The 72,089-nt window shown below is 36.7% G+C and overlaps 5 protein-coding genes across 6 annotated transcripts; 4 read left to right on the top strand and 1 right to left on the bottom strand.

The window, feature by feature from the left end:
• Nucleotides 1-19,238: 19,238 nt before the first annotated feature.
• LOC133778927 (uncharacterized) lies at nucleotides 19,239-23,360 on the top strand. The gene has a single exon (XM_062218939.1). It carries the CDS (start codon nucleotides 19,239-19,241, stop codon nucleotides 23,358-23,360), a length of 4,122 nt encoding a protein of 1,373 aa, XP_062074923.1.
• A 35,603-nt stretch (nucleotides 23,361-58,963) lies between these two features.
• Nucleotides 58,964-60,007, bottom strand: LOC133778926 (uncharacterized). Its single transcript, XM_062218937.1, has 3 exons — nucleotides 59,809-60,007; nucleotides 59,608-59,730; nucleotides 58,964-59,484 (listed from the first exon to the last, which is right to left on the bottom strand). Exons 1-3 carry the CDS (start codon nucleotides 60,005-60,007, stop codon nucleotides 58,964-58,966), a joined length of 843 nt encoding a protein of 280 aa, XP_062074921.1.
• Nucleotides 60,008-61,442: 1,435 nt separating this feature from the next.
• LOC133778925 (uncharacterized) lies at nucleotides 61,443-64,285 on the top strand. Its single transcript, XM_062218936.1, has 3 exons — nucleotides 61,443-61,494; nucleotides 62,872-64,089; nucleotides 64,188-64,285. Exons 1-3 carry the CDS (start codon nucleotides 61,443-61,445, stop codon nucleotides 64,283-64,285), a joined length of 1,368 nt encoding a protein of 455 aa, XP_062074920.1.
• Nucleotides 64,286-64,403: 118 nt separating this feature from the next.
• On the top strand, nucleotides 64,404-65,351 carry LOC133778924 (uncharacterized). The gene has a single exon (XM_062218935.1). It carries the CDS (start codon nucleotides 64,404-64,406, stop codon nucleotides 65,349-65,351), a length of 948 nt encoding a protein of 315 aa, XP_062074919.1.
• Nucleotides 65,352-67,735: 2,384 nt separating this feature from the next.
• LOC133834586 (RNA polymerase sigma factor sigE, chloroplastic/mitochondrial) lies at nucleotides 67,736-71,168 on the top strand. Of its 2 annotated transcripts, none has more exons than XM_062264251.1 (6): nucleotides 67,736-67,882; nucleotides 68,563-69,395; nucleotides 69,519-69,665; nucleotides 69,808-70,044; nucleotides 70,262-70,525; nucleotides 70,634-71,168. In XM_062264251.1, the coding sequence occupies exons 2-6, from the start codon at nucleotides 68,631-68,633 to the stop codon at nucleotides 70,829-70,831; spliced, it is 1,611 nt and encodes a 536-aa protein (XP_062120235.1). In that variant the 5' UTR covers nucleotides 67,736-67,882; nucleotides 68,563-68,630; the 3' UTR covers nucleotides 70,832-71,168. The 2 variants fall into 2 exon arrangements, with proteins under 2 accessions (XP_062120235.1, XP_062120236.1); XM_062264252.1 differs by lacking the exon at nucleotides 67,736-67,882 and adding an exon at nucleotides 67,911-67,928.
• The last annotated feature ends 921 nt before the right edge of the window (nucleotides 71,169-72,089 follow it).

Below are 72,089 nucleotides of genomic sequence, written 5' to 3'. Positions count from 1 at the left end.
AACGGGGTGGTGGAATCAAACTCCGAACCCCCGGGCAAAAACCCTTGAATATAACCCAAAAACCCCTTTCTGGAAACAGGGTAGCGCTACAGCGCTCTAAGGAGAGTGCTACAGCACTACAAACAGAGCCTAAATGCCCAAGACCACATAGCCTACCACTACAGCGCCCAGTGACTAGCGATGTAGCGCTAGTCACAACACAACCCTGCACAGCATTTTCTCCTTCGAATTTTCCCGAGCCAAACCTAATTAAAACTCAACCAAACCTCAACCAAACTTCAAAGCAAGCCTCCCAACATCCTCCACTCATCCCATAAGTCCCAACCACAAAAGACTCAATCACATGCACTCCAAATCACAAAATTCACCATGGCTGATCCTAGAGCTCAAAATCTCAGCAAAACCCCAGAATTCACAAAACTTAAACCATAATTTCCTACCTTTGATGAATGAGCTCAACTTAGGTTATCCTCCACACTAGCTTAGCCTTCACCTCCTCAAAGCTTCAGCCTCAACTCCCTAAAATTCCCACAAAACTCTGCTTAGAAAACCAATTCAACACCAATACCAAGAACTGAAATATTAACCTCAAAGTCTTACCTTAATTGATGAACAACCTCAGCTAGTTTCCCCAACCTGATCAAGACCCCAAGGATACACTCTCAGCCTTAAGCTCCTTTAGATTTTAGCCTCAATTCTCCAGAAGAAATTGATGGAGAAAACTCAAACCGTTCTTAGAAATTGCCCTGTTTTTCCTTTCTTTCCTTTTCCTTCTTTTCTTTCTTTCCTTTAGACTTCCAGCTCTTTCTACACAATCCACTAAGGCATAAAGCCAAAACAGCACTTAAACCCTATCCTTTATAATCCAAATGACCATAATGCCCTCCCATTATCTCTCAGCCTTTAAATCAACCTAGGGGCAATTTGGTCATTCCACCCAATTCCCGTTAATTCCTCGAGTGTCTCTAATATTTACCGCTTACTTCCCAACACCTAAATAATCACAAATTATATTCCTCAATATCAAAATAGACCCCAATATATTCTCTAAATTCCCAGAATTACCCCCAGGTTCGCCCCGAGCCGGGCATAAATCCCCGCCGTGACTTTTTCACTAAACCGCTCACTAGGATCGTCTCGAGTCACATATTACAAATATATCCACATAATAATGTGGTCTCATCAATTTATCACAAATATATACAGTTATGCCCTCAACGGGCCAAAATTATGATTATGCCCTTCTAACCTAATCAGGGCCTACATGCATACTAATACACATAGTCATGCATCTCAGATATTCAAATAATCATATAACATGCTTTTAATCATTAAATCACATATAATCCAGTTATGCCCTCCTGACACACTAATCAAGGCCCTTAAGCCTTGTTAGCAAATTTGGGTCATTACGAATTTTGTATTAAATGTATACATTATTTAATCATGCGGTTACCCAAACCTGTCCAGGAAATTCCCCTATAAATATCAGGAATAATGGACGAGAAAGGAGAGGCCTTTTTTGTATTACTAAAACTCTGCAGAAATTGTGAGAGAAAAGCAATAATACTGTCTCATGAACTAGGTATATTTTAACCACTGAACCACGTAAAAGTTATGTGTGTATGAGAGGGTTCTTATTTTTCCGTTACAGTTTACAATTTAGCACTAATATCCCCATTAGATTTCTTAATCTATCGTTGGCGAAAAATCGCGTCTATACTTTGGTACTTTCATTGAAAGGAAATTAGTGCTTCACAAGTTTCAATCGGCATTCATCATGGTGCTCACTCGACCGATGCATGACAATGAGATGGAACAACCTGGTGGGGAAGAGGCCCACCATACCGCTGTTCCCACTGAAAGGGGCCCAGATGTTCAACAACGTCCTGGGAAGCAACCGGTGGGTAAGGACGATGCTGGGAGTTCAGCGTCACTCCCACCAAATCCTAATCCAAGATATTTGACTGACGTCGATATGGAAAACGCCCAATTAAGAAGCCATCTAGCTAGGGAAAACAGGCAGATCGAGGAGGTCTTAGCTCGGTTACCCCCTTTTGCAACCAACCCTAATGTCAGAAAAAGGCACAGTGGGTCTCATAAGTCCCACAGGAATAACTGGCCTAAACCTAGTCGTTCTGTCAGGACTGCCACTCCGGGCTCTGTACCTTCAGAACGAAATTACCAAAGTGCTCGATCCAATGGTCATCACAGGGGTCAACATCAACATGTCAGTCGGTCGGTCAGGATTGCGACCCCTAGCTCCGTACCTTCTTCACAGGTTCCCAAGAATGCCCACAACAACCCACCAAGGGGGGTTGGGACAAGTTCACGGAGGCAAAATGTTCTAGCAAATCTTCCTATGCCATGATCAGAACCCCAGGGACAGAGAACTCGAGACATTGGGGTAGAGTCGAGGCAGGCTAATTTAGTTCTTCCTGATGGGACAAGGATAGCCTCGCCAATAAGGCCTCCGCCATCACCAATAAGACATCCTACACCACCTCGCCCACAATGAGATGCTTTAGCTTATAGGAACAGTAGGAGAAATTCTCCCCCGTCAGTAGATACTTACACCCCACGGGCATGTGCTGAGAATCTAGGTCCTCGATCTCAGTCGCGGGCCGTAAGTTTTGCAAATGGAAGTTACTGGACGGGGAGCCAGCATGGAGGCAGGTCTGAGAATAACCTGAGGAATCACATGAGCTCAGCACAATGTCCCCAGTATGATCCATAGCCCGACCTGCACAATCATTAGAACTCACAAAGAAGGTATCCAACTCGTAATGGGATGTTAGTTATGCTCCACATGAGGGAGGCTCGTCTGTCGTACGTGACAATGGGAATGTCCCGCCTAACCAAGCTCGAACTTGGAGGGACAACAACCCATCAAACACGTATAATAGGATGGGAGCTATTGAACAGCCCCCAACTATCCTAGGGATCATAGACCTAACCCTTGAGAGACTGGCTTTGATAAAGGAACAGATGAAGAGGCTCTTATCTGGAAAGGGGACGGACGATTGCGACTCCTATGAAGAGCTCGAACCTTTCGCTCCAAACATTGCAGCAGCTACATATAATATACACATTATTGGATAATATTTGGGAGTTACAAATTTGTAACTGATCTTGTAACTCCAAAATATGTCACATTTGGGCACACACATGTGTCCAATTTTGTGACTCTCAATAATATGTTACAAGGTGTGACAAATCACATTTTGTCACATTATTTAATCTAATATTATATTATATGAAATAATATAATATTCCCCTACTAGATTAAATAATCACTTTTTGTAACACTTATTTAATCAATCAAACATTATATTAATGTATAATATTCCCCCACTGGATTAAATAATCACTCTCTATAGAAACATTTGCATTGGTACATAAAGTAAAATGCCTTTCGACTTGAATTTTACCTTAGTGTAATTATCACAAAGTTTGTTGAAATTTTGGTTGCCGAAGCATTGAACCACTATCCCTTGATAACAAACCGGTGATAACACACACACATTTGCTGTGTTCACTTGAGACCTCAATGTCTCGCTTTTGCACCGTTAATGGCCATGTCCACATTCCATTCATATACTTTTCTTGAGAATGACTCCCAATTCTCATGAGGGGCGGCACCACCCCTAGGTCTATATAGGTAGAACTCTTACATTATTTTGTTACCCTAAAATACTTGTCTTCTCAAGACTAAGTTCTATTAAAAAACCTTTCGGTTTTAACCCTAATTTTGGTAACACACTAGTACTCATATCTCAGATGGGACAAAATTTGAGTACTACTACTACTATTCACTTGATTGACTAGTTAATACCTATTGAACCTAATACTAGTTTGGTGACTAGTATTAAGATAGGTTAACTTCAACCGTGAATCTCTTTAGGGAGTCTAAGTCCCACCTCTTGAGATGTAAAAATGATTCCATTTGAATCATTTCTTTTCTCATGTAGGCATACTTAGACACTCTCATTATTTTATTCAAACTTTGTTGCTAGCCATAGTTTGATTAAAGTAGTTACCCCTTTAAAATAGTGATTTTGACCATAGTCCACACCCCCACTATTTTATAGTTTTATACCCAAGATAAACATTTTCCTTGAATATTAATTCTAGAAACCTATTTTGTTTCTAGAATTCTCATTTATGTTTTAAATTGATTCCTTCTTGAATCAAAATATTACAAAACAACAACTTTAGACACCAAGCATGTCTAGATTTTTTCATTCTATACACATATAGCCAATGTGATTTAGAATGTGGAATTACAAATCACCTATTTGATAGGATGACCAAATTAATCAATTGATTAACAACAAAATAAATTGATTAACGTTGGAACATCACCCCCACATTTCTCACATAGTGATAATAAAATATCACTTTAAAATAGAAATATGTTCATTTCTAATAAGTCATTTATCCTCCAAGATAAATGTAGACCTATGATTCTCAAAGTTCATCATGAGTCCTCTATACACATTATTGGGTAATATTTGGGAGTTAGAAATTTGTAACTAATCTTGTAACTCCAAAATATGTCACATTTGGGCACACACATGTGTCCAATTTTGTGACTCTCAATAATATGTTACAAGGTGTGAAAAATCACATTTTGTCACATTATTTAATCTAATATTATATTATATGAAATAATATAACAGTGTATGTCGATGATATGCTCGTCAAATTAAAGACTGCTAGTAACCGTGTATCTGACATGGAAGAATGTTTTGACATATTGAGAAAGTATGACGTGAAGCTGAATCCCTAGAAGTGCACTTTTGGAGTTGCGTCAGGAAAGTTTATGGGGTTTATAATCAACACAAGGGGGATAGAGGAAATTCGGAAAAAATCAGGTCGTTGTAGAAATGCCTTTGCCCAGGTCGCGTAAGAAAGTACAAGCCTAACTCGAAAGGTGATGGCTTTAAACTGCTTCGTTTCAAAATCCACTAACAAGTGTCTACCATTCTACAACTTGCGCATAGACATTCCGCGACCTGAAAACACACCTAACTGAACCCCCTGTACTATCAAAACTAACATCCGTATAGGATGTCTATTTCTTTACCTGGCCGTGACGGAAAGCACAGTCATTGCTGTTAGTTCGAGAAGAAAATGAGGTGCAGAAACTCATATATGATGTAAGTAAGAGGCTTCTCAGAGCTGAATCGCGATACCCATTGATAGAAAAGCTCGTGTTCTATCTAATTTTGGCTTCAAGGAAGCTCAGGCCATACTTCCAGTCCCATTCTATTCACGTCTTAACCGACCAACCTTTAAGGTAGGTTTTGCAAATGCCTAAAACGTCGGGACGTCTATTAAAATGGGCCATCAAACTTAGCCAATTCGAGATATTATACATGCCACGAACGGCAATATAGAGCCAAACCCTTGCTGATTTTGTGGTTGAGTGTACAAGTTTTCAGGGCGAGTTGATAAGGGAGCCGCTGCAGGAATTATGGAAACTTTTCGTTGATGGATCGTCTAATGAAAACGGATCGGGAGCTGGGATAATATTAATCTCACCTGAAGGACATCGGTTCCATACAGCCCTCAGGTTCGGGTTTGAAGCATCCAACAACAAAGCAGAATATGAGGCCCTACTACCAGGGCTAAGGGTGGCGAAAGAGCTCAAGACAAAAGCTATCCAATGTTATAGTGATTCTCATCTCATGGTCAATCAGATATTGGGGTAATACCAAGCTCGAGGCATCAAGATGGCGGCCAATTTGGCTAAAGTAAAGGGTGAGTTGTCTGAGTTCGAGTTTAGCTCCATTGAGCAAGTACCCCACGAGCAGAATTCCAACACGGATGCTCTGACTCGACTCACTACCATCAAAGAGGCTCGACTCGTTACAATTTAGCACAAATATTCCCATTAGATTTCTTAATCTACCGTTGGCGGAAAACCGCGTCAACAATAATATTTTTTAGTCACAAATATGTTGTTTTTAAAATATTTTTTTATAGATATTAAATAGACCATATTTTAATATAATATTATTTTGTTTTGAAATCAATTTAGTACCATGCTATTTGATTAATACCAAGTAAATATGGTAAATTAATTCAAAATTATACATTTTCACCAATTAGTGTATATATTTATAACTAACTTATATATATATATATGCTTTAACAATACAAAAAAAAAAGGTGCTATACCGAGAACTATAGGCATTTCAGATGCGCGGGACCTTTTCACGGTTTTGGAATAGGGTAAGTTCCTATACCGTGAACATGTTCTCGGTATAGGGTTTATAAATATTCCCAGCTGCGTGAACCCCCTTCTTCTTCCTCTCTTTCCCTCTGTTTTCAGACAGAGTTCCCTCCGCCTCTCTCCGCCGAAATCCCCCATTTTCTTCCAAAAAATTTCGTTTTTAAGTCTAAAATCTCCAAAAGTGAAGGGGTTTCTCTCTATTTGTTCAAGGTAAGGTTTATTTCTTCATTTATATATATATATATATATGAAATTGTAATGTATTTTTGTAATTTTTGTTTGAAGGTGTGGGTGCAGTTTTTGTTGAACTATAGAGAAATATTGCAAGGAATTGAAGGTATTGGTAAGTTGTTTTTAATTTTTCTGTTTTGTTTGAATTTTTTTTTTCAATTTTTGAATAATTATGTTTTTTATATAAATAAAATAATATTAGTTTTAATAAAAATTTGAAATTATATTAGGGTGAATGTATTTATTTTTAGGTTTTAAAAATATTTATTAGTAAAAATGAGATTAGGAATTAGAAAATTGTTAGATGATTAATTAGTATTTTTTTTATTAAAATAGATTCTATGTTGTTTTGGTGAAAATTATGTATATTAAACATATTAGTAAACATATTAAATATTTGAGTGTTAATTTGGAATTTTTGGTGCTAATGTTAGTATGTTGTTGTTGTTAATTTTAATTTTTTTTTTGGTTATGTTAGTAGTAAAAAATCAGATTTTATGAATATTGATGATTTTTTGTTGCTAATTTTTAGTAGAATTTTGATATTTTGATTAGAAAATTGAATAATTAATAAAATTTAGACTAAGAATTATAAATTATATAGTCGTTTACAATGTATTTGTATTGCTCTCTGCATGATTTGGGACTGGATATTTTTTATGTGTTATTTGTAGGTTTTTAAATTTTGGGATAGATGACAATACAGTCATTATGCTGCCAAATTTTACATAGAATTATAAAATTTAGAGATTTTGTGAATATTAGTAAAAGCACTGAATAAAAATTTTAATAGGTTTAGTAAAAAAAATCATAAAGCAATTAAATGACTTTTAACCAAAACCTAGAAATTGTGTGAAAATTAATTAAATTATTCAATAAAGTAAAAGCATAAAATTTAATTTAATAAATCATTAATTAACATTTATAATTTTCACTATTTTTTGTAATTAAAATTAAAGTTAATATTTTAAGTTAGAAAAAAATATGTCAAAATTAAATAATTTTAATAATATTTACACTCAAATATATATATTACAGTTAGATATCATAAAATAACATAATTAGATATCTTAGACCCGTTCGGAGATGGTGAGTCATTGAAGACTCTTAAATTTGTCTCTCTCTGAATTAGGACACACACAAATTGATTGTAAGTTTGATGATTGGTATTTCGTGCAGTGCTACACTCATACAATGTCGATCGACAAGAGTTGGATTAATTTGACAGATCGATTATCTGATGAGTAAGAGGCCGGTGTGATGGATTTTCTCCAGAGAGCTCGGCAGTGCGTTGACTCAAGGAGATTGGTGAAATGTCTGTGTAGGAGGTATGTCAACGTTGAATTTCAGACGATTGATGTATTAGAAAATCATCTTTTTGTAAATGGTTTTCTACGGAAATATACCAATTGGCATTGGCATGGAGAGGATGAAATAATACCAATGAGGAAAATGATAGATCAAAATGATGGATGTTCTCAATGATGTTATGCAAAATGACAATGACGAATATGAAGAGAATGAGCGCGATCAAGAGGTACCTAGAGCAGACTACACGGGTGGGCAACATTATAACGATCTGTTTGCTGAGATCAAGACTCCATTATTCCCCGGGTGTCAAAATTACACATCATTAAATTTCCTAGTGAAGTTAATGCATTTCAAAGTGTTGGGCAAAATTCCCAACAAAATATTTGATGAAATGCTGGAGTTGTTACATGATGCATTTCCAGCCCAAATAAGCTTCCAAAATCGCATTATGTCGCAAAAAGGTTGTTGCGAAAACTTGGATTGGGCTACGAGTCAATCCATGTCTGCAAGCATGATTGCGCACTGTTTTGGAAAGAACATGCTGGAAAAAGAAAATGTCCTGTTTGTGAGGAGGATCGGTGGGTGGAAAAGAACACCAATGGCAAGAAGTGCCTCATAAAGTGATTTGTTATTTTCCTTTAACCCTTAGGTTAATGCGAAAATTTGCATCAAGGCACATTGCTCAACATATGAGATGGCATCACGAGCAACGTATAAAAGAAGATGGTGTATTGCGTCATCTTGCTGATGGGAAAGCTTGGAAGGACTTTGACTGAAATAATCCAACATTTGCAATGGAACCCAGGAATGTGCAGCTTGGATTGGCTGCAGATGGATTCAATCCCTTTGGTAATATGAGTCTTTCTTATAGTATGTGGCCGGTTGTGTTGACGACATATAACTTGCCACCATGGTTGTGCATGAGAGAAACTAATTTCATGTTGAGCTTATTAATTCCGGGACCTTATTCGCCAGGAAAAGATTTTGATGTTTTCTTAAGACCATTGATTGATGAGTTAAAAGAATTATGGGTGACCGGTGTACAGACTCGAGATTCAGTCGATGGTAGTTTCTTCACTCTTCGAGCAGCTTTGATGTGGACTATAAACGATTACCCAGCAATGAGTAGCCTTTCTGGATGGACTGGCCAAGGTTATCATGCTTGCTCTACTTGCAATGTGGCAACACCATCTATTCATTTACAAAAGAAGGTTGCTTTTTATGGCCATAGACATTTTTTACCAATTAAACATGCCATTAGAAAGGACAAGAAGACATATGGTGTCGTTGAAAAAAGACTACCACCAAAGCCATTAACCATGCAGAAATGTTCACACAAATGGGTTTTATACCCGATTCACTTCCTGGTAAGCATGTGAGTTATGGTGGCTAAAAAATAAAGCGTACAAAAGAGCAAATAGGTTGGAGGAAAAAAAGTATATTTTTTGAGCTCCCATATTGGCCCAACATAATGTTGTGACACAATCTAGATGTTATGCATGTTGAGAAAAATGTGTGCGACAGTTTAGTAGGCACAATAATTGGGCTGGAGAATAAGACCACAGACACAGTTAGTGCCAGAGTAGACTTGGAGAAGATGAAGATGAGACCAGAGTTACAGCTGAGGAAGTTGAATGGTCAGATACAAAAGCCTGCGGCCAAATTCACTTTCATTGTTGAAGATCGCCAAAAGTTTTTTCGATTTCTTAAATCAGTGAAGTTTCCAGATGGTTTTGGATCTAACCTAAGGAAAAATGTGATTGATAATGACAATAAGATCACTGGTTTGAAATCGCATGACTGTCACATCATTATGCAATGCCTTTTGCCAGTTGGTGTGCATGCATTCCTAGAGAAATCGATAAGTACAACTATTATTGAGTTATGCACTTTCTTCAAGCTCATTTGCGCGAGAATTTTAAAAGTCTCAGATTTAGAAAAAGTCAAAACTTCAATTGTTGAGATTTTTTGCAAGTTAGAAAATATTTTCACACTTGCTTTTTTCGATATCATGGTCCATCTACTAATACATTTACCGGAAGAAGTAATACTTGGAGGATCGGTTCACATAAGGTGGATGTATCCTTTTGAAAGGTATATGAAAAAATTGAAGAATTATGTCCGTAATAAAGCACGTCCAGAGGGGTCAATAGAAGAAGGATATGTGGTTGATGAGGCATTAAAATTTTGCTCCATGTACTTGAAAGGAGTTGAAACAAAGTTCAATCGTCCAGACCGAAATGTAGATGTTGGTCCATCACTTAGAAAGATGTCGGTCTTTCGATCTCAGAGTCGTCCAATTGGTAAGAAATCCTTGACAATTTTGGAAGATGAAGTGAAGAAAACAACGGATTGGTATATTCTAAATAACTGCAATGAGATCTTGCCATATCTTCAGTAAGTAATTAAAGTAGTCCATCCTTTCATTGCATGTTTATTATAATATTTATTAGTAACTCTTAAATTTGTTGTTTTTGTTTGTTGTAGAGAGCATATGAAAATTCTACAGACTATAGGTGTTGAAAACCTAGACCAATTACATAGAGAGGAATTTCCTAATTGGTTTTATAATAAGATTTATTGTAATGCCCCGGATTCCCTATTATGGTTAATGGCTGGTTTAGTAGGCCGGGAGGGCCATAACTGTTTAATTATGCCATTTAAATGTGTTTATGCATGTTTATGAGAATTATATTATAATATAATGTTAAATGCATGCATGTGAGTCCACATTTGTTTACAGGGGTATTATGGTAATTTGGCCCGTTGAGGGTATAATTGAATATTTGTTGTATGTTACTGACATATTGTGAGACCACATTATAATGTGGATTGGTTCGAGTATTCCGACATGAGACGATCGTTAAACGTGATTATCGGTTTGGTCATAACAGGTTTGAGCTCGGGGCTCGGGGTGAGTCTCGGGGTGATATTAAAGGCTATCGCGTTACCGGGGATTTTAGGGTAACGGGTTATGAAATATTGGTGTTTGAGGATATTGAGATTAGCGGGAAATGGGAAGCGTTAATTATAATTAACGGGTTAAGCTAGAAGTACCAATTTTACACTTAGAGTAGTTTGAAAGGCTTTAGATGTCACAAGGGCATTTTGGTCTTTTTAGGGGTGGATATATATGACTTAAGTGGCTGAAGCTGTAGAACAAACAGAGTAAAAAACAGAGTTTGCCTCTTCCTTTCCCGTACATCCTCCTTGCTCCATCTTCTTCACTTTTCCTTTGAGGGTTTTGTGTGTTCTTGGTGATAATTCAAGCTAGAGGAACTCAAGGCTGGGTTGGAGCACTTGTGTTAGCCTGTGTGGGAGGTTTAAGCTAGTCTCAAGGTGAGTTTTGGCCATTAATTTCAGTTAGTACTCTGTTTTCGTTCTGGTTTTTAACTCATGGATTTTGATGTGGGGAGTGAGGATTAAAGGGAGTTTTTGGTGTTAGATGATTGGGTTTTGGTGAGGAGGTGTTATAGGTAAGGTTTGGGGGTTCAATTACATGTTTGAAGAAGGTTTTAAGATGGTTTGAGGGACTGGTTTGAGAGGAAAAACGCACAGGGAGAAAACTGGTTCGTGTGGCCGACTTAGCCATTCTGGGCTGAGCGCCGCGGCGCAGCAGGGGAGCGCCGCGGCCCTTGGCGCCTGGCAGATGGGGAGCTTCTCTGTCAGGGGGGCGCGCCGCGACGCAGCAGAGGGGGCCGCGACCCTTAGAGCCAATTTTGCTAAAATAAGGTTTTTAGCTTGGGGATTCAAACCATAGGCCTCGGGGTTGGACCTAGTACCCGGTTGGGTAGTATTTGATGTCTCAGGGGCTGGGATTTGGTTTGGGAACCCTTGGTTATCATTTTTATTGATGAATCCTATATTTTGGTTATGACCAGGTGACCGTCGAGGAATTTAAAGGTTGATCGTTCTCAGGGGTCGTTCATATTATAATACTCACTCGAACCAGAGGTAAGAAAACAGTGTATGAATATAGTTGCACCCTGTACAGGTATATGGCATGTATGATTTGATATTTGAGGCATGCTAGTTGATATATGTGGACATGGATTGCATATTAAGTGCTAGTGAATGCTGATTACCTGCTTGAGACACTAGCTAGTCAGGGACCGACTCTAAAGTCGAGAATCATGCATTGAATGGCTCTATAGCATTAATGCCAGACCGACCCTAGGGTCGAGAAACTTATAAGCGCTTGCCTGGTCTACGACCAGATGACTATAGCCAAGGTATATGACCCCGGTGACCGTTTGTCACGTGGCTAAGGGACGTTGTCCATAGTTTCGACTCTAGAGTCGTGAGGAAGGTTATGTTGGTGACCAATCACCATGCACCTGTCCTGAACGAACTTATGAAAGAAATCACCTATCAGTTAAGCCCTGGTGACCCTATCGTCACATGGCTAGAGGGAGCGATGCTCATTACTGTGACTTTTGGCTATTGTCACCTATTTGTTGGACTGATAGTTTGGCTCATGGGTGCTATGTGGTGCAGGTAAAGGAAAGGAAAAGCTTGGCCAGCCTTGAGTGGAGAGCTTGGGCGATGTAATGTACATACAGGGCCGCTTGACCGCCACGGTCAAGGAGTTCTCAGAGGGACTAGGGGTTTACCCTATTTTTGCCGCTTAGGCCGGCGGGGATTGTATATTTGGGACTGTAGCAACTCTTTTGTAACTTGAACTACTTGTAAACATTTTAAAAGGCTCATGAGCAGTTTATTTACTTAATGAAAAGTGCCCTTTCCTTTTACTGATTTTACACCTTAACCTGTTAATGACACCTAGATCACGTTTTCAACCAAAGGACTCGGGTAGCGGGTCAAATTTCCGGTTCACCGTTCACTGTAACTGTTCTGGGGTAACTAGGGCATTACATTTATCATCTTTGACAAACAGGTTCCTTGGAAGTACATGAAGAATTAATCTCTTTAGTAAACGGTTCTTCAAGTCGCGTTGTGTCGTACCCTGGGTGTGTTGTAAATGGAGTAAGATTTTTGTGTTATGACAGGGACAAGAATCGTAAAACTCAAAATAGTGGAGTCTCTGTAGCGGGAGTCGAAAATAATACTTATTACGACCAGTTGGAAGAATTTTTAGTGATGTCATATCTTTCTGGTTGTTCTGTTGTATTATTTAAGTGCAAATGGTTTGACACTAATCGATCTTCAGGATTAAAGTTTGAGCAAAACATAACGAGTATCAAAACTAGTTCGGAGGTCTTCAAAGATGATAAATTTATCTTAGCAACTCAGGCTAACCAAGTTTTCTACATTGATGACCTTAAAAATAAATCTCATTGGAAAGTTGTCCAAGAAGTGCATCACAGAAATGTGTGGGACATCACACTAGTTGAAGAACAAGCGGAGGATGTAGAAGTATATGTTATGCACGATACTAGTTCCTCTAATTTCCAATTATTCGTTGATCTTGGACCGTTGCCACAAATTAGCTTTGAACATACGGGGGCTCCATTACAATTTGTTGAGATAGATAATGTTGCGAATGAGGAGGAGAGGGAGGAGGAAGAGGAAGAGGAGGAGGAGGAAGAGGTTGAATATGAAGATGATGAAGAGGAAGATGAACACATAGAATTCGATGATGATAGTGAAGATTATTATAGTGATTATTAAGTGGTAATTTTATAATATGTTGAAGTAATTATTTTTAACAATAATTGATTATTATTGTTATTATGTTTAGCATAAATGAAATTTTAATATCGATTAATTTGACAGATATGGTTGATGTTATTACTCGATCTCACAGGGGTGATGGTGGAGGATGCGATCCTCCACGTGGACCGTCAAATATCTCAACTGATTGTGAACGAGTTAATACTTTACACATTGATATACTCCTTAAATTTTAACAATTAATCCATATTAAATTTGCATACAATAGCGCCTCCAAACAAACGTGGACGCCACAAAGGATTGACCACGCAGGAAAAAAGGGAACAGTTGGGGCATCCTCTCCCTCTCGAGTGGGATGTGCGAGGGATAACATATAAAGAGATCGAAGATTACAACTCAGATTTCTCAAGAGAGCTCGAATTACTTGTTCGACAGTACACAGATCCAGACTGTCCTCAATGGTCAAAAGTACCAAATGCCTCGAAACAAAGAATACTTGCACATATAGAGGTAAGTAGTTTATGTATTTTTATGTTAATTCTAATTTTAGGTTATATATCATATTTACTAATAAATGTTTGTAAATTAGGATGATTTGTTTGATATTGAGCGTACTAGATATGGACAAGGGCACATGCCTGGGATCTTGAGAGGCATTGATACATCGTGTGCTAAAAAGTATTCTAACGAGAAGTACGATATTAAAGAACATTTAACGATTAATGGCCCACAAAACCGTTATGGTGGTTGCACAGATACGCAGTGGCAAAAAGCCATTGAATTTTTCCGACGCCCAGAAATTATGGTATTAATTTCTTGCTAAACTTAACTATCTTAATTAAATATATTACTAATGATAACTTTTTGCAGAAACATTCTGGGGTCAACAAGAAAAATAGGAAGAAACTAAAAAAGCTTAGCTATGGAGGTTCTCAGTCAATCCCAGTGCTGCGCTATAAAAAAGTTAGTTAATTAATTATTTTAAGTTTGTTTTTCTTATTTACGTTTAATTATTAATTTTATAAAAATATATGTACGTGACAGCGCAACTTAGAGACTGGGCAACTTGAGCCTATCCTGGATAGCTAGATGGATACTCACCATAAATCAGGCACAGGGTGGGTGACAGAGACAGCCAAAAAAACTTGGGTACGTTAAGTTTTTTTAAACATTTTTCAAAAATTTAATTGTTTGTTTACAATACATAATTACATTATATATTGTATCATAGGAGGAATTGTGTGCATATCGCGACACACAGCAGACACAAACAACTGATACTGAGAGTTCCACACCAGTTTCAAGTGCGCCTGAAGATGACGACTTATCTTTGGTATAAACTATCTTCGAAAAACGACGTGGGCACCAGAAATGATATGTACTTATCCTTAACATAAGGGACCGAACTCCATGTACTATTGATCCTCCACAAACTAAAGATGAAGAGATATCTGAGATGAGAGAGCGTGTTCGAAAATTAGAGGAGTACATCCGGACTCATTGTATCACCCCGGGATCTCAATGTGCCCCACCACCACCTGATGATCCCGATGTTGGAGCCCGAGTCAATAGGACTTATGTGTGAATTTTATTACTATGGACTATTACATTTTCATATTTAGGACAATTCTTTATTTTGATTCAGCAAATGTACTCTTATGTTTTTATTTATATGTTTAATATAAATGTTTTAATTTTATTCTATTGTTTTATATTTAATTCAAATTAAATAAATAAATAAATAAGTGAATAAATATTACAAATATAAAAAAAAAATTATTGGTTAATTCTATACCAAGGACATTGTCCTCGGTATAGCCCATCAATATGAAAAATTTGGGCTGGGTGTGCCGAGGACATTGTCTACTCTCTGCCGACGATATGTCCTCGGTAAAACTTATACCGAGAACATATTGAATGTCGTCGGTAGAAGTTTGCCTATACCGACGCGGCTGTACCGAGGACTTACTGCCGAGAACATGTTATCAGTAGAGGCTATGCCGAGAACATTCAGGCTTATGCCAACGACATTTGTTCTCGGTATAGACCTTGTTTTGTTGTAGTGTAAATAAAAAATGAATTATCAATAAGTACAATTTTCAACTGATTTACCATATACAAATTAATTCAAATTATTAGTTAAAATGATATTGATTAACAATAGGATCATAAGTTAGTTACAAGACAAATAAGACTATAAGATAGTGCTAAAATGATATATTCCATTATTTTTATATTACTATTTTAAAACTTAATTTACGTTTAAATAAATAAATAAGTTAAGAACTACATCGGAAAAACTTTAAAGTAATATTTATGCTTAAAATACTTACTAAAATTAAAGGTCGAAAGTGGACAAAAATTCCTACTATAATATGTCCTAGTATTTGAGATTATTAGTCCATGTACTGGTGTTCAAAATTTCAATTTTAATTATTAAGTCTCTGAATTCCGCTTGGTAAAAAAAAAAAAAGGAAAACGTCTCTGAATTTCTAAATTTTTTTATAGTTAATAACCTTTTTTTCCTCGTCCCAAATGAAGAGTAAATGGTAAGAAAAAGACATGTGTTGATTACGAAACCAAGAAGAGAATAAGGGTACAAAATAAAATGATCAGTACACATACATTCTACAAAATTAGAAAATATCTGCTTGAAAATGATTTTTTTTTTAAATATTGAAAATAATTTTCTGATAATAACCTCCTTAGTTAGTCTTTATGACTAAAATTTGTATAGTAGAAGCTAGCATGCGATACTAGCGACTTTTACCCTTGTACGTTCCCGAAAATTAAGACCAAATTATTTGAAGTTTATAAGGAAACATTCAAAGGAACCAAGAATATGGACCCATTCCAACGTCAATGATTCTCGAATACTAGTCCATTTCGTCAGGAAAAAGTTTTATTTTTCTTTTTTCTTTTTTTTTTGGTACGGATATACATTTATTTTCTTTCTTTCTTTTTTATAAAAAATAAAAATAAAAATAAAAATTCGCTGTGAAGTAACAAAATTTGATTAATTGAAGTATAATATAAGTCAAATATATTATAATGGAGAGAGTAACTACGGTCTTAAACCGAGTTTCGCCATTATAAAGGCCATTCTACTCGGAAAATAGGGTTTAGGCGTGTTGAAACCATATGACCAGTGTTGTGACTTTTTCAAATCTCTTTATGGAATAAAGTCAAAAAGTACGATCGATTTGATATTTCATTTTAATTTTTTTTTTCTGTTAAGTGCGATACTAAACTTAAGTTGACCCCTTCAAAAGTCTCTAATAATTTATTACTCTATAATAGGGTTGAGTATTCGGCGGATTGGTCCGGTTACAAGGCATTTTTATCTGTTCAATGTCATAATCGGATTAGTAAAAGTGACCCGTAATTTGCCTAATTAAGAAAAAAAAAAATTAACCTGTCCAATAATTTGGGCGGGTTGGTCGAGTTAACCCGCCCAAACCGAAATTGTATTTTTTTTTTGGCGGGTTGGTCGAGTTGGGCGGGTTGGTCAGGTCAACCCGCCCAAACAAAAGTGGTATTTTTTTTTTTTTTACATTTTTGTAATTTTTTTTCTTTTAAATATTAGTACTAATAGTGTGAAGTTTATCTTTTTAAGCTTAAAACAATATTTTAAATTTATAGTAAAAAAATTAAAACAAAACTTAATTAATTTATATATTTATTTGAATATATTAAAAATAATAAATTCTTAATTAGGCAGGTTGAGTTATATTGGGCGGTTTAAATTTTGGCCAATTTATTCGGGTTGTATTTTTTGACGATTTTTTTGGGTTGGTTTGGACGGATTATTCGGATTGGACGGGTTGTAAAAATTTCTGCACAGCCGTACTATATATAGTATGTGTGTGATCACAGGAGAATATAATATACATAACTACGATCGATGACTAACTGCATAGCTAGCTTTTCCAATTTATTCATTATTATTATTATTAACCGCAATAATAATTTTACATAAATTGTCAGAAACTTAATTATTACAAAAAGAATAATCTAATTTAATAATAATGAACGTAAATAATAAGTTAGAGAAATAGAGTTAGCAACAAAAGACTCTCAAAAAAAATTCTTTTATTAAGGGGACAAGTTGAGGAAAAGTATCATTTTGATTGATCTAACTAACTGTGATACCAGTTCCCTTCTTCTCTCTCGAGGTTAGGGTGGTTCTCCGATAGTCTTTTCGAAGATTCCGTCGGTCTCTTTCTTGGCGAAGTATGGATGATTTCTCAGCCTTATATGATACCTTAGCGGTGGAAGAGGATTATAAGGACGAGTTCTGTGATGATTTCGATCAGGAACTATTGGCAAAAGGGGCGGATAACAACGCTCGTTCGTTAATAGGGCGGGTTATTTGTACCAAATATGTGTCTCGCGATGCGGTCATCGGTATGGCTGGATTTTATTGGAAAGTGCAAGGCAAGTACGAGGTTGAGGCGTATGGACGGAATATTTTTCTCTTTCGTTTTGCGTTGTTAACGGACCGAAAACATGTGCTTGAAGGGGGTCCTTGGATCTTTGATAGTAACCTGTTGGTTCTTAAAGAATCGGATGCGTTTGCGGATCCGGCGTCTACGAACTTTGACCATGCAGAGTTTTGGGTCCAAATTCATAAGGTCCCAATGTTTTGTATGTGTCAAAGTTGGGGGTTTGAACTTGGAAAATCGGTGGGCACTGTGATTGACGTGGATAATAACTCTTCGGGGGATTGCTTGGGGAAGTATCTTCGGGTCCGTGTACTTTTTGATATCACCAAGCCTTTAACTCGTATAGTTCAAAGGCGCCTTCGGGATGGCCATGACCCGTTTACGTTTCCGCTCCGCTATGAACGACTGCCGGATTTATGCTTCTTCTGTGGTATTTTGGGGCACCCGTTCAAAGAATGTTTATTGAAACCACCTAATATTAGAAAGGATGATGTCCTTAAATATGGTGAATGGATCCGGGCTCCTGCTCCGACGAAAGTTTCAGGGCCTGGTGCAAAACGAGGTCGCTTCCGGGAGCTGGAAAAGGTGGTCAATGCAGCTGAGCATGGCGGCGTTCCGAATTCTCAGCCTCCTGTGGGCAGAGTCGATCACGAGAAAAAAGGAAAATCTAAAGAGATTGAGCGTGATAATAGGAAAGTTATTAATTGGCACCCAAAATCTCAGATTTTTGAAGAGACTAATGTGGAAACTACTCCCATATCTAAGTCTGGTCATGAGGTGGCAAATTTGGTCTCATCTTCACCACTTAATTTTTCCCAAGATTTTAGGAAGCCTACCGATTTTGTTTTAATTCCAAATAATGGGGACCCTTGTACTCCACGTGCTTTAATTAAGGGTGATATGGGTTTGCATGATTCTGGTGGGTTGACTAAAAATGATTTACTCACTAAAAAGAATATTGGGCCTAAGGAGGGTTGTAGTGAGCCCATTAAGGAGGCTGGGCCTTTTGGTAGTCCTCACGTGGCTTTTAATGATCACGTGTATGATCATTTACGTGGGTCTATGCATGGGAATGTGGCTTCAAGGTCTTTGGGTGTCTCGTTCCACTCCGTTCAAACCAGAAGCTCTGGCAAGGAGAAGAAGAAATCTCGGAAACCGCCATTTCTGTCTTCTTTGGCGGTTAATGCAAAGAGCCCAAAGAAAGTTGCAAAAAAAGGCCAGTCGGAGCTGTCGGAACCTCGCCGGGCAGACTCCTCTAGTGCGACGGAGGTTCTGTTTTCACCATCTTCTTCTTCTCCTCTACTCATGACTGTTGGGAAAGAAGACCTCAATTTGAATGATGCGGTGGCGCCTGATGTTCAGGGCCACCGAGCATTATGAATTCCTTAGCTTGGAACGTTCGGGGAATTGGGAACGACCGAACGTTTCAGATTCTTAAGTCCCATGTTCTTGAGTTTCGGCCGGATATCGTTTTTTTGTCGGAAACTCTCTGTAATCACTCTTGGCTAGAAGTTGTTCGTGTTCGTCTTGGCTTTGTGGGCAAATTGGTGGTGGACAAAGTTGGTCGTAGTGGTGGTATTTGCTTATTTTGGACCGAGAACGTGGTGGTTGATTTGTTGGGTTTCTCTCGGTTCCACATTGATGTTTTGATCTCTTCTCATTCGAGTTTAAAATGGCGTTATACAGGGGTATATGGTCAACCTGATCATAGTCTGAGACCAAGTTTCTGGAAGTTCTTTTCTCATCTCGCAGATGGGTTCCATTGGCCTTGGTTGTGTGGTGGTGATTTAAATGAGATTTTGTTCTCGCATGAGAAGATGGGAGGGGCGTTTCGGGCTCCTGGGCTGATGGAAAATTTTCGAAATGCCTTGTCGAGTATGGGTCTGGTTGATATGGGGTATGAAGGCTCTCCTTTCACGTGGGTGAAAAGGAATGGAAATAATGGTACCATCCAAGAGCGGCTTGATCGTATGTTATGCAACGAACAATGGATGGACCTTTTTCCTTGTTCTTCGGTGACTCACTTGGCGTTGTGGGGCTCGGATCACCGGCCTATTCTAACTAAGATTCGTCAAGAGATCTATACTCCTTCCAGAGCTCATTCGAAACCTCGGTTTTTCTTTGAAATGGCTTGGGCTAATGAACCGGAGTGCGCGGAGTTGGTTTCTTTAGGTTGGGGGACGCCTCGTGAGGACGGCATGCAGGGCCTTTCGCAACGCATTTCTTCTGTTGCTGGTAATCTTTCTAGCTGGAATTTCAAAGTGTTCAAGCGAACAAAGGAGGCAATTAAAATGAAAAAAAAGGAGCTTATTCAACTTGAAATTATTAATGATGAAGCTGCTTGGAAAAAGTATAAAGGGGTGGAAAAGGATCTCGATATTTTGGTTTATAAAGATGAGAAATATTGGGCTTCTAGATCCAAGTCCTCTTGGTTAAAAGTGGGAGATAAGAATACCTCTTTCTTCCATAAATCGGTTTCGGCCCGCAAGAAGAAGAATGTGATTAGAGGTGTAAGCAATGGTGCTAATTCTTGGATGGTGGATGCGAATGCCATTGAGCATGAATTTGTTAGCTACTTTGACCATTTGTATAAATCTGATGCTCCCCCCGTTAATGATCTTAATCGGGTTTTTGATCTAGTACCGCTGAAAGTTTCGGCAGTTATGAATGCTCAACTTCTTCGGTCGTTCTCCGCCGCGGATGTTAAGAAGGCCTTATTTAGCATGGACCCTTACAAGAGTCCGGGCATGGATGGGATGGGGGCTGGGTTTTATCAGAAGTTCTGGGATTCTGTGGGTCCGGATGTGTGTAATGCGGCTCTTAATTTCCTTGATGGTAATGGTTCGTTGGAGTGTGTGAATGGAACAACCATTTTCTTGATTCCTAAGGTCAAAGATCCCATGAAAGTTACTGATTATAGGCCCATTAGTCTTTGTAATGTGGTGTATAAAATAGTAACTAAAATGATGACCAATAGAATGCGAGAAGTATTGGGGGAGGTGATTTCTGAAGAACAAAGTGCCTTTATTCCTGGCCGCCTCATTACTGATAGTGCAATGATCGGGTTTGAGTGTCTTAATCTTATCAAGCGACACAAGAAAGGTAAAACAGGTTTTCTTGCTTTGAAAGCTGATATGGCGAAAGCTTACGATAGAGTTGAATGGAGTTTCATCTGTGGTATGATGCGTAGATTGGGCTTTAATGAGAGATGGGTTAATTTGATTTTTCATTGTATTTCGACGGTTCATTATTCGATTTGCATTAATGGAAAAACGGTGGGAAACATTACTCCTTCTCGTGGTTTACGTCAGGGGGACCCGCTATCCCCTTTCCTGTTCCTTCTTTGTGCTGAGGGATTATCTGCTTTGATCAAGAATGAGTGTATTACAGGAGGTCTTCGAGGGTTACATTGTGGGCGTACGGGTCCGATGGTTTCTCACCTCTTGTTCGCTGATGATAGTTTCTTTTTCTTGGAGGCTACTCGGTCAAGCTGTGCTAGATTCAGAGAAGTTATGGGATGGTATGAGCGGGCTTCGGGTCAACTTGTTAATCTGCATAAGTCTTCGGTGTGTTTTTCTCCTAGAATGGGTCAGGCAATGGAGATTGATTTGTCTACTTTGTTAGGGGTTAATAGAGTTCCCTGTCATGAGAAATATTTGGGCCTCCCTTGCTTTGCAGGTCGAAGTAAATCTAGTTTGTTTCAGTCTATCCGGGATAGAATTTGGAACAAGTTATTTGGTTGGAAGGCCAAATTTTTTTCTGCTGGAGGTCGCGAGGTTCTGTTGAAGTCAGTTATACAGGCTATTCCTACGTATGCTATGAACCTTTTTCGTCTTTCGGTGAAGTTGGTTAAAGAAATACATAAACTTTGTGCTCGTTTTTGGTGGGGGGGGGGGGGGGGGGGGGGTAATGATAAAGATAAAAGGATGCACTGGTGTACTTGGGAGCGGTTGTGTTGGCATAAGTTCGATGGTGGAATGGGGTTCAGAGATTTTTTTGTCTTTAACAAAGCCCTCCTTGCTAAACAAGCTTGGAGGCTTTATCATTGTCAAACCACCCTCGCAGCTCAAGTGATGAAGGGGTTATATTTCCCTCAAGGGGATTTTCTGCATGCTAAAGAAACTAGCCGGGGCTCATATCTTTGGAAAAGCATTTTATGGGGTAGAGAGTTGTTCCTAGAGGGGGCTAGATGGATAGTTGGTGATGGCAGCTTGGTTAAAATCAAGGATGATGTCTGGATTCCTAAAAAGTTCGTAAATACCACATATTCGTTCCATGGGCATCCTCTCATTTCCACGGTTCAAGATCTCAAACATGATAATGGTAATTGGAATAGTAACTTGATTGATAGTCTTTTTGCTGTGGATGAGGCTAATCAAATTCTTTCTATTCCCATTTCGCTTCAACGTCGGGATTACCTCATTTGGCATTATAATGCTTCTGGTGAGTATTCTGTTAAAAGCGGGTATTGGAATGCCGTCCGTTTGTTGGGTTGGGGGCAGTTTTCGAGCTCGGAGGGGCAATCTTCTTGGTGGAAAACTCTTTGGGGCCTTTCTCTTCCTCCAAAGGTAAAAATCTTTGCTTGGCAAGCTAGCTTACACTGGATTCCTACTAGAAGTAATTTGGTGGCGCATGGAGTTCCGTCTACTAGGGACTGCCCTATTTGCAACGAGGCTATGGAGTCCACTTTTCATGCGTTATGGGGTTGCTCTAGTCTGCGTTCGATTACCCATCATGCTCTGTTCGGTACACTTCCATCTTTTCCTCCTCAGACAGATTTTTACATGTTTTTGTGTGAATGTGTTGATGTTTTGAGGAAGGATGAGCTTGAGACTCTGTTGATTTTGCTTTGGAGGATTTGGTATCGAAGAAATAAGTTTGTGCATGAGCAGCACATTATCGCGGAGGAAGGTGTATTAGGGTGGGCGCTTGATTTCCATAAACGGTATCGTGATGCTAATGCCACAGAGGTTCTTAGATCTGAGATGCCTATTGCCACTAATGCCCCGGCTGCAACTGTAGCGGCTCAGCCTCGGTGGTCTGCCCCTCCCATTGGCCATTTGAAACTCAACGTTGATGCAGGGCTGGTGGCCGGTAATCGCAGGGTCGGTTGTGGGGCGGTGGTCCACGATCACCTTGGGATTTGCTTGGCATCATCGGCGGTCCCGGTCCAAGCTTTAATCACACCCCCGGTGGCTGAAGCGCTAGCTGTTTTGCATGGCTTGATTCTTTGTTCGAGTTTGGGTTTTAATAATGTGATTGTTGAGTCTGATTGTAAGCGGGTTTGTTTGGCTTTGTCTAACAAAACGCTCCTCTTAGCTGAGTTTGGTTCTGTAATTGCAGATATTTTCTCGCTTTGTAATAATCTTGATGTGGTTGGGTTTTATCATTGTAACCGGTCAACCAATTCCATAGCTCATGATCTAGCCAAGTTGGCTCTTTCCACTGACAATGCTATGGTTTGGTGGCCTGGCCTCCCAAGATGTATGAGTCCTTGACTCTAGTGTTAGGCAGTTGCCTTTTAATGAAATCTTCATTTCTTTCAAAAAAAAAAAAGGGGACAAGTTGAGAACTAAAAAAAAAAACAAAAGACTCTCAAAATGAATGATATATAGGATGAGAAAATAAAAGATTTGCTGCTCCGAAGACATTTTAGTTTAATTATATGCCATGGTCCAGTCCACGTATATAGTAGTTTACACGGTATTGCAAATATAATGAGTTATGAACTAACATCAATATTCAATAAATATATATACATATAATATAGATAATATTAGCATTAACTTATATATAAATATTTATGTATACATAAATCTTTCCTAGATTTACCAGATCAGCAGTATCGTATTCCACTGAGATAGATATCAATTGTTTGTTTGACCGATGAAAGTCAACAGCTTCGCATCTACTATAATAGTTATTGCAGTTTACTTATAAACTAGCAGAGTATAACATGCAACACACGTGAAATTGTTATATTATTGATAAAATAATATAATGTTAGATTAAATAATAAATAAATAAATGTGAATAAATGAGTTTGTCAAATTTTGCAATATATTCTGGGAGTTATAAATAAGTGTGATAAATGTGTTTGTCTAAATTTATAATATATTTTTGGGGTTACAAATTTTATTACAAATCAGTAATTATTTGTAACCTCCAAAAAATTATCAATTAATGTGTAAAATAAGAGTTGCACATTTTTAATTTTTAATTTCACGAGCTATTATGTTTAATAGATTTTGGAGATGTGATTTTGTCTATTATTAGTTGAATGGAAGTTACAAAATCAAAAGAATGAGACTTTTTGTAGTAAAATGCAAAATTGAGAGGTTACTCAGCACCTCTAGGTCGCGGCCTAGGAGTGCTGACAATCAAATCTCATTTTTCATTTACAACAATTTGAATGTGTGAAACACTTCTAGTAACTCACAAATATTCCCTTTAATTCCATAAACAATAAATTTAATATTGGTAATAGCTAAGAGGGTTGGTAGAGTTTGAAATTTAAAAGGTATCTCAAAACTCTATAAATAGAAGCTTAGTGTTCACTTGCAAGACACATTAATTCTATCCACTAGAGCACTTGGCTAGAAATTCACCAAAGGCTTGATAATTATAGAGAGTTATTTTCATTTGTGAGTGCCTTAGTGCTTAAAGAATATGGAGAAATAAGTTTTTGAACAAAAGTCTTGAACCTTGTTCAAGTTGGTGATCCCCATTACTAAGGGTGTTCATCAAACCACCCACACTGCACAAACTTCCCACACACCGCAATTTGCGGTTTGGAACCCTTCGCGGTGCGGTTTGCATGCAGTTTAAACTGCACTGCACCACATCATTATATATATTAATTTTTTATATATATATTTTCAATTTTGCAACCTTTAAACTTAATGCATATATATATATTTATATAGTATATACACAATATTTAGAAAAATTATTATGTTTCATAGGATGCTAACACGTATTTTACTTCATCCTATAGATATTCATCATCAGTCAAAATCTTTACTTCTATATCACATTTTTTATTTGTTATTAGCTTGTTACTTTTTTATTGTTTTGCTAAAAGTTTACTAGTTTGTTGTATATTTATTATTCTGTTAAACAATCTTTAGTGAAATTCCGTTTTTAGTAATTACCAAATTAATTAAAGTGGGGAATGGTAATTAACTGTTTGCACAGAATACAGTTCTGTCGGGACAGAAACCAAACTAGTCACGACAGAAACTGAACATAATAAAAAGACAGTGCAAAAGAATAAAGAACACAACGAATTTTTACAAGGTTCAGAAACCCTTTCGGATAACCTACTCCTTGGGGCCACGCCCAGAGAATAAAACCAATTAATAAAGAATCACAAGTACAAAAACATTGACTTAAACAAAACAAGACTCCCTCTTGAGATTTGCCGCAACTTGTTGTACTTCTCTTCACTAATCTGATCTTGATTGAAACGCTCAACCACTTGAACTCCCTTCAATGGTCAGCGAGTGCTTGCATCCTCCCGACGCAAGGCTTGTAAAAAAAAAATCTTCTCCCGAAGACTACAAACGCTGTGTTCAAATTACAATGTGTATTCACTCATGAACATGGTATAAGCTCACCACTAAAATCTAAACACACATAATTCTACAAGATCACGTGAATACTTATAATCTTGAATACAAAGAAGAACTCTCACAAATATTACAATAAAGCTCACAAATAATACACCAAAGAGTTCACTTTTCTCACTGCCTTTAGAGCCCTATTTATAGAGTCTTTTTCGTGCTCACAAAGGCAGATAAAGAATTCTTCTAATAAAGGCAAGAATCACATAAATTATTCTTGATTGTCAAAGAGTTTCCTTATTTAGAAGATGCTGATCCGACAGATGCGATATCGGTGGGGACAGCTCAGACCTGTGTCGGATCAAAACTAGCTCAAAAAGGATACAATAATTAATGACATTAAGAACCAGTTTCCTGATTGCAATCCTTGAGCTGCACGAAAATATGTCAGCAAATAATCAAAAAATAACTTTGGGTAAGTACCGAATATTTGCAATAAACTTTGTTTCCTTTATAAACAAAATGAGACAATATATGCTAAATAAGGAAGCATATTATTGACCAAAAATCACACAAAAGGAAAAGAGGGTTTCTGAAAATTGGAATAAAGGAAACCAAATATTTTCCAAACAAATCCGAAAAAATATAATAAAGGAAAACAAATATTTCTGAAAATTATAATAAAAGGAAAACAAATATTTCCGAAAATTATAATAAAATGAAACAATTAAATCAACCAATTTCTCTTTTAAGAAAAAAAAAGATATTTCTATAAAAATGCCAATTATAGGATTTACAATCTCCCCCTTTGGCAATTTTATAGACAAGGAATATCTATTTTTAAAAGATCCCTGCAAACCACAAGTAAGTGCTTAAAATCATAAGAGTCACAAAATAATCAAAAAATGACTCCCCCTGCGAAAGATAACCAAAGCACAGTTAACGAAAGAAACCAATAATAACCAGCAGGTTAACATAATCAAAGTACCAAAAATAGAGTCACTCTCTCCCCCTCATTGTCTGAAAAAAAATGCCAAAGAAAAATAGAAACCAAAAGAAAGACACATTAAGTGTTCTTTTACAACTAACAAAAGTAAAATAGATCAAAGGAACTGAGATCATCATGGGGCAGGAGAGCTGGATGCATTGAGAGTGGCCAATGAAGTAAGAATTTGGCGTTGAGTTTCCTCCATGAGAGAGAACCGGACAGAAAGACTTGTAATTCCTGTCTGGACAGCACCAAGATCAGTCGGGACAGCAAGAGTGTCAGTCACAACATTGCCAGAAGCAGGACTAGCCAGATTAATTCCTTTGACTTTTCGAGCAGTGGACGGAGCATGATCATCTTTGACAGTATAGGTGGGACCAACCAAAGGAGAAGTCAAGGTCTCATGGGACTTCTTCAAAGGACGTTGAGAGTCCAAAAGTTTGTAAATGACCTGAGGAAACATCAAGTGTTGCCCCTTACGTTTGGCACCACTTAGAGACATGATTTGGTCAAAAATAACAACTCCAAGATCTATGGCGACTCCAGTACCAATTTTGAACAACAGGAAAGCCATATCTTGAGTGATGGTGGAGGAATGTGTGGTAGGCATCCAATTAAACATAGCAAATTTGAAGAGAGCACCATAGTAATGAGTGAGATCGGTGACTCGAAGAGAGGTGCTCGGTTCCCACACCATAGCCTGACCAACCAGTTCAGACAAAACTTGGTCTTTTGCAAATTCAATAGAATCATCAATCTCCACAGGGACGAGATTGAGAGCCTTAATGTAATGCCCCGAATTCCCTAATAAGGTTTAGGACCTTGATTAGGAGGCCGGGAGGGCCATAAATGATTTATTATGGTATTTAATGATTATATGCATGTCTATGTGAATTATATTATTATATGATGGTGAATGCATGCATATGGGCTCATATTTTACATGCAAGGGAATTTTGGTAATTTGGCCACTGTGGGCGTAATTGTATATTTTGGGTGCACAGTTGAGATTAATTATAATTTTACCACATTGTATGTGGATTGGTTCGAGTTTTTCGACATGAGACGATCATGAGATGTAAGTGTTCGGTCTAGTCATAACGGGCTTAAGGTCGGGGCTCGGGGTGAGTCTCGGGGTGATATTAATGATTAGAGCATTACCGGGAATTAAAGGGTAATGAGATGTGATTTATTGGTATTTGAGAATATGGAGATTAGTGGGAATCAGGAAGCGTTAACTATGATTAACGGGATAGGCGGAAAGTACCAATTTTACCCTTGAAATGGTTTAGAGGGGTTTATTTGGCTTAGGGGTATTTTGGTCTTTTGACTCTAAGGATATATATGACATAAAGGGCTGTGGATTGATATTTAAACAGATCCTATCCTCTCTTTCTCCCTTCCATCCCGTACAAGCTTCCTCCCTCACCTTTCTTTGAATTTTGAGAGCTCAAATGGAGGTGTTGAGCTAGGGGATTAAGAGTGGCGGCTAGGGAACCTGTAACAACCATCAAAGGGGATTCAAAGCTGTGTTTGAGGTGGGTTTTAGCCTTTGAACTCAGGTGATACTCTGTTTTCTTCTTTGTTTTTTTCAGCTTTGATTTCTTGTTAGAAGTTTGGATTCAAAGGGGTTGTGATGGTTGATAAGATTGGGTTTTGATGAGGGGAGGTTATGAGTGTTGTCTATGGGTTTAAATGAGTGTTTGGAAGAGGTTTTGAGCTAATTTGAGGGGCTGGTTCTAAGGGAAAACGCAGGGGAAATTCTGGTGTGCGTGCTGTGTTTTCTGGGCAAAAACAGGGTATTGAGCCGCGGCATGGCTGTGGTGCGCCGCGGCTCAAGGCGTCTGGCAGGGGAGGTAGACTCTGTCTGGGAGGCGTGCCGCGGCGCAGCTAGGGCGGGCCGCGGCCCCTAAGGTCATTTTTGCCATAATGGGGTTTTTAGCTTGGGGATTCAAGCCTTAGGCCTCGGGGTTGAACCTACTACCCGGTTGAGTGGTATTTGAGGTCTCGGAGGTTAGGTTTTGGTTTGGGAATATTTTATTATTCACTTTATTAATGGTACCCTATATGTTTGGTTATGACTAGGTGACCGCTAAAGGACTAAAAGCTTATCGTTCTCAAAGGTCGTTTCTTTTATTAATTCTCGCTCGGACCCAAGGTAAGAAAACTGCACCCTGTGTATATGAGACATGCATGGCTATTCTTGATGCATGCTGGTTGATTATTATGTATGACATGCATGGCTATTATTGATGCATGTTGGTTGGTTATTGAGTATGACATGCGTGGTGATTATTGAAGCATGTCAGGTGATTATTATGTATGACATGCATGGCTATTCTTGTTGCATGTTGGTTGACGATTAAATGTGACATGCATGGCTGTTATTGGTGCATGTTGGATTGCTGGATATATTGCATATGATGCATGAGAAACATGTGATTGGGACATGCTTTATATACTGAGTATGATATTGTTCAGAGCTTGAGCCTCTGTGTTTATGCATGGCCCTAATAGCACTAATACTTGTTTAGTAAGCATGCTAAATGCCTCGTTTATGGATATGGAACATGTGATATATGATTGGTGGCATGTCTTACTTGTGAATGACACTGACTAGTCAGGGACCGACTCTAAAGTCGAGAATCATGCATTGAATGGCTCTATGGCATTAATGCCAGACCGACCCTAAGGTCGAAGAACTTATAAGCGCTTGCCTAGTCTATGACCAGATGTTTATGGCCAAGGTATATGACCCCGGTGACTGTTGTCACATGGCCAAGGGACATTGTCCATTGCACGACTCTAGAGTCGGGAGGAAGGTTATGTTGGTGACCATTCACCATGCATCTGTCCTAATCAGACTTATGAAAGGATCACTTATCAGTTAAGCCCTGGTGACCCTATCGTCACATGGCTAGAAGGAGCGATGCTCACTATTGTGACTTTTGGCTATTGTCACCTATTTGCTTGGACTGATAGTCCTGATTGGTTATTATTATCGTTGTTGAGACTATGTCATGCTTAATTGTGTTTTCTTGCTGGGCTTTGGCTCACGGGTGCTACGTGGTGCAGGTAAAGGCAAGAGGAAGCTGGACCATCCTTGAGTTGGAGAGCTTAGGTGATGATGTGTACATATGCAGCTGCTCGTCCGCCACGGCCGAGGTTTAAAGTGGAACTAGAGTTGAACCCTGTTTTGTCGCTTAGAACGGCCTGTTGTAATTTTTTTTTTTTCTGTAATAAACTCTGAAACTTTATTTTCGGGATCCCAATGTATATATTAAACGTTCTAGTGAAACGTTACATCTTAACCAAAATGTTTAAACCCTAAACCGCTAATCATACTTAGTTACACGTTTTGGCCAAATGACTCGATTAGCGAGTTTAGCACTGTTTACAAGGCACACCGTAATGGTCCCTGGAGTTTGGGGTGTTACACTTAGCAATTTCGGACAGGCTAAAATTATACCAATGACCCCTAACATAAACTTTATGGAACAGAAAAGAAGATTGGTCTAATAACTCATCATTCAAATTTGCATAAAATTCTTTAACAACCCGAGGCACAAACCCATCAAACCCAGACAAGGATCGCAACCAACCTCTTTCCTCTAAAGTAAGCAATACCCCATAAACATGATGAGGAGCAAAAAGAAAATTGCGTTCACTTATAAAATGACGATGGTCATAAAATTGCATGTTCTTCTCATTGTCATTAAAACAGAATGTAAGAGAATGGGCTTTGAAAGAACCTGAGGTACGGACAGGAGCACATTTTTGCTTCGCAAGTTTGGAAGACAATTCAGGAAATGCCAATGGAGTGGTTCCTTTTGGGTCCGATGCAACAGGAGAGGCTTCAGATGGGTCTTCTTCAGAGTCAGTCTCCTCAGCCAAATCATCAAGAGGAGCTTCAGGATTTGGCTCGGTCAAAGAAGGGTCCAATTCAGGCTGAGAGTCTTCCGTCTCGGGAGAGACATCCTCCGATGAGGTGCATGGGGGAGGATTGATTTTGGCCTTTAATTTAAAACGAGATAAATGAGAAGAATCAGAGATGGAGCTGGTACCTTTGGATGGAGCCACTTTGGCCTTTTTCCCTTTCTTTGACCCAACAGCTTTGGACTTACGTTTTCCCTTTGCCTTGGGTGTCAACACATCAGGAGATAGTGAGGATTCAGAGTCATGATCAGATGGAGCAGACACATCTTCAGTAGAAATTGATTTGGACTGACTAGTTGCCAAGGCTGGTTTGGCTTTTATTTGATCTTCGGGAGAGGCGAGTGAAATCGCCGAGGCAGGAATTGGCTCAGCATCCAAATTCGGGAACGTAACTCCTTTGCTAGAAGCACCAAGAACAGATGAACTTATAGGACCCGAAAGAGCAAGAACCTTCTTTCTTGTTGTGGTTTTAGAACGATGGCCTGGAGTAGGAGAGACAGCAGGAATTGATGCTGGGACCGAAGGAGTGGCAGTGGGAACAGATTCAGGAAGTGTCTCCTGCTGAGACTTCACGGACTTGGAAGATGAACCACGGCCTCGAGTCTTCATGGCTGCTAAGAGAGAAACAAGTGAAACACACAAAGAAAGAAACCCTAAACACTTCGGTTATATGTGAGAGATTTAACAAGAAAACACTGATTATAAAACAACCAAAGGGACTTCGAATATATAAAGTATTCGGAACACAAATGAGGCAAGTTCAAGATTGGGTAACCAAAAATGGGTAACCAGATTCTTTGTGATAAATGCCAAAATATCTTCCTTTTTTTTTTTTTAAAACAAATTTTGTCACACCTCAAAATTGGAAACTTTTGAATATTTTTAGAATATATTGAGATAAAATAAATAAATTGCATAAATTAATTTTTCAAACCTTTTTTTTAAAGTACACGGTAGATAACAGATTTTATTTTTCAAATTTTATTTTTATTACAAAAATTGCCGAAAATAAAGTGTAAAATGCCTTACCATATGTGTCCATGTAAACCTCAAGTCCTGTTCAGAAGAAACAAGATAACCATATTTTTCACAAATTAGAGAAATGAGTTATAATTCAAATACTAAGAGACCATAATTCGAAAAACATACCAATCACAAAACATATTTGAGACAATTCATTATATGTATGAGTCTTACAACCATCTTACACAGTCTAGAACAGGCATATATGTGTGTGCATGTGTAAGCAATTTGACGTTTCTTTTTTGGCCTTTTAAAGCTAGGGTCATTGCCCATATTTGGCGATTTTAGCCTTTTTCAAATTGCAACCATAATGGAGGCTATAACTCTTATACTGATGGTAGCCATTTATGCTGGTAGAGTATCCTCCAATATAATTGCTAATTACCTGGTACCAACTTACTCAGTGTTGGCTTTCACACATCAGTATAGGTAGCTCTTTTCCAAAATGGAGCCTGAAAATGAAACTGGATTAGGAATGCTCATACAAAGATAATAATTTGATCAAATATAAATTGGATGATCTATAATTTTTCAAATATGGTTTTTTATTCCAACAAAGTATAGGACTTATAACGATCATTCTCTAAAAAACAAAAAATATGCCATCAAATTTCTTCCAATCAGGACAAGAGATTTACAAAAACACATATGCAAGGCAAGATAATCAATTTATTGGCAATTTCAAATAAAACAAACCCCCAAGGACTTCCTGAGGGAATCAAATCTGACAGTGTCTAAGGCTTTAGTAAATATATCTGCAATTTGTTTGTTAGTCTCAACATATTCTAAAATCAATGTTTTGTTTTCAACAAGTTCCCTAATAAAATGATGACGAATGTCAATATGTTTGGTGCGAGAGTGCTGAACACGATTTTTGGAGATATTAATAGCACTTGTATTATCACAAAAAATGGTTAAAGTTTTAACATCAAACCCATAGTCTGCCAACATTTGTTTCATCCACAAAAGTTGAGTACAACAGCTTCCAGCAACAATGTACTCAGCTTCGGCTGTTGACAAGGAGATGGAGTTTTGTTTTTTACTATGCCAGGAGACCAAATTGTTTCCTAAGTAAAAACAACCACCACTTGTGCTTTTTCGATCATCAGTGTTTCCTGCCCAATCTGCATCACTATAACACACAAGGTTAGAATTTGTTTCTTTGGAGTACCAAATGCCTAAATCAAGAGTATTATTGATGTAACAAATAATTCTTTTTACAGCAGTCACATGAGACTCCATGGGGTTCCCTTGGAAACGTGCACACACTCCAACATTGTAACTTATGTCAGGGCGACTTACAGTTAAGTAAAGGAGATTCCCAATCATACTCCTGTAAAGAGTTGGATCAACTTTCTTCCCATTTTCATCTTTAGACAATTTGACCGTGGTACCCATGGGAGTTTTAGCAGGTTTAGATGCATCGAGTCCAAATCTTTTCACAAGACTTCTTGCATACCTGCTTTGTGAAATGAAAATTCCTTCATCAGACTGCTTTACTTGAAGTCCTAGGAAGAAATTGAGTTCTCCTACCATGCTCATCTCACACTCTTCCTGCATTTGTTTCACAAATTCCTGCACTAGAGAATCATTAGTAGAACCGAACACTATATCATCAACATAGATTTGTGCTATCATAATATTTTCATCAACATTTTTTATAAACAGTGTTTTGTCTACTCCCCCTCTCTTGACCCCTTTGAGACCAAAAATTGAGTTAGTCTCTCATACCAAGCCCGTGGGGCTTGTTTCAGCCCATACAAAGCTTTTTGCAATTTAAAAACATGATTAAGATTGTAAGGATCCTCAAACCCTTTGGGTTGTTCCACATAAGCTTCCTCATTCAAAAATCCATTTAGAAATGCGGATTTTACATCCATTTGGAACAATTTAAAACCAAGAACACATGAAATAGCTAGTAATAATCTTATGGATTCAAGTCTTGCAACAGGGGCAAATGTCTCATCAAAATCAATTCCTTCAACTTGAGTGTACCCCTGTGCAACTAATCTAGCTTTATTTCTTATTATGGTCCCAAATTCATCAGTTTTGTTTTTAAATATCCACGTTGTACCTATAACATTGGTATGACTCGGTCTAGGGACAAGAATCCATACCTCATTCCTTGTGAATTGAATTGGTTAAGTAAGTATGGGGCAATGCTAAATTACAAGGAAAGGATAGTAACTCTTGAGTTTGAGAGTGGGAAGCTGTAATGCCCTGGGTAGCCAAGACCGTTACACTGTGTATTTATAAAGGTGCGAGACTCGCTAATCAAGTCATTTAGTTAAAAATGGTCACTGACATCACTAATGAACTAGGGTTAAAAGGTTTCGGTCATAAAATATACCTTTCATATAATAAAATGTTTTGTACAAGGGATCCCAAAAGAAATAGTGTTTGAAAGTCAGTATACAAAATTTCCAGAGTACAAATAACCACTAGCCACTCTAAGGTCAAAACAGACATTTATGATCCTCCTGTTCCTGTCTCCTCCTCAACCGTGGTGGCCGAGCAGCTGATCTTGTACATTCTGCCTTCAGAGCTCTCCTATTCAGGGCTAATCAAGCTTACCCTTGCCTTTACCTGCACCACGTAGCACCCGTGAGCCAAGGCCCAGCAAGAAAATATGACATTGTAGCACAAACAATGATAACAATTGAATAACCCTTAAAGCATGTTCGTACACTTAGCATACCACATTAATCACATAGTCCATAGACATAACCAGAGAATTAACAAACCAACACTCAGCTATTCAGCATGACAAATCCATCAACCAATAATAATAATCAATTCGAATGATAATCAGGGTCAATGCCCTTAGGTCGCACCCTCTGTTTAACCCCACTGACTCCGGTCCGCTTAAATCGAGCTCAGTGAATAATAAGCTGTCCTCAGTTACCAGTGGCTGAGCTGCACCCTGTGTGCCAATGAAAACTCCGGTACTCTTAGGTCGTTTGCTTGTTGTTCACATGGCATAATACCATCCTTCATAAAGCATACAAAACAGGGAACCCTTAGTCCCATTATAAATTCACAACCGGATGCAGTTTTCTTACATTTAATTTCCAAGTGTACTGATTACGAGGGATGCCTTTTGAGCACGATCTGTTTCCCGAGCCCTAGCTTATACCTAGTCACAACCAAGATAAAGGATACGATTAATAAAAGTAAAAAGGTTTCCGGATAAGGTTTTAGCCTCTGGGACATCGAATTCCACCAAACACAGTAGTAGAATCGATCCCCAGCACCCTAGGTTATGTTCCTGTGCTTAAAATCTCCAAAAGACTACAAATGTCCTTAAGGGCCGCGGCTCAAGCTCCCTATGCCGCGGCATGGCCCCAACCAGAGGCTCAGCCTTGCCCAAAAACTGACACGGGCCGCGGCCCTACATAACCCATGCCGCGGCCGGCCCTCCATCTCCAGCACCCTTTAACCTCAGAGGGTCGCGGCACACCAAGAACTATGCCGCAGCCCGACCCCTTCGAACCCAGAAAAACCACCATTTTTAACACTCAAAACCACCCATAACCATCCCAATAATATACTCCAATTATCACAAACATTCTTGCATGATTTCAGAAGCAAAAGCCAGCAGAAACCTAATCTAAAAACTCATCAAAACACCATTTTAATTTTTGAAACCCACACACTCAAGAAAACCAAAGCCAATAAGAAAACCCCAGAATTCAAACACTTATATCATATATTGGAGCTTACCTTCACTAAAGAATCAATCCTCCAAACACTCACTGAGCTAACTCCCAAGCTTTCTGCCTTAATTCAACATTTAATGCCAAAACCCATAAACACTTTAGAACTCAGCCATAATCACAGAATTTAACCACCATGCATAAAACTCATAGCTTACATTTACTCTTGATTGAATCCTTAGCTAATCCTTGGGCTAATCTCCTAAATCACAACTCCAATTCTCTAAGTTCCAGCCAAGTTCTTCTTGGTTCCTTGTTGTTTCCTTTGAGAGAGAAAGAGAAGAGGAAGGGAGGTCGGTTTGGCTTTTGTTCTACCATTTTCTATTTTTTACTTAGTCTATCCTTAAGCAATTAAGCCAATCCCGAGGCTCGGGGTACCGAAAACGTCCCCGAGGGAAAAATGGTAAAATTCCCCAGTATTCCCACCTAAGCTTCCTAACCTCAAATATATTTCCAACTATTTATTTCAATAACCCGATAACCCAAATAACCATCTAATACCCAAAATACCCCTTGACTTGCCCCAAGTCAAGTATTAGATCCCGTTGTGACTTTCTCGCTAACTAGCTCCCTAGGATCGCCTCAAGTCGCATGCTGCAGATTTACCCACATAATAATGTGGTCCTCACAATTATAACATATAATCATATTTACACCCTCAACGGGCTAAAATTAAAAATATACCCCTTTAAGCTAAACGAGGCCTACATGTATACTAATACTCGTAGACATGCATTTCACATTTACATTCATATAACCATACAAGCATGCTTATCACAGAATCATGCATTAAACCACTTAATTCACACATAAACTAATCGTGCCCTCCCGGCACACTAATCAAGGCCCTTAAGCCTTATTAGAGATTTTTGGTCATTACAACTATCCCCTCCTATTGAGAATTTCGTCCTCGAAATTTACCTGAATAGCTCGGGATACTGATCTGACATCACCGACTCAAGCTTCCAGGTCACTTCCTCGACCTTACTATTCCTCTACAATACTTTAACTAGCGGAATCATCTTATTCCGAAGAACTTTGTCCTTTCAATCTAAAATCTGATCTGGTTGTTCCTCATAGGACAAATCTGTCTGCAATTCCAAGTCCTCATACTTTAGCACATGCATCGTATCTAAGACATACTTTCGCAACATAGAAACATGGAACACATCATGAACTCCCGACAACGACGGTGGCAAGGCCAACCTGTAAGCAACCTATCCAATCCTTTATAGAATGTCGAAAGGTCCAACAAACCGAAGGCTCAGCTTGCCCTTTACTCCAAATCTCCTCACCCCTCGCAGTGGTGAAACACGTAGAAACTCGTGGTCCCCAACCTGGAACTCCACGTCCCTACGCTTAGGATCAGCATAGCTTTTCTGTCTACTCTGCGAAGCAAGCATTCTGGCTCGGATCTTCTCAATAGCTTCATTTGTCTCCTGAACCATGTCTGGCCCCAAATACTTCCTCTCACCCATCTCATCCCAATGAATGGGAGACCTACACTTCCTTCCATATAACATCTCATAAGGAGCCACTCCACTCGTGGACTGATAACTGTTGTTATATGAAAATTCAACCAACGGGAGATACTTACTCCAAGATCCCTCGAAGTCAATCACACACGCCCTAAGCATATCCTCCAACACCTGAATTGTCCTCTCAGACTGTCCATCAGTCTGAGGATGAAAGGTTGTGCTAAACTTCAACTGAGTCCCCATGGCTTTCTATAGACCTCCCCAGAACTTGGAGGTAAAGATAGGGTCTCGATCAGATAGAATAGACTTGGGAACCCCATGGAGAGGAACTATCTCCCTCACATACAATTTTGCATATTGTTCCACTGTGTAAATCAACTTCACTGGCAGAAAATGAGCTGACTTGGTGTATCTGTCCACTATCACCCACACCGAGCCATAAAGTCCCACTGTCCTGGGTAGACCTCCCACAAAATCCATGGTAATGTCCTCCCACTTCCACTCGGGGATACCCAAAGGCTGAAGCAATCCCGCTAGTCGTTGATGCTCAGCCTTCACCTGTTGACGTGTCATACATCTGGCCACATACTCCACCACATCCTTCTTCATCCTGGGCCACCAATATAATGTCCGTAGATTTTGATACATCTTTGTGGTACCCGGATGAAGCGAGTACGGCGTAGCATGAGACTCATCTAGTATCTATCGTCTGATCCCTTCATCTGCCAGAACACAAATCTGTCCCTGATATCGAAGGATACCAGCCTCAGAAATAGAATAATCCTTAGCTACCCCCGCTAAGATATTCTGTCGAACTTCTTGTAACTGCACATCCACCAATTGACCCTCCTTGATCCGCTCTAGTAGGGTCGACTACAAGGTAACATTGGCCAATTGGCCCACCACCAGCTTTATCCTTGCCCTGGTCATCTCATCTGCTAACTCTCTAGAGATTTGAACAGAACTAAATAACTGCCCCGAGCCCCTCCGGCTCAATGCATCTGCCACAACATTGGCTTTCCCTGGGTGGTAAAGAATATCACAATCATAATCCTTAACCAACTCCAACCAATGCCTCTGTCTCATGTTCAGATCCTTCTGGGTGAAGAAATACTTCAAACTCTTGTGGTAAGTGTATATCTCGCACTTCTCCCCATACAGATAATGTCGCCACACCTTCAGTGCAAATACCACTGCTGCCAATTCCAGATCATGAGTAGGATACCACTGTTCATACTCCTTCAGCTGTCGTGATGCATAAGCTATAACTTTCTCATTCTGCATCAACACAGCCTAAACCCAACCTTGATGCATCACAATATACCACAAACTTTCCTTCCTCCGAAGGAAGACTCAGTACAGGTGCAGTAATAAGTCATCGCTTCAATTCTTGGAAACTGTTCTCACACTTCTCTGACCAAACAAACTTCTGATTCTTCCTTGTCAACTCTGTCATCGGTGTAGCAATCTTCGAGAATCCTTCTACAAACCGCCTGTAGTAACATGCTAACCCGAGGAAACTCCAAACCTCCAATGCATTCCTTGGCCTTAGCCAATCTCTTACTGCCTCCACCTTGGACGGATCCACCTTAATCCCATCTATGCCGAAAATATGCCCAAGAAAAGTCACCTCTGGCAACCAAAACTCACATTTCTTAAACTTGGCATATAATCGATTGTAACGCCCTGGTTACCCCAGAACAGTTACGGTGAACAGTGAACCGGAAATTTAACTCACTACCTGAGTTCTTTGGTTGAAACGTGCTTCTAAGTGTTATTAACAGGCTAAGGTGAAAAATCAATCAAAAGGAAAGGATATATTTTATTTAATACATAAAACTGTTCATGGGCCTATCAAAAACATTTACAAGTTATTTACAACTCAGAATGGTTATTACTATTCAAATTCACAACCCACCGACCTAAGCGGCAAAAATAGGGTAAACCTCCTAGTTCCTCTGAGAACTCCTTGGCCGTGGTAGTCAAGCGGCCTCATATGTACACATCACCACCTAAGCTCTCCACTTAAGGCTGGGTGAGCTTTTCTTTCCCTTTACCTGCACCACATAGCACCCATGAGCCAAAGCCCAGCAAGAAAACACAGTAATGCATATAAATATTAACAGATGATTATTATTATAATCACACAGAGCTTATAGCTCTAAATAGATGAGTGATTGAACACTTGAGGTTCTGATAAACCATACTGAGTGACTAACAAGCAAGTCACTAACTTAAATAGATGAGTGACTATTGAGTAAGTCACTAGCTTAAACAGATGAGTGACTGCTGGATAAGTCACACAAGCGCTTTTGGTTTTCATCGAACTTGAGGTCGGTCCGGCATTAATGCTCTTGTTGAGTCATCTAATGCAGAGGTCGATTAGATCTAATCTTTAGTAGCTTGCGTTGAACACGCTAAGGCCGTTCCTGACTCATGATTCAGCACAGTGTGACCAATGCCCAGTACCACTGCCGAACTTGACTAATGAGTCACAGCTTCACAGTTGATACTGACACCTTTGCCAATTCTGACTAATTAGTCAGTGCCATGTACAAGTGAGCAAGATTTTCTAAGCATTCAATAATCAATCCATGTCCACATTTACACATTCAACATGCCTCATGAATAACCATGCATGTCACATATGGGGTGCATTTTTCTTACCTCTGGTTCGAGGAGAGTTAATATAAGAACGACCCTTGAGAACGATCAATCTTTTAATTCCTTGACGGTCACCTGGTCATAACAAAATATAGGATTCATCAATGAAAATGAATAACAAAGGTTCCCAAACCAAAACCTAACCTCCAAGACATCGAATCCTACTAATCCGGGTAGTAGGATCGATCCCGAGGCCTAAGGCTTGAGTCCCCAAGCCAAAAACCCATTTCTGGCCAAAATGCCACTAAGGGCTGCATCCCTCCCTGGCCATGCCGCGGCCCGCCCCTCAAACAGAGGCGGCCTCCCCCAGCACCCAGCATGGGCCGCGACCCTCCTTGGCCATGCCGCGGCCCCACCTGCACCCAGCCAAACACCTGGTTTTCCTCCCTTCAAACTCATTCTAATACCCCATTAAAACTCTCCCAACATCACCAAACAAAACCACCAATTGACACCACAACTTACCCACCATACAAGCATCAAAACCCAAGCTTTACACCAATCAAAACTTCCATTAATTCCAACTATCCACATCAAAACTATGGGTTGAAAACTATAAGGAAAAACAGAGCAATACTTGAAATTCATGGACAAAGTCTTACCTCAAACTGGTTTTGAAACCCCTTCAATGGTTGAATCAAATTCCTAAGCTCAAACCTTGATTTTTTTCCTAGCTTAGTTCTTCAAATGAAGGTCAAGAATTCCAAAGGAAAATGAAGGAGAAGGAAGTTACGGGAGATAGAAGGAACCTGCTCTATTTTTGGTAACTTCTACAACCTTCAATGGCATATATCTATCCTAGGGGTGAAAAGACCAAAATACCCCTAGGTCAAATAAAGGATTCTAAAAGCTCTCAAGGGAAAAATTGGTATTTCCCACCTATCTCATTAATCATAATTAACGCTCTCCAATTCCCGCTATTCTCGATAATCTCAAGCATCAATAATTCATATCCCGTTACCCTTTAATTCTCGAAAACGCTCTAATCATTAAAGTCACCCCGAGACTCATCCCGAGCCCCGAACTTAAGCCTGTTATGACCAAACCGATAGTTTATATTCAAAGATCGTCTCATGCTGAATGACTCGAACAAATCCACATTATAATGTGGCCTCAACAATATATCACCGACATGCATACAAATATACAATTATGCCCTCAACGGGCCAAATTACCAAAATACTCCTGTAATGAAATGTGGACCCACATGCATGCATTTAACATCATATTATAATATAATTCACATAAATATGCATATTATCAGTTAATGGTATAATTAAACAATTATGGCCCTCCCGGCCTACTAATCTAGCCATTAAACCGCATTGGGGATTCTGGGGCATTACACCGATGCTCCCTTAACCTCTGTAAGATCTGTCGAAGATGTCGCTCGTGCTCTGCCTCTGAACTGGAGTACACTAAGATGTTGTCGATGAAGACAATGACGAACTGATCCAAGAAGTCCTTGAACACCCTGTTCATTAGATCCATGAAATCTGCTGGGGCATCATTCAAACCAAAAGACATGACCAAGAACTCATAGTGCCCATACCGTGTTCGGAAGGCCGTCTTCGGTATGTCCTCATCCTTGATCCTCAGATGGTGATAACCAGATCGAAGATCAATCTTTGAGAACACCGTCTTTCCCTGCAACTGATCGAACAAGTCATCGATCCTTGGTAGAGGGTACTTATTCTTGATGGTCAACTTGTTCAACTCTCTGTAGTCTATACACATCCTCAGAGTCCCGTCCTTTTTCTTAACAAACAAAACTAAAGCACCCCATGGAGAGTAGCTAGGCCTGATGAATCCCAAATCCAGAAGTTCCTGTAGCCGTATCTTCAATTCCTTCAACTCTGCTGGTGTCATCCTATATGGTGCTCTTGATACTGGTTCTGTCCCTGGAGCTAACTCAATAACAAATTGAATCTCCCTGCGCAGCAGCAATTCTGGTAGATCCTTAGGAAATACATCCAAGAACTCACACACCAATCTGTTCTCTCCCGGCCCTGTTGGCAAAACCCTGGTAGTGTCCACCACACTAGCCAAAAAACATATGCATCCTCCCTACAACAAGTCTTTGGCTCTCAATGCTAATATCATGGGTACGCGGAGTCCACATACCGCACCCACAAAGACGAAAGGATCCTTGCCCTCATGCTCAAAGGTCACCATCTTCTTCCTGCAGTCAATAGTAGCCCCATACCTAACCAGCCAATCCATCCCTAAGATCATGTCAAAATCCTCCATGTCTAGCTCAATCAAGTCTACTAAAAGCTCCCTACTATCAACCATCACTGGCAGTGCCCTAATCCACCTCCTAGAAACTACCAGTTCCCCAGTAGGCAATAAAGTCCCAAACCCTGCAGTCCGATACTCACTAGGTCTACACAATCTATCAATCACTTTACTAGAAACAAATGAATGTGTAACACCAAAGTCAATCAATACAGTAAAAGAAGAGCCAGCGCTAGAAAGATGACATGTCACCACCAAGGGACTAGCCTCGGCCTTTGCCTGTGTCAAAGTGAACACTCGAGCTGGAGTTAAGCTGTCCACCTTTCCTGCTTCCCCTTTCTTCACTGCTGGGCAATCCTTCTTGAGGTGCCCCACTGTTCTGCACACATAGCAGGCCTTGGCCTGACATTCGCCCTGATGGCATCTTCTGTACCTCGGGCACTCCGGGTAACTCCTCCATACCTCACTGCCACCCTGACGGCCACCCTGACCCCTCCTATCAGGAACAGCAGTGGTCGAAGTGTCAGGGGTCTTCCTCTTCACATCACTGGGGCCTCCGCCCCTACCTGACCCAGAATAAGGAGGCACCACTTTGCGACCCTCGCGCCTCACTGCACTTTCCTTCCAAATCTTGTTCTCCGCTTCCTCAGCGGTAAGAGCCTTCTCAACAGCCTGGGCATAGGTCGTCCCCCTAGGTACTGTTGTGATCCTCACATCCTGGGCTATCATAGCATTAAGCCCTCGAATAAACCTGTCTTGCCTGGCTACATCAGTAGGCACAAGATCTAGTGCAAATTTTGCAAGTCTATCGAATTTTAGGGCATACTCAGTAACTGTCATGCCGCCCTGCACCAACCCCACAAATTCATTAATCTTTTCTGCCTTGATGGCAACATTGTAGTATTTATGGCTGAACGTATCCTTGAATCCATCCCAACTCAAAGCAGTGACGTCCCTGGTCTGTGATGCCACTTCGCACCAGATGCGGGCATCCTCTCTCAACATATATGTGGCACAGGCCACTCTGTCATATCCCTCTATCCTCATGAAGTCCAGGATAGTAGTAATCATAGTCATCCACTATTCAGCCTTCAGTGGGTTAGGTCCTCCCTCAAAAGTTGGGGGATGCGATTTCCATAACCGCTCATACAATGGCTCCCACCTGTTCCCAACTTCTACTGGCTGTATAACTGGTGCCACTACAGGTGGCACAATAGGTGCAGCACTCCCTGCTAAGGCCTGCTGTCGTAGAAGATGAATCTGCTCATCTTGGCTCTGAAGCTGTGCTTGCATCTCTGCCATAATCTGCTGCCATTTCTCAGGGACTGGCAGAGGAATCTGGTCCTAGTCATCACCTCTGGTCCCAGACCTAGTGTCAGCTAGTAGCGTAGATTTTCTTGGACGCATAGCTATCCAAGTCAATTTGCAATCAACGACTCGGCAATCAGACCATGATGACAGGGTAAAAGCTTTTCCAAAATCCACCAATGGAACACAATCACTCACAACCAGTCAAGATAAAGGAATTCATCCATATATACACACAATAAGCAGTTAAGCATTCAGATATTCATTTACATGCATAGCGATGCTAATAAGCATGGCTCAATATTATCACACAACAATCAAGGGTCAGGCCCTATCAATATCTCATACTTCCTATTAATCCAACAGATAACAACATTCATAATTCTTTCCAAGCACACAAGCATATAAGCACATATACACATTACCAAACCCTAAATCAAGCTTGTCTCAAGCAGCGAATGTACATGTCCAGCCAGTCTTCAGTAACCCTTAAACCTAGGACACTCTGGTACCAAGTTGTAACGCCCTGGGTAGCCAAGACCGTCACACTGTGTATTTATAAAGGTGCGATACTCACTAATCAAGTCATTTAGTTAAAAATGTGTCACTGACATCACTAATGAACTAGGGTTAAAAGGTTTTGGTCATAAAATATAATTAAATGTTTTGTACAAGGGATCCCAAAAGAAACAGTGTTTGAAAGTTAGTTTACAAAATTTCCAGAGTATAAACAACCACTAGCCACTCTAAGGGCAAAACAGACATTTATGGTCCTCCTGTTCCTGTCTCCTCCTCAACTGTGGCGGTCGAGCAGTCGATCATGTACATTCTGCCTTCAAATCTCTCCTATTCAGGGCTGATCAAGCTTACCCTTTGCCTTTACCTGCACCACGTAGCACCCGTGAGCCAAGGCCTAACAAGAAAATATGACATTGTAGCACAAACAATGATAACAATTTAATAACCCTTAAAGCATGTTCGTACACTTAGCATACCACATTAATCACATAGTCTATAGACATAACCAGAGAATTAACAAACCAACACTCAGCCATTCAGCATGACAAATCCATCAACCAATAATAAAAATCAATTCAAATGATAATCAGGGTCGACGCCCTTAGGTCGCACCCTCTGTTTAACCCCACTGACTCTGGTCCACTTAAACCGAGCTCAGTGAATAATAAGCTATCCTCAGCTACCAGTGGCTGAGCCGCGCCCTGTGCGCCAATGTAAACTCCGGAACTCTTAGGTTGTTTGCTTGTTGTTCACATGGCATAATACCATCCTTCATAAAGCATATAAAACAGGGAACCCTTAGTCCCATTATAAATTCACAACCGAGTGCAATTTTCTTACCTTTAATTTCCAAGTGTACTAATTACGAGGGATGCCTCTTGAGCATGATTCGTTTCCCGAGCCCTAGCTTATACCTACTCACAACCAAGATAAGGGATACCATTAATAATTGTAAAAAGGTTTCCGGATAAGGTTCTAGCCTCCGAGACATCGAATTCCACCAAACACGGTAGTAGAATCGATCCCGAGCACCCTAGGTTATGTTCCCGCGCTTAAAAACTCCAAAAGACCACAAATGTCCTTAAGGGCCGCGGCTCAAGCTCCCTATGCCGCGACATGTCCCCAACTAGAGGCTCAGCCTTGCCCAAAAACTAACACGGGCCGCGGCCCTACATACCCCATGCCGCGGTCAACCCTCCAGCACCCTTCAACCTCAGAGGGTCGCGGCACACCAAGAACTATGCCGCAGCCCGACCCCTTCGAACCCAAAAAAACCACTATTTTTAACACTCAAACCCCACTCAAAACCACCCATAACCATCCCAATAATATACTCCAATTTTCACAAACATTCTTGCATGATTTCAGAAGCAAAAGCCAGCAGAAACCTAATCTAAAAACTCATAAAAACACCATTTTAATTTATGAAACCCGCACACTCAAGAACACCAAAACCAATCAGAAAAACCCAGAATTCAAACACTATATCATAAATTGGAGGTTACCTTCACTAAAGAATCAATCCTCCAAATACTCACTGAGCTGACTCCCAAGCTTTCTGCCTTAATTCAACCTTTAATGCCAAAACCCATAAACACTTTAGTTATCAGCCATAATCACAGAATTTAACCACCATGCATAAAACTCATAGCTTACCTTTACTCTTGATTAAATCATTAGCTAATCCTTGGGCTAATCTCCTAAATCACAACTCCAATTATCTAAGTTCCAGCCAAGTTCTTCTTGGTTCCTTGTGGTTTCCTTTGAGAGAGAAAGAGAAGAGGAAGGAAGGTGAGTTTGGTTTTTGTTCTACCATTTTCTAAATTTTACTTAGTCTATCCTTAAGCAATTAAGTCAATCCCGAGGCTCGGGGTACCGAAAACGTCCCCGAGGGCAAATGGTAAAACTCCCCAGTATTCCCACCTAAGCTTCATAATCTCAAATATATCTCTAATTATTTATTTCCATAACCCAATAATCCAAATAACCATCTAATACCCGAAATACCCCTTGACTTGCCCCAAGTCAAGTATTAGATCCCGTTGTGACTTTCCCGCTAACTAGCTCCCTAGGATCGCCTCAAGCCGCATGCTGCAGATTTACTCACATAATAATTTGGTCCTCACAATTATAACATATAATCACATTTACGCCCTCAATGGGCTAAAATTACAAATATACCCCTTTAAGCTAAATGGGGCCTACATGCATACTAATACTCGTAGACATGCATTTCACATTTACATTCATATAATCATACAAGCATGCTTATCACAGAATCATGCTTTAAACCACTTAATTCACACATAAACTAATTGTGCCCTCCCGACAGACTAATCAAGGCCCTTAAGCCTTATTAGAGATTTTGGTTCGTTACAGAAGCCCTTGAGGCAGTTGGCACTGTGCATGGATTTTGTATGTTGATGATATTTGTATCTAGAGCTAGAGAGCTATTGCAGGGAGATGCATAGAACTCTTAGCTAGTGTGATGGATACCACTTAGGTTGTGCCAGTAGGATCAGGAAAGACTGTATTAGTCTGTGAGTTTCTGGATGTGCTTCCAGGGGATTTGCTAGGGTTACCTTTATATGAAGAGATAGAATGGTGATTGGATTAGTGCCAGGGGATGGAATCAGGTCTAGGGCCTATATTAAATGACTTCAACAAAGTTGTAAGAACTAAGGGACTCAGTTATTGGATAAGATGGTATTCTCCAAGGTGGATCTTTGATCTGGTTAGTACAAGCTAGAGATCAGGGAGAAGAATATGCATAAGACTGCTTTTATATTGGATAAGGGCAATAGGAGTGTTGGATGATGTTCTGAGAATTTGGTTAATGCCAAGTTGTTTTATGAATCAGATGAACAAAGTATTCAAGGATTATTTGAATTGGATTTGTGAAAGTCTCGGTTTCTCTCCACCTCATTAAATGTTTTAGGTAAGGTTTGTATATTTAAGGTTATTAGTTTTTTGAAATACATATGTAAATGTGATTTGATTAATATGTTATATGAATATGATTAGTTTATTTTTTAGTGTAAAACTATATGAATATGTATATGTATATGTATTTTAGATAAACTTTTAATTTTAGATAATTAAGTTTATATTTAGGTTAAAGTAAAGATGTTTGGAATTGTATTTTGGGGAAATAGATTGATTATACATTTCTAATGAGTTTTTATTTGTGTAACATTGTATTGTTAGTTTTAGGGTTTAGATAAAATTATAAATTAATTGTAAATGTGATTTGTTAATTGGAAATATTTTTCATATGTTTATTATTTATTTTAATTTATGTATGTATATATATGTGTTACTTAATAATATTTTATGTATGTTGTTCCAAGCCTGATGACAATAGATTTGATGCCTTCACATGCTAGAAAGGATCGTGGTTAATGTTGTTGAGGTGTTTTCTCTTTTCCAAATAACTATTTTACTTGTTTATATATATACATATATATATACATATATATATATACATGGGAATTCTCCTATAGGGGCTTCTAAGCCCTACCGGTAGGGCTCTCAGTATTTACAACCCGTGAATAATTTTCAACGCAATTTTTTTTATGACCGTGTATATTGTAGCTATTTAGAGCATCCTACAAATTTTCAGAAAATTCCGAATAATTTACAGTACCGAAAACTAGGTTCAAACATGTTGCACGCTTGACTAATTTTTTTATGCGCGTGGAAAACAACATGTTTGAACCTAGTTTTCGGTACTGTAAACTATTCGAAATTTTTTAAAAATTTGCAGGGTGCTCTAAATAGCTACAATATACACGGTCATAAAAAAAGTCGCGCCGAAAACTGTTCACGGGTTGAGAAACGCTGAGAGCCTTACCGGTAGGGCTTAAAGTGAAGCCCCTGTAGAAGAATTGTCCTATATATATAGCATATATATAGTACTTTGTTATTTTTATTATTGATTGGATTTCTATTTATATGTTAGGTTATATATATATATGTCTGTGTGTTATATGATTGATATTGAGCATATATTGAATAAATTGGTTTGTTTTTGTTATGTTTTCAAATATGTGTGGATTTATATATGTGTTAGAATATACTATATGTTTGAATGTTAATATTAAAAGTTTATTTAGAATTATATATGTGTTGGTATATATGGTGAACTTTGTTTTATGTTAGAAAGTAATTTATGTTTTTTTTTCTAATTATTTATGAGTGTTGAAAATATTAAGTTATTAAGTATGTGTTTTAATGATATGACTTGATTAGAATTGTGGTTTTTTTTAGAATTTTTTTAAAATTTATTATTTTTTTTATTTTGAGAAAAGACATACAAAGACGATATGTCGTCGTTGTAGGGTCCAAAATTAAAAAAATATTCAGAAAACACCTACATAGACGAGATGTCGTCGCTGCAGGTCCCAAAATTCAATTTTTTTTTTATTTTGAAAAAGACCTACAGAGACGACATGTTGTCGCAATAGGAGCCAATTTAAAAAAATAGATTTTGCGAGTGTCCTGCTGCGACGACCAAATTGTCGTAGTAAAGAAGCTCTACTGCGACGACATCAAAATATTGTCACAGTAGATCCTTACACATACAGACCTATTGCGACGACATTTTTGCGACGACATGTCGTCTTTAAAAGCCTACAGAGACGAATTCGTGACCTACAGAGACAACTTTTGTCGTCGCTGTAGGCCTGTTTGTGTTAGGAGTGTGTCCTAAAAGCATGTAAAAACATTTGTTTTTTCTATGAATAAATAAATACAATGGTTTATTATTATTGTCATATTTAGATTGTTAAATTATTGTTTGAATAATTTTGTAAATATCAGAAAAATTCCATATTCATTATTGAGGATGTGATCTTGTATTAGTACAAGAGAATTAAGATCACATGAATGAATAAAAATAGTCAACAACAACAAATTAAAGTTATGGAATTCTTTAATTGGAGTTGTAAGTACGGTTTACTGAGTATCATAATGATACAAATAATCTAGATTTGGATTATTGATGTGGTAAGACATCTCGGTAAAGGTGCTTTATATAATATGATTATATATGACATGGACCGATATGAATTAAAGTCTTTATCCAAAAACCATTTAACAATAAAGACTTGTAATTCATATCATAACTGATGATCATTTATAGATCAACCTAAATCCTGAGTGTTCATGAACTCCTGTTCATGTTTATTAAATCTTTTGATTCATTCGTTAAGGTCGCTTCAAAGAATGAGGCTAATGACTTTTGTTTTAAAGATTTAATATCATGGATGGCTGGGAACATGTATCAACGATACAGAATCTAATCTTTCCGAACGGATCGTATATTAGTTCCCTTAAAGGTTAATTCTGGAACTGAATGATTTTGAGCTCAAATCTATAATTAGATTATAGATGAATTATTCACTAGTGAATTAATGGTACTTAAGGAATAAGAAGTAAATTAGAAAGGTTAAATGGTAATTCTCCCATTCTAATTTATGAACTAATTAATTAGAGGGTTGAACTATTGTAAGATGGTTATATCAATGGACAACTTAGGAAAAAGATTTCTGTAAAAGTATATCTATAACATAAAGAGTGCAATTCTAAATTTATAGTGGAGTAATATCAGAATTAATAAATGAACTATTATAATTAAAGAGTTTAATTATTTAGTTTCAATTTATTGGAGCTTAATGTTATAGGTCCATGGTCCCCGAAATGGCTCAAACAATCACTGTCAAAGGCAAATACAAAAATGGGCAAAAATGACTTATGTGATAAGTAAAATATTTTTCTATGTATCAAACATAATTATTGTTTAATTATGTGTAATTAATTAATTAAGAATTAATTAATTATTTGATTTATCAAAAATATAATTAATTTGGAATTAATTTATTTTTGGGATTTTTGGTATTTAAATAATAATAAAAATTGGGAAAAATCACATGCCTGCACATGCATGTGGTAAACGTGTGGCACAGTGCACAGGCACTGTGCACAGGCACTGTGCTACATGCATAAGAGATGGACTGAGTCTCTTGATTCCACAATTTTAGTTATTTAAATATTAAATAAATAATGAGATATTTTAATATGATTAAAATATTATTATTTAAACAAAAATCTGATAACTGATCAGTTATTTTGAATTTGTTTCAAAAAACAAATATTTTAATATATTGGATATATTAAATATAGGATATCAGTTTTCACAGAACGTAAGTTTTCAGGGATAGAAAAATATCTAGGATTCTCTCAGAGAAAAGAGAACAGTGACAAAAACAAAGGTCATTGTTCTTCACAAAACCTAGGTCTAAACTTTATCAGATCTCATGTGTTGAGAACATCTGATAAATAATTATTGCCTATTATTTGTATAGCGAGCCCACACTCGTCTTTTGTGGGCCTGAGAACATTTTGGAAGATCTTGGTGTGAGATCTCAAGGATTCAGCCATACGAAAAGATAGCAGTAAGGAAGGACCTGAGGTAATTTTTCTATTCTTGTCCTTGATTCAATATATATATGAGTGTGAAGAAGTAGATCTAGAAATCTTATGGGATTAATCTGACAATTTGATTGTTGTTCCACTGCGCATAATTTCTGATTTGATCAATAAAAACCAACAGTTTTCTTGTAGTGAAATCGCACCGCCTGCACCGCAAACACCCCTACCCACTACTCTACACTTACGCTATGTTTGGTAGGAAAGATGGAAATTATGATGGATGAAGAGTAGGATGGATGGATATGATAATTGCTCTCATTTATGTTGTTTGGTATTAGGGGTGTAGTTGGACAGATGGAGAGAAAATTAATTATTAAAATTACAATTTTATTATTTTAATATAAATATTTATTATTTAAAAAAAATACATATATGTCATTTACATAGTATTTTTTAACTTTTTCTTTGATCCTTTCATTTTTGGAGGGATTAAATCTTAAGCTTTGGAGAGAGAAGGTATCCCTCCATCTTTCCTCTCTCCAAACAAAAGGATTTAACCTATCCTTCCACTACTGTCCCTCCACCCCTCTCCTTTCACTCATTTCTCCTCCCTACTAAACATAGTGTTAAGATTTTATGAGTGTAAGAGTGTTCTTTATTTTCTTCTTTGCTTTTATTTCATTTTCTAGTCTTTATATTTACTTATTATTATTGTTTTGAGTTGTATCTTTTCTTCACTATATCATTCTTTCTTCTTATTTACAAGTATTTTTATTTAAAATTATAATATGTATTTGATCAATCTTCCAGACCAATTTGTATTTCTTGCTTAAAGTTGTATCTTGGTTTCATATTTCCATAAGATTTTTGCCTTCAACTAATTCAGACTAGAGGATTCCATGCCCATGGGCAAAAAGCTAAACATTCGCTCTTAGGTTAGTTTAATGTTTAGCTTTCTAATATCTTTATTATTTGAATATTAAAGCTAATTTAATATATACGAATAAATAAAAATTAAACATAACAAATTTTCAAATTTTTGCCTTAAAAAGTTTAGGAAAATTCTATAAGTGAAAATTACATTTAATATGGTTTTTTTAATAAAGTTTTAAAAAATATGGCTTTTTTTTACAAGTATTATTTTATGGCTTTTTAAAACTTATATTTTCTTCTATGGGATTTTTTCCCCATATTTTTGTAAAAAATCATTATTATGCCATATTTAAATTTCTAATTATATTTATAAATGTAGAAGGGTAATTATGTAATTTCGTTTGTAGAAGGGTAATTATGTAATTTTCTATTCATTTATTTAACTTATTATATTATGTGGAAAATTTTATCTTTTTAGTTTTTTAGTATTTATTTTTAATTTTATTTTATATAAGTTAATATTTACTTTTCAATTTTTTACCTTATATTCTGTTCGATTTCACCAAAGGGTTTCAACCTTTCTTCTTCTCCAACAGTGGCCGAACGGCGTTAGCGATCAGTGGTCGTCGCAGGCGAACGGTGGTCATTGGGCATAGGTGTTTGGTGGTTTGTCATATGTGTAAGGATGCACTCCTATTCTTTTGTGTTTCCATTTATTAGGATTATATTTCCTTTTGGTTTTACACACCCCCACACACACACAGTTACCTTCTCCTTTTGTATTAATCATATAGACAATGCCGGTAGTACCCAGTTATTTGGCTGAGCTTCTCATCTCTGATTGAAATCTTACTTTTTGTGTTGAAATTGCAGTCAGCAGCTTGCTTGTTTTGATCATCAATTTCGTTCCAGAGATCTAATTGGTGTTTCTGGGGTGAGATAAAATGTTGCATGCTGTCTGTGTTCTATTATTTGATGTACGGTATACTGGCTTATGATGCCCATTCTCAAGTCATCCCACTTGAGGTTGTTTTTACAGCTTGCAAGAGTGGTAACTTTGATTTGGCAAATAAGGAAGTCAATAACATTATTGTGGAGGGATATCATATATGTGAAACACCCCAATTTTTAACACCCACCATTTCAGTTCCAATTTTTAACATCCCAATTTGCTTTCTGATTTAGAAAAGAAAAAAAAAACAAACAAAATCTTCACATATATAGATAAATAATTAAAAGACAAGAGTTAAATAAAAAAGCATTTTTATATTCGATTTACATAACAGTGTTTTTTCTTTGTTTCATAGTACAGTTTTGTTAAATGAATTTGTGGCATTTGTTTGTTGTGTGCTAGTATGTGATATTCTTTATTGTTGTGTTTAGATTCAATTAGTAATTCGGTATCAATTGAACTGACCTAAGGATATTTATGTAGCTTTGCTAGTGTCAACTATTTTTGCTCTGAAAAAGGCTTTATACAGATATGTTGCATTGCATGAATTATACCCTTGATTGGAGGTTTTAATTTCACTTTAATGATTGAGATTTTTATGTGTTTTCTGTTTGTGTAGAAATGGTTCAAAAGGGAAGGGATGCTGGCTCTTCTAAGTCCTATGATCAGGGTGGACCCTCATTAAAATTGCGACGTTCTTCTTGAAGTCCTGGGGGAGGATCTGTGGATCTATGATTATCGATGAGATAAACAATCAGGTATTTTAGTTTCTTATTTTTCCTATTTCAATGTTGTTTTTTTTCTTAGTTGGGTGTTTAGTCATTTTATAGTGAACAAATTTTTATATGCTCAGTAACCGGTTTCTATTTTTTTTTTCATTTATTGTGATTTATTTATATTTCTTTCTATTATAGGTAATTGGTTCCATTGAGGTTATTGATATTTTAATTGTGTTGTTTAAATGTTAAGGTAACTGGTTACTTTGGTAAATAATTTGTTCCTTTTTTAGAGTGTTTGTTTTTAATAATTCTAAGTGATCATTTATTTGTGATTTTTAACTGTTCTTGTTTCTATATTTGATATGTTTTTTGTTTGTATAGGTTGTATGCTTTTTTCATGTGTTGTGTAATTTTATAGGTAACTGGTTACTTGTAGGATGTAACTAGTTACCCTTCAAGTGTATGCATTTTCATGTGTTGTTTAATGTTTAAGGTAATTGGTTACTTGTAGGATGTAACTGGGTTTTTTTTTTTTTGAGATTAGTTGTTTCTAATTCTGCTACATAATCATTTTTATTACTGATTTTTTATTGTACTTATTTTAATTTTGATTTTTTTTAATTGTATATGTTGTAATGTAGCTGGTTAAGTTTTAAAGTAACTTGTTTCCTTAGATGTGTATGGTTTTTTTAATGTGGTAGCAATTATTTATTTTAATTTTCCTTTTTGTGGTATTTGTGTTCTATTTTATTCAGGCTATCCATTATATGATCAAACCAGAGTTTCGGTTTGGAAGTAAGGTTCAGCAATGGAATAAACAAGAAGTTATAGCTGATTTGAAAAAAGTCTTAACCAAGAAGCAGAAGGCTATGTTTAGAAGGACTCATTTTGGTCATTTTTTGGATTTGCCAAGTACTGCATGACAAGCACAGCTTGTACATAGTGTTTTGACGAGGGAAGTTCATCAGGAAAAATAAGAGTTTGAGTTTTGGTTTAAGCTTGGTGATAAGGTAGTGAGGTTTTCTATTAGTGAGTTTGGATTAATTACTGGGCTAGATTGTGCTGGTAGTGTTGATTTAAGTATGTTTCCTGATGGTAAAAAAGGTTTTAGGAAAGAATTTTTCCCTGGTGTTAAAGAGAATGACAAAGTTAGCAAAAATGAAGTTAGTAATCTTTTTAATTCAGAGAATTTTAATGCTATGGGGGATGAGCTTGTTGTGAAGTTGGGTATTGTCCACTTTTTGGCTGGTTTTTTGTTTAGGACCCAGAATGAGACAAGGGTAGACAACAAGTTTTTTTTGGTATGGTTGATTGTGAGATTTCCATGTTGAAAAAGTGTGCATTTGGCAAACTTTTGTGACAAAGAACTAGGTGTTATATGCGCTCTGCTTTAAAAGAGAGGAATGCTCTTTACATGAAGATTCCTAGAAAAGCAGATGGGTCTCTTGATAATTGGAGTTATAAGTGTTTTGGTTTTCCTCTTGTATTCCTTATATGGATTTACGAGACACTTCCAATTTGTTCATCGTTTTTATGTCGGAGGATTGGTTCTTCATTTCCAAGGATATTGAATTGGCATAACAAGGATAGTGTAAGTTATTAAGAAGTTCTTAAGAAAGTCTTTATAGATGAGAATGTAGTTTTTTTCCTCTTGTTGTTTTGTGTTGTATTTTTATATCTGTTATATTTGTTTTATATTTGTAAGTAACTGGTTACTTCTCATTTTTATAGTTTTTTTATTTCATATTTAATTATTGAAGCTTTTTGTTGATATTCATGTTATTTTTATTTGATTCTATTTTTTTTAATTTAATGCAGTTTTATGTCAATATTGTCGTTCCTAATGCGGAAGAAAAGAAATTGGGTATCTTGAAAATTTTATCATTTCAAAGTGTATTCTGTCCAACACCACCACCTATAGGTGAGGACATTCCACTATCGGAGATGCCTTTGTTGAGGCCTGAACTCTTTCTTCCAAAGAAGCATTTGGAGGTTTGTTTTTTTTTTCATTTTTTTAAAAACCCTTTTTTATATGTGATTATGTTTTAATGTTTTTGTCATCTTGTTAAATTGTATGTAGGATCAATATAACAAGGGGCTCCAAGATCAAATCAAGGAGTTACATGTAAAGCTGACTAAAGTTCAAGCTTCCCAAAAGTTGATTATTGGTGAACTTGGTTCTTTGAAGAAAAGTTTTGAAGCTGATTTTGCTACAGCTATCAGTTTTCTTGTAGACATTAAGTCTGATGTGTCTGTCAAAACTAATGGTGGAGATTTATATTTTGAAAATCAAATGGACTTTGACCATGTTTCTCAAGTAAACCGTTTCTTGTGTAATTGTCTGTTCCTATATTATTTGTTGTATATCTTGATTAAATATTTCATTGCTTTTCTACAGGATTATATTTATGATGTTTGTGTAGGGGGTACCAAGATGTTGAAGTTGGTGAAAAGTTGGGGGCCGATTTGGAGCATTCTGTGAAGTTGCTTCAGATTTTGTTACTCATGTTAAGGTATGTTGTTTTAATCACATTTTGTCTAAGGAAGTAGTTTGTTTTTTATATTTGTTATAAATTTTAAATTTTTTCCTTTTTGTTTTTGCAGAGTCAATCTAACGAATCCTCATTGCTATGCTTGTCTCCTTCAACTCCTACATTTCATGTGTTAAATGCAATGTGGAACATGATAAATGAGTCTACTAAGAGACCATTAAAAGATAGTAGTAATATGGAGGATAAGAGCAATTGGTCGATTGTTGTTTATGATTCTTCAAGGGTGTCTGATCCTGTGACTATTTTGCCTAAGAAAAGAGAGGCGAAGCCAAGTGCTGTGGTTAAGTCTCCTTTCGTGAAAAAGTTTGGTTCTTCTGAAGATGAAGGTAAACACAAAAGAAAGAAGACTATATTGGATAATATGTGTTCCTTTTCTAATGATCTTGGTCATAATCACACTGAAGAACAAGCTTCTAAGTTTCATAGTTGGATTGAAACTAAAGTCAAGCACAATAACAAGTATGTACAATTTGTTTTTTTTTTAAATTTGGTTTTGTGTGTGTACGCCCTAATTTTCCCACGGGCTGATTAACGAGCTGAGATACGGCCTAATCATGACTGACATCCCCAAGACCGGAGCTGCCATCATAAGATCCTACCTCCTTAGCTCGAGGTAACCCAAGGGTTCGCCAAGATTGCTTAAGGACTGAGTCTGGACTCTGAAGGCCGCAGGTCGAGGTAAGCATCCAGCTCGTGGTACGAGCTAGAGTTGGAGGCTGTGACCTTTTATAAAGTCAACCACGCAAGGTAAACGTGCATATATCAAACATCACGTGTCTGATATACCCCTGACTTCTCGGACACGCAGCATGAACGTGCGTAATCAGACACCCACGACTGGGTTGGGCCGTGCGGCCCATTATCCCCATACCTATTGATTTGACCACACTTATGTGTCAGGTTTAGGAATTAATCATGAATGTCACAGAGTTGACATGATAGGTAAGAAGGTCACGGGATGACCTTCTTACCAACTCTCAGGTGCATTCTCCTATAAATATGGAGACCCTGGGAGTTACAAGAGGTTGGATTCTATTGTGTAAGAAATACCCTGTAAAAGAATACCAAGCGTATAGCAATAATATTGACTGGTGGAGTAGAATGATTTTAACCTTTGAACCACCTAAAAAACGTATTTTGTGTCACCATTCCATTTCCAAGATCATTCATCTATTTCGGTTCAACATAAGCACTAATCCCTTCCTCTTTCTTTTCTTAATTACCTGTTGGCGAAGACCGCGTCAATAGTGTGATATTGTTTGTTTCATTTTCTAAAAATTGTTTGGTTTTTTTGTTTTTTAGGTATAAGAAATATGATGATAACAAGGTTGAGCCATCGATCGATTTCACTTTCATTTTTATTGACAAGAAGACTTGGTTCTACCGTTTGTATTATCCTGGGCAGTTTGTTGATTCATTAGTGAGTTTCTTTTCTTTTTATGTTGTGTTTTTCATTTTAAAAAAATTATTTGATGTGCTTGAATTCTATATTACTGTGTTTTGATGGGGTAACTAGTTCCCACAGTCTTTTTTTGTGTTTCAACGATGTGTAACTGGTTACCCAAATGTATAATCTAGTAGTTTAGCTGGGGTAACTAGTTACCACAGTCATTTTTTGTGTTGCAATGCTTTGTGTAACTGGTTGCCCAAAGGTATAATTTTGATGTTTAGCTGATGGTAACTTATTACCCAAACTTTTTATTTTGTTGTGCAGCTGAGTGGAACTGGTTACCTTTTGTTTTTTAATTATGTTTTGTTGTAAGTGGTAACATGTTTCTTCATAGTGGTCTTATAAGCATTTATTTTTTTTAAATGCAGCATATTGATGTCATGGTGTATTATTTGAGGAGAAAGGTTAAGCTGTCAAAAGGTTTGATAAGGAGGGTCTCTACTACTGATAGTTGTTTTGGCCAAAATATTGTGTTCATGTATGAGAAATTTGAGAAATCAGGCAGTGGTACATTTAACATTGATGACAGTTGTGTTCCTTTGAAGATTATGAGGGGCAAGTCATTGTTTTGCAACACTCACTGGAATCTACTTGATCATGTTCTTATGCCTGTTAATGTGAAGGATCTTGCTCATTGGCTTTTGCTACGTGTTGACATAAAGAGGAGGTTACTCATTTTTTATGATTCTATGTCGGGGGCGAGGCATGAAAATTTGAGTTTACCTGTAATTGGAGCATTTTCTATAATGCTTCCTCTTCTATTGGAGAAGATTGGTTTTTATGATCGTCCCGGCATAAATATTGATATTAGTCCTTATGATGTTGCTGAGAATGATGCTTTACAATTGAGTATTGCTAGAGGCATTCCTCAACAAGTTGATTGGTGAGTTTTTTTAATTTTTTTTAAGTTTGTTTATCTTGTTTGTTTCTGGTTTTGTTTTTATGTTCTTAGTTTTTTTATGTGTTTGTAATATTGTAGCGATTGTGGGGTTTTTACAACGTATTTTGCCGAGCAATTAATTCTTGGAAAGGAAAATGAGATGTCAAAAGAAATTGATACTCAGTTGCTTCGCCAAGACATTGTTGTTAGCTTGTATTTTCATGGGAAGAAGAAACAAGAAGATGGATATTTGACTAGCGATGAGTTTAGTGAAAAGCTTTTGGATAGGTTGCAGAAGAGGAGGAAGACTGCTGCATAGGTTATTTAGGATGTTTTAGGAAAGGATATTAGACTTTTTTTATTTTGTCTATACTCTAGACCAGATCAGCTTTTGGAAAGGATATTTGACTTTTGGAAATGATGACCAATAGTTAGTTTGATACTTGTATATGTTAAATTGCTACTATTGTAAGACCTTGGTTACTTAAGAATATTATATATATATATCTTTTTATCTTTTTTTTGTTATTTATCTGTATATATTTACTTAGTTTTTTGGGGATATTCTAATGGTAACCAGGTACTTTGTTGGTCTTTATCTTATATACAAAAGTGTAGCTGGTACTTTTAAAGCAACTAAGATATGTTAATGGTAATCAGGTACTTAGTTTGGTCTTCGTCTTTTATATAAGGGGTAACTGGTTACTTTTGGTGTTTGTTGATTTTGATATTCTTTTTCTTTTTTGTGGCAAATGTTAGAGCAAAGTACCTACTTTCTTGTTTTTTTTTTTTTTTGTATTTCATGTTTAATAATTATATATAATAATATTCAACTTTTTTAAAGCAACTGTGATATACAAAGCAATTGAGATATAATAACTAGGTACCCAGTTGGGTCATCATGTTATATACAAAATGGTAACTGGTTACCTGTTACCCAGAATATTATGTTTAATTTTTATAAAACATGTTTTCTTGGTGTTGGTTGCATAAATATTTAATAGACATAAAAAAAACCAACAATTTATTCTAAAAGGAATTTTATATGCTTTGTGTAATCATTCAATGTATTTGAATTTGTAACAGAGTTATTATAATACTCAATAACAATGTATGAATATGAAAGTCACTCATTTAATGAATGAAGCTATGATAGGGTTGTTTTGATGTAATATATCAAGCTATGAGTTTTATTTTTTCTACTTGTTTGCCTTGTCAATTGGTGGATTCCTGCAAGTCTTCTTGCTATGTCCTGGTTGGCCACATTTCCCACAAGTGATTATCACTTTTGGTTCTCCTCTTGAGCTTATTCTTTTCTTTCTTGGTCTTCCTGCCAGGATTGTTGCCTTTGGAGGTAGCACCACTATTTCTAAGTGTTGTGGGAGATTCCATTCATCTTTATGGGACAAAGGATGAACATTTTCTTCATACATTGCTTTCAAAGTTTTTGTTTTGTAAAACTTTGCACAGTAATCTTACACTCCCAAATTTCTCTTTGCAATTACAGCGACTGCATACCCACAAGGCATTTCATCTTCTTGAAACCTATTACATGTACATGTTCTATTGTGTATATTTACTGTGAAATTGGTCCCCTTTTCATCACGAACTTAATATTCTATTGGGTTGAAAGGCAAGACCTGAAAATAGTTTTGTCATGAATTAGAATAAAATAATAAACATTTATGTACAATTAATGTTGAAGGTATCCTATTCCCACTCTGTGTAGCTTATTGTTTTTTTTTTTGCTGTTACGCAAGGTAACTAGTTACCATTCACTGATTAATAAAAGCATAGTAAGAATAAGTTTAGTTGCATATCTCATACTTCATTTTTGAAACAATGTCATGTCTCAACTCATTTTCTGTTGCTGTAGACACTTTTGTGAATGTTCCATTTGCATTATTTGAGTTGTTCCAAACCCACTTTTGAACCAAACTTCTAAGACATTCAATCAAGATATCAGTAGAGAGATTTCTTGCAGCTTTTAGTGCAACGTTGAGCGATTTTGCGATGTTTGATGTCATCATGGTGTATCTTTTTGTTGGAGAGTATGATCTTGCCCAAGTTTCATACTTGGCTTTCTCTAAATAGGGTCTAATGTGTTTGTCAAGTCTATCAAGACTTCTCATGTAGTGTTCACATTCTGTTTTTGTGTATGCTTTTGCTGCTGCAATGAAATTCATTTGTAGCTCTTCTCTATGGTTTCCATACTTGCTTTTCAAATTATTGAGCAAGTGATACATGCAAGCTCCATGGAACGCATTTGGGTACACTATATGTACTGCATTCTCCATGCTCTTGTGTTTGTCGAAAACAATAGCCAATCCTGTGAAGGTAACCAGTTACTTTTATAAGATACTAAAAGAAATAGCATGTAAGTGTGTATTGGGTTTGGGTAACCATTTCCTTTTTCTATGTAAACCATATCATATAATTGAAGTTATCATACCTTTGTGTTCTCCATATGTGTCTCTCAGTTTGGAGAAGAACCAAAGCCAAGAGTTATCATTTTCTGAGTCTGCTATTCCAAAAGCCAAGTCAAAAATGTTGTTGTTTGGATCTAATGTTGATGCTGAAAATAGGGTGCCGCCATGTGCATTTTTTAAGAAAGTTCCATCAACAACAATGATAGGCCTCAAGTATCTCCAACCTTTGATTGAGTTAGAGAAAGCTATGCATATGTATTTGAATCTATCTTCATTATCTGTGAGTAGATGTGTTACTATTCCTGGATTTGCTTGCTTCAAGATGTAAAGATATATTGGCAACTTTTGATATGAATCATCGGGGTTCCCTCTTACTAGAAGCAAAGCTTTTTCTCTTGATCTCCATGCTTTTGTGTATCCCATGGTTACTCCAAAGTCATCATTCATGATGTCATTTGGAGTATAATTTCTTTTGATTGACTTGTACTTATTCTTTATTAATTCCCCAATTATGATGCTTTTTGCTTGCCTATGATCCTCCATAACAATTTCAATAGAGCAAGTATGATTTGGAATGCATTTTCGTACCTTGAATAAATCTTGATTTCTGTATTTAGAAGCTCTCATAAACCAGCTGCATGTGTCATCTGCGCAGGTAACCAGGTACTTTCTCGGTTCTGATCTTTTTGTTTTGAACTGGAAGTTATGTAGCATTGCATAGTAGCTAAGAGCTTATTTGATTGTGTTCTTGTCCTTGCTCTATTTTGTTCACTCTGCAATCATATATTACTATTTCAATTTCCTCCAATTTTTTTTTTCTTTTTGTATTGTCTTCATTTATAAAATCAGCTACTTCTTCAGCAAGGTGAGGTATGTATGCCACATTGATGCCCTCATTTGTTGTGCTTGACATTCATTATTCAAGTAACATATGTTCATTGATGGAAGCTTTGTTTGCTTGCATTAATAATGTTCCCACCTCCATTTCTTCTGCTGGAGCTTTCTGATTTGCTAGTTGAAGAAGGTTATTTTCATCACTTGATTCTTGAACTATATTCACACACAATGGTAAGTCTGTTATTTTTTCAGCAACTTTTTTCTTTATTTTCATGTAGAACAACACTGAATTATCTATTTCAATCTTCATTGGTGGTGTTCCTTTGGCTACTTAATAATAAACTTCAATGCTTGCTCTTGTTTCCTTTATCTCCTCTTTTACCAAATTCACTAAGTTGTCAAAAGAACAATTTGGTGGAATCAATATTCCAGTCATTGTGTACCATTCGTACTCGTTTTTTTCATTCCACTTGCCTCCAAATTGAACCAAAGAAGTAGTATTTTCCATACCTGTAAAATTTTGTAAATTTTTAAGGAGTGAATTGGGTGTAACTGGTGAAGGTAACTGGTTACTTTAGTCTGCAATTACATACGTTACTGAAAAACTTAATTGGAAAAAAATGACAGTTTTTCAAGATAACTAGGTTGTTACTAAATGTTTTGACATTTAGAATTCAGACCAATATCAAATGTTTTTTTTATCGAAAAGACAAAGTTGAATTTAAAATAATCACAGGTCTTGTTTTTTGTATATTTTTGGTCAATCAATGTAACCATATTAGTAGGTTTAATTATTTTTTTCAAGTTTTAAGTTAATTTTTTTTTTTTAAATGCACATCATGAACTTCATCATTATCATTATAATCTGTAAAATAGCTATGAGAAAATGATGAAATCAATGGTTCCATATTATGTAGAAGAATTAGGAATTTAATAGATTTGAAGTTGAAGAAAATGAGATTAAAATATTAATTGACAGAGCAAGATTTTACAAACCTGATTTTCTTGGATGCTTTGGACGATGGAGAAGCACGTCGTCGGAGATGCACGTTGCCAGAGATGTGGAAGAGTATGTATGTTGTTGATGCACGATGAGAAGCAGAACTGACTATATGAAGTCGATTATTTCTGGAGATTGTCGATCGGAGGTGGCTGGAGGTTTGGGATTGTAGCTGGAGTTGATTTTGATCGGATCTTGAGGTTCTCTTCAAGGAGTTGCCGGAGATGGGTGTTCTTGCTGAAGAAAAAAAATTATGTTGGGGATGTTTTTGATCGACTCAAATTTCAGCGTTAGAGTATTTGCAACTTTAATTACAATAGTACCTTCTTCATGGCTGATTTGTTTGTTTATTTTTTTTTTTAATATGGGATAACTTTTCCCATAATCTGATTTTTTTTTAATTAAATTTGTCCATACAAACTAATCATAGGCGGACCTACCTATTACCCAGGGGGGGCAATTGCCCCTGCTGACTTTTCCAAATCCCTTTTAGTTATTTGCTAAAAATATAAAACTTTAATGCCAATTACTTCAATCACGTGTAGTGCCCCCCCTCAAATATCTCAAAAAGTAACTTTCTACATAAATTAAAAATAATAATAATATAATACTTCAAAAAAAATAATAATATAATAATATAATAAAATAAACTCTTAAACTTCTATCAATACACATCTTTCCACTCACACCACCTTTTTCTATCTATCACTAATCATTTTCAGACTATCACACTTCTCTATAATCCTACTACTCTCTCTCTCTAATCTTTATTATTTTTTTTTATCTTCTAACATATCACTTATCAGTTCTTTATCTTCTAACATTTCTCTATAATGCTAATTACTTCTAATCTATTCCCTGTACGAATCTTTTAACTCAAAGTCTCAAAGACTAAAATCTAAACCTACTCCAAGACTCCGTGACTAGATCTGGGACCACATTTTCAAAAGGTAAGTTTATAATATATAATATAATATTTTACTTTTTAGAATATTTGATGCTTAGACATTGGAGTTATCTTTAATTCTTTATCTATATTGCAATTTTCAATAGGTTTTAAATAGACAGTAATTTTTTTTTCAGTTAGTTTCAGATGGGCTTTGAATTGAAATGCATGCCCATTTTTCTTATTGTTTTGGAAAATTTATTTTTGATTACTTATCCTAAAAAAAGCCAATAAATTGGACAAGAATAATATATAAATATAACAGATCATAGATTGGATTTATATTAATAGACAAATTGACATTAATTTATTAACAATTAATATATATGTAATATGTTTATGTTTATGTGCTATATATATATTTGCAGCTTTATAATTATAATTATGCCTCATTGTCCATGTTTCTTCTATAAACAAATTATTCAATATAGACCATTATTAATATATTTTATAGATAATAATTTCTTGTTTTATAAATTTATTTTTATTTCATATTTGAAACAGGTATGGAAAGATATTATAAAAGAATTGATCCAAATTTATCACATCCTCCGGCACCGAAAGTAGATATTGATTGCAGTACAAAAAGCCATTGCAGTACAAAGAGACATTGCATCTCAATTGATATGAGTGATCTTCCTACTGATCCTGGACTGCGAATTCCAATTTCAGATTATAGCCTGAATATTCAAGATCAAATTCGAAGACATTATTTGCAGCAAGGGCCTTGTCAACCAAAAAATCATAAATTTCTTCCGAAACTTTTTGGAGGCGTGGAGCGTCGGTTCAACATTGAATGGTATGATCAATGTCCTACTTGGTTAGAGTATAGCATCGATAAAAATTCCGCATTTTGTCTATATTGTTATCTTTTTAAGCAAAATAATGGAAAACAAGGTGGTGGTGAGATATTTGTTAGTAAGGGTTTTTCAAATTGGAAGAAAACAGAAACATTTGCAAATCATGTTGGAAAACATGATAGTTCTCATTACGAATGTTACAAGAAATGTGAAGCCTTGATGAATGAAAAACAACAAATTCAACACATTTTTGTCAAGAAAAACTACAAAGATCGAAAAAGTTACCGTGTTCGATTAACTGCATCAGTTGACAGTATTCGATTTCTTCTACGACAAGGTCTTGCATTTCGTGGTCATGATGAGTCTGAAGATTCTAATAATCAAGGTAACTTTCTTGAACTTCTAAATTTTTTGGCTGATCATAATGAGGAAGTTAGAGCTGTTGCTTTGAAAAATGCTCCTGAAAACCTTAGATTGACTTCCCCAAGGATTCAGAAAGACATTGTAAATGCATGTGCTATTGAAACAATTGATGTTATTATTAAAGACATGGGAGATGTTGTATTTTCTATTTTAGTTGATGAATCTCGTGATGTATCTATAAAGGAGCAAATGGTTGTAATGTTTCGTTATGTGGACAAGAGAGGGTATGTGATTGAACGATTCATAGGCATTGAACATGTTCCAAATACAACAACAATCTCACTAAAAATAGCAATTGATAAGCTATTTTCAAAGCATGGGTTGAGCATATCTAGACTACGAGGTCAGGGATATGATGGAGCTAGTAACATGAGTGGAGAATTCAATGGTTTGAAGAGTATTATCATGAAGGAGAATGAATGTGCTTTTTTTGTTCACTGTTTTGCTCATCAGCTTCAATTAGCACTCATGGGTGTAGCCAAAAAACATGATTTAATAGGTATTTTCTTTTCTTGTAATTATATATTAATACTTGTTATTTAATAAACTATGTAACTATGTTTCCATTTAATGATTTGTATTTAATAAAAAAATTAGGTACTTTTCTCACTGTGGTATCCAATGTGGTGAATATTGTTGGAGCATCATCTAAGCGTCGTGACATTCTTCGAGAAAAAAAGCTCAGAAGTCATTGAAGCCTTAAAAAGTGGACAACTTTCAAGTGGAAAATGCTTAAATCAAGAAAATGGGATTAAGCGTCCATGTGATACACGATGGGGATCACACTTTGGCACTTTGGTAAGCTTCACTATCATGTTTTCATCTATCCTTGATGTACTTGAGGAAATTACAAATGATAGTTTGAATAGTGACCAAAAATACGAAGCATCTATTATGTTACAAGTGGTGCAATCATATGACTTTGTGTTTAGTTTGCATTTGGTAAAAAATATACTTGGAATCACAAATGAGTTGTCGCAAGTCTTACAAAAAGGTGATCAAGATATTGTGAATGCCATGGATTTAGTTAAAGTATGCAAGGAGCAATTACAAATAATGAGAGATAATGGATGGGATTCCTTAGTAGAAGAAGTTTCTAAGTTTTGTGTGGAATTCAATATCGATGTTCTAAATATGGATGGAATGTATTGTGCTCACGGAAAATCACGACGTAGAGCTCCGAAGCTTACAAATTTTCACTATTTTCGTATTGATTTTTTCAACAGTGTGATAGATTTACAACTACAAGAGCTAAATAGTCGTTTTAATGAGGCTAACACTGAGTTGCTACTTTGTGTAGCATGTTTGTCTCCAAATAATTCTTTTGATGCTTTTGACAAGGAAAAGCTAATTCGTCTTGCTCAGCTCTATCCTCATGATTTTTCTACAGTGGATTTGAGGGTACTTGAATTTCAACTTCAAACTTATATTGATGATCTGCGTTCACATACTGAATTTTCAGAATTGAAAGGAATTGCTGACCTTTCAAAAAGATTAGTGGAGACAAATAAACATGAGGTATATCCATTGGTATATTTGCTTATTAAATTGGCATTAACACTCCCAGTTGCAACAGCTTCAGTAGAAAGGGCATTTTCAGCTATGAACATTGTGAAAAATCAAATGCGCAACAAAATGGGAGATGAATGGTTGAATGATAGCTTGACTGTGTATCTTGAAAAAGATATATTCAATACTATTGACAATGGGACTATTATTCATCGTTTTCAAAACATGAAAACTTGTCGAGGACAACGTTAAATATATGTGTTGAATGATTGCTTTATTTTGTTAACTTTTTGGAATATTGAGAATGCTTTTTAAGCATCGGTTTGAATGAGTTTGTAATAAATATTAACTTTTTAAATATTTGCACAGTAAATTAGTTTTTTTTTTTTTTTGTGGCATTGAGAGATTTTTTTTGTTGGAAATTTTTTTTTATGCCCCCCTAGTATCAAATCCTGGGTCCGCCACTAAAACTAATTAAACTTTAATTACCATATTTTTGCACTAAAAAGCCATATTTATGAAAAATCCCCATACTATAATAAGCAACAAGCCTTCATTGATCCGAATTCCATGGGTCGACCTGATGTATTCATCGGCCTTGTATCTGAAGTAGCTCAAGATACTGGGCCAAAAAGGATGGGCCTTGTAAAATATATGAACATCAAATCAAAGTCAAACAAAAATTAGGGAATTTTTAAAAAATATGGCTTTTATACCATTAATGTGCAAAAATATGGAGGTTATATTTTTCTTAATTTGTATGAGAAATTTATTAAAGAAAAAGTTAAAGTATGGGAAACACAATTAGTAGCTAACTAAAATATGGAAATGTCACATTTTTTTTATTATAGTTATTTTTATTTTAAAGGTTTTTTTTTGTAATTTTTTTCCATCATTTTTATTATTATTAATTTTTTTCTTTACTTGTTTTTTCTTCTATTTTTTCCTTTTTTTTTTCTACCAATTTTTTCCTTCATCTTTTTTTCTTTCCATTTTTTCAATCTTCTTCTTCTTTTTTTCATTTATTTATTTTTTTCTTTCATTTGTATTGTTTTGTTTTTTTTTTTCATATTTTTTCAGTTTTTTTTTTCATTTTATTTTTTCTTCATTTTTATATTTATTATTTTCTCCTTCCATTTTTTTTTATTTTTTCACACATATGAGCTTTTTTTTCTTCTTCCATTTTTTTTCATTTTTTTCTACCAATTTTTTCATTCATATTTTTTTTTCTTTTCATTTTTCCATTATTTTTCTTCTTCTTCTTTTCATTCTTATTTATTCATTTATTTTTTTTCATTCATCATTTTTTTTTTTTTTTTTCATTTTTGTACTTATTCTTTTCTCATTCTATTTCTTTTTTTTCTTCATTTTTTTCACACATATATTTTAACATTACATAATTATTCTAGTATTTTTTTATTTATTATCTTTTATTATTGTAATTTTTTTTATAGTTTTTTTCCACTATATGTAAAAAAAATTCAAATCAATTTTTTCAGCATTTTCTTTTTACTATAACACTTATAGGAATACCAAAATTTGGAAAGAAAACTAATAAAAATATAAAAACGTGAATGGGTAACTGGTTACCTTCACATTCTTTGTGTGTATATTTCTGAGGGTAACTGGTTACTTTCACGTTCTGGTGTGTGTATATTTATGGTTTCTTCATGGTAACTAGTTACTTATGTTACTAAAATCATAGTTACTTCTTCTTCCTTTTTTTATGAAGTGTTCTTATATTTTTTCATTCAAATTTGATGTTTCTTTTCATATTTAATATAAGTAACTCGTCACCCCTCTTAGGTAACTGATTACCTCTTTTATGGCAGAAAGTTACTCATCTTAGGATAACTGGTTACCCCTCCTGGTGCATGTTATTTAACCTAGCTCTAAGATTTTTTTTTAAGATCAATCAAGTAACTGGTTACCCTACCCAGAATTTGAAAAAAAAAATTACAATCTTAAAAAAACATGTTTATAATAAGTAAATAATAATTTTAAAAACAATTCATATTACAAAAAAATAAAAAATTTGCAAAACAACCAAAGAAAAATTTAATATAAAATTAGTAATATAAAAACAATTTAAAAAAAAAATAACCTAAAAAAATAATAATCAAATTACAAACACACCCTTCCAAATTTGATTAAGAGTAAAACTATGACATAAACCAACTTTTATACAAAAATATGGGAAAATAAACCCATAAAAGTGAAAATTCTTAAAAAAGCCATATATTAACTTTTTTTGAAAAAAAGCCATATTTTTGCATAAAAATGTAATTTCCTCCAAAAATTAATAAGTTAAAAACTTGGTTAATTTAATTTTTTTTTTTTTTGAAAGAAAAAACTTAGGGTTAATTTAACTGGCTCATGTTAAGCAACGTACAAAGTGGGCCCCACAAAGTAGGGAAATATTTTGTAAACCACTACCCCTATTTCTCCCAATTTTCAGAAATGTCATCCGAACGCTTCGCCAAATATCTTCTCCTCCACTCAGAACAGTCCACGTCGGAGCTTCACACAGATTGTGTTTATGCTCCAGCACTGGCCACGTCATTCTATTAAATTCATTTTCAGTACACCGCTGTCTACGTGTATGGTTTTTCAACCGTCGATCTCAGAACTCAAAATTTCTGACCGCTGGATACTTTAAGAAAATAAACTTGTGGATACCATAATTTACGTGCTCAACTCACGTCGATTCACTCTCCGAATTTAAGTTCCAGAATTTTCGAACTCAGATTCCAAAATCAGTGACGACTCGGCAACTCGGATCGGTCAGAGATTCTTAGCTTTTTTTTTCTTGAACAAATAAAAAAAAATGTATATATTTCAGTAAAATATTGGATTGTGTTTGTGTAAGAAAATTTTATGATGTTGCATTGAAAATGTTGTGTTTGAACCATTAATGAAGCTTTGAATTATGGTTTTTAAGTAGTTTTATGAAATAGTTTGGAAATGGGTCTAGGTGTCTGGTAGATCTAATAGCAACATTAGTTAATTTACTCTGTTAGGGTAGAGAACAGGAGTTGTACAATTTTGGTTTGAGGTAGTGTTTGCCTTTTCTTTTTGGCTACAGGGGTGTTCTCGATTTGATATCTTATTTCAAAGTAACAAGTTGAGTGTTCGGGTTTCAGATTAATGAAATTTTGCTTCCAAAAGTTAACTGATTAGCTCAATTATTATTTTTGTTTTTCTTGTTTCTCTTGCTTGAAAATTTATGATCTTGCCTAGAAAATGCTTTATTTCAGAAAAAATATTACTCTGACCGGGCAGGAATTGATGCACTTTTAATTCAATTACACAATTCATTCATTTTTGTGTGTTTGGCTAGAAAATTTATGATCTTTTCATAGAAAATTCTGTGTTTCAGGAAGAAGGGTGTTTTGAATTTAGTTTTTGTGACACTTGTGAAGGAAACATAATGTTTATACTAATTTTTGTTGCGTGGTTGTAGGAATTAAGAAAAAGGTAAGCTTAAGCTCAACCCTTTCATTTCTTCTGAGTCCTCAAAAGTAACTTGGCATGGGAGTTGTGACAGTTTCTAGCTCAGCTTCTCGAACCCATCTTGGATTAAGCACAAAATTCTCAACTCATCGATCCACACTGAAGAAGCCCTTGATTGTGGCATTTAAAGCTGATAAGCCTAATAAAACATCCTTGGTTTCATCTCACGAACCAATAATTTTGCCCATTGAACCACGCAAGGAGATTCAGAACAGAGTTAGGAAAGCTAAAAAACCTTCAAATCGGGTGAAAGCTACAGCTACAGATGAAGCTTCTACTAGTACCATGGAAGTGGATTACAATGAGGCCGCGGCCAAGCTTGAAAACATTTTCAAGCTTAGTCCTGCAACGACAGATGCAGATGTGGATGGTGCTGATAGCTTAATGAGTAGAGGCCGAAGGAGGAAGAGAAAGGTTAGTGAAGGTGATGGCAAAACAGGTAAGAACACTAGGGACACTACTGTGGTTAGGAATCGTACAAGGAAGGAGAGATTGAGTCTTGATAAAAGGATTGCATTGAAAAGGGCAAAGGAAGAGAACGAGGTTGTTTCCATTAAAAAGAGAAAAAACAGTTGGAAAGAAAAGAAAAATGAAGAGAAAGAGGTTGTTTCAGTTAGAAATAGAAAAGTTGATGAGACTGAAGATGAGAAGATTGAGAAGCTTGTGAGGGAGTATTCGGCCTCAACTGATTTGGTCAGCTTGGATTGGAAGAAAATGAAGATACCGCCAGTTCTTCCTTCTACGGAGCATACTTGGTTGTTCAAGTTAATGCAACCTTTAAAGGTAAGCCTTTTTTTTGTGCTAAATCTTAAAATAGGATCAGATGAACTAAAGTATTTCTCTTGCTGTGTCAATGTTTGGAGAATGCATAGTTTTTGGCTGCTAAATAACGTTTTTCCAATTTAGGAACTCCTCAAAGTGCAAGAGAATTTGCAATCTTCTATGGGGAGAGAGCCAACGGAGGGTGAAATAGCTGAAGCAACCAATATGAGTGTGGCTGAAGTTAAAAAAAAAATGGAGGTTGGCCGAGCTGCACGAAACAAGCTCATTAAGGTGAGCAAGACATTATGTTATGCTCCTTGCCCTCTGTGTAATGCATCTTGAATCTATGACTTATACATAAACAAGATCATGAGTTTATGTTGACAGTTTAGTTGGAAGGGAAATTGATTGGTGATTGTTTTTTCTGTTGCAGCACAACCTTCGACTTGTATTGTTTGTAATGAACAAATATTTTCAAGACTTTGCAAATGGTCCAAAATTTCAGGACCTCTGTCAGGCTGGAGTGAAGGGACTAATAACAGCAATTGATCGCTTCGAACCAAAAAGAAAATTCCGGCTTTCCACTTATGGGCTTTTCTGGATTAGGCATGCCATCATACGTTCCATGACAGTCTCAAGCTTTACCCGTGTTTCATTTGGTCTTGAATCTGTAAGCTCTTTTCCTATTTAAATTAGAATTCTTTTATTTTAGTTGACAGAAGCATATTTTTTCTGTTTGAATCCCTGGTTTTCATTCCCACGAAAACTAGATTAGGGAAAAGTTCCAATCTATTGTTCCCATGCCAGCATATTAAAGAAATCATTAGACTTTGTCACTTTGATGGCATGTTCTGATACTCATGACTCTTCTCATTCTATTTACGTAGGTAAGGGTAGAAATTCAGAAGGCCAAGCTTCAGTTGATGTTTGAGCTCAACAGATTACCAACAGAAGAAGAAATAGTTGAGAGGGTTGGCATTTCCCCTGAGAGGTACAACGAAGTAATGAGGGCCTCAAAACCTGTTTACTCACTTCATTCAAGGCATGCAGTTACACAAGAAGAGTTCATCAACAGTATTACTGATGTCGAAGGTGTGGAAGGCAATGATCGACGAAAACCCGCGCTTCTCAGGCTTGCTCTTGATGATGTGGTAATTACTTAATTATGTTCTATAACTAAGTATAGAATGATTGAGTTAAGCATCATATCGTGATTTAGAGAGTAAAGTCATCTCATGTTTTCAAATTCTTTCCTTCAGCTTGATTCTCTAAAGCCTAAGGAGAGCTTGGTGGTCAGACAGAGGTATGGACTAGACGGTAAAGGCGATAGAACACTCGGTGAAATCGCTGGAAACTTGAACATTTCAAGAGAAATGGTTAGGAAGCATGAAGTGAAGGCTCTCATGAAGCTCAAGCATCCAGCTAGAGTTGATTATCTGCGCCGATACATGGTCTAAGCGCAGTCCTTTACATTACGTGCCTTTCCGAACCATATATCTTTTCAATGTTTAGATGACACCGAACGTTATTTTATAGCTGTATATTGATGTAGCATAGCATATATAGTTAACTACATATGTAAGCGTAAGGTCAACAATTTGAAAATAAAGGAAGAGAGATTAACTAGTGAATATAGAAATTTTATTATACCATGTAATTTTGAGAATGTAGTTAAACTCATATTGCATAACATGGATGTAATATAACTGTTTCCTCTGTATATTTTTTTATGTTATACACAGATATATAGAAAATCTTCTACATAGACAGAAACATGTGTGGATTTTTTCTCAACTCAATAGTGAATTTGTTCGCTGTAATAGTTGATACTGATATATGTTTTTTTGGCTAGAACCATCGTTCAATTAACCTGGAGACAAAGTGGGATCATCCATGATCCCTCCCCATGGTAAATACCAACAAAACTAGTGATGATCTTGCCCTATTGGCCAAGTCATCCACATACTAAATGTTTTGTCTAGACATATAAATAATACTACAGAAATGGAAATAAGATACCATATGCATAATAGACAAATACAAGTTAGTTATCTTCCAGTCAGGTGTGCCCGAATTCCTGTTAATGGAGTCCATCGCTATCAGGCAATTTGAGTAAATGTGTATATCTTGCAGTCCCTCAGATTGAGCCCATTGTATATCTATGAAGATAGCATTGAACTCAGCCTCGGCAGGAGAACTCACTGTAGCCTGAGTAACATTAAATCGCCACCTTGGATTATCGTCTTTCCAATGCAGGACCACCAAACCCGCCATGCCTTCCCAAAAGGAGGCATCAACAACAAGCTTGTAATCAATATTAACATTGGTGGCTGTGATCCTTTGTCTAACTCACATCAAGTGGTGAGGAACGCAAGCTCTAGAGCCAAACTATATTCTGTAAACTTCTTGTTAATTGATAACAAAACAGCTTACACCGATTGAGCTTGTTGGCCACGTATAAAGGCGTTCCTCTGTCTCCAAATTTCTTAAAAAAAAGCAACCCAATATAGCATAGCAAGTCTTCTCTACCTTTCTTGCCTATCCAGTTACACAAAACCTCCAAAGTCTGGAGCATGTCCATCTGACTGAAGGTCTCAACACGAATTGGAAATTTACTGGTGAACCAGATAGCCCTGGCTAAAGGGCACATAAAGAAGATGTGCTTGGGTGTCTCTACTTCTTCCTCACTAAAACAACAGTTCTTTTGTTGAAGGA

This window comes from Humulus lupulus, chromosome 5 (genome assembly GCF_963169125.1).
Source record: "Humulus lupulus chromosome 5, drHumLupu1.1, whole genome shotgun sequence".
NCBI lineage: Eukaryota > Viridiplantae > Streptophyta > Magnoliopsida > Rosales > Cannabaceae > Humulus > Humulus lupulus.
The sequence above is the reverse complement of the archived record's forward strand: the minus strand, read 5'-3'. Positions and strand labels throughout refer to the sequence as shown.

What these genes read in the sequence shown, in the direction of transcription:
- LOC133778927 (XM_062218939.1), top strand. Translation starts at nt 19,239, where the DNA reads ATGAATTCCTTAGCTTGGAACGTTCGGGGAATTGGGAACGACCGAACG.
- LOC133778926 (XM_062218937.1), bottom strand. Translation starts at nt 60,007, where the DNA reads ATGGGATACACAAAAGCATGGAGATCAAGAGAAAAAGCTTTGCTTCTA. An exon ending in TTTCTCTAACTCAATCAAAG is followed by an intron (nt 59,731 to 59,808) that starts GTTGGAGATACT and finishes CCCTATTTTCAG; the next exon opens with CATCAACATTAGATCCAAAC. An exon ending in CACATATGGAGAACACAAAG is followed by an intron (nt 59,485 to 59,607) that starts GTATGATAACTT and finishes TTACCTTCACAG; the next exon opens with GATTGGCTATTGTTTTCGAC.
- LOC133778925 (XM_062218936.1), top strand. Translation starts at nt 61,443, where the DNA reads ATGGAGAAGCACGTCGTCGGAGATGCACGTTGCCAGAGATGTGGAAGA. An exon ending in CCAGAGATGTGGAAGAGTAT is followed by an intron (nt 61,495 to 62,871) that starts GTATGTTGTTGA and finishes TATTTGAAACAG; the next exon opens with GTATGGAAAGATATTATAAA. An exon ending in CAAAAAACATGATTTAATAG is followed by an intron (nt 64,090 to 64,187) that starts GTATTTTCTTTT and finishes TAAAAAAATTAG; the next exon opens with GTACTTTTCTCACTGTGGTA.
- LOC133834586 (XM_062264251.1), top strand. Translation starts at nt 68,631, where the DNA reads ATGGGAGTTGTGACAGTTTCTAGCTCAGCTTCTCGAACCCATCTTGGA. An exon ending in AGTTAATGCAACCTTTAAAG is followed by an intron (nt 69,396 to 69,518) that starts GTAAGCCTTTTT and finishes TTTCCAATTTAG; the next exon opens with GAACTCCTCAAAGTGCAAGA. An exon ending in TTTCATTTGGTCTTGAATCT is followed by an intron (nt 70,045 to 70,261) that starts GTAAGCTCTTTT and finishes CTATTTACGTAG; the next exon opens with GTAAGGGTAGAAATTCAGAA.
- LOC133778924 (XM_062218935.1), top strand. Translation starts at nt 64,404, where the DNA reads ATGTTTTCATCTATCCTTGATGTACTTGAGGAAATTACAAATGATAGT.